General features: G+C 50.2%; 6 protein-coding genes across 9 annotated transcripts; 4 read left to right on the forward strand and 2 right to left on the reverse strand.

The window, feature by feature from the left end:
• The first annotated feature begins 283 nt into the window (after positions 1-283).
• Lrrc8e (leucine rich repeat containing 8 VRAC subunit E) lies at positions 284-12,182 on the forward strand. Its single transcript, XM_027415826.2, has 3 exons — positions 284-384; positions 5,883-6,025; positions 9,382-12,182. The coding sequence occupies exons 2-3, from the start codon at positions 5,888-5,890 to the stop codon at positions 11,629-11,631; spliced, it is 2,388 nt and encodes a 795-aa protein (XP_027271627.1). The 5' UTR covers positions 284-384; positions 5,883-5,887; the 3' UTR covers positions 11,632-12,182.
• Positions 7,304-7,720, forward strand: LOC107977859 (60S ribosomal protein L36a-like). Its single transcript, XM_027415828.2, has one exon. The coding sequence runs from the start codon at positions 7,341-7,343 to the stop codon at positions 7,659-7,661; it is 321 nt and encodes a 106-aa protein (XP_027271629.1). The 5' UTR covers positions 7,304-7,340; the 3' UTR covers positions 7,662-7,720.
• A 2,621-nt stretch (positions 12,183-14,803) lies between the features above and the next one.
• On the forward strand, positions 14,804-25,938 carry Map2k7 (mitogen-activated protein kinase kinase 7). 4 transcript variants are annotated; one of them, XM_035443222.1, is made up of 14 exons: positions 14,804-15,004; positions 16,714-16,761; positions 19,441-19,582; positions 19,689-19,755; positions 19,875-19,988; positions 20,083-20,202; positions 20,381-20,488; positions 20,580-20,759; positions 20,845-20,925; positions 21,010-21,152; positions 21,702-21,747; positions 21,854-21,984; positions 25,368-25,504; positions 25,583-25,938. In XM_035443222.1, exons 1-14 carry the CDS (start codon positions 14,881-14,883, stop codon positions 25,921-25,923), a joined length of 1,782 nt encoding a protein of 593 aa, XP_035299113.1. In that variant the 5' UTR covers positions 14,804-14,880; the 3' UTR covers positions 25,924-25,938. The 4 variants fall into 4 exon arrangements, with proteins under 4 accessions (XP_035299113.1, XP_027271632.1, XP_027271633.1 ...); XM_027415831.2 differs by lacking the exons at positions 25,368-25,504; positions 25,583-25,938 and adding an exon at positions 23,825-24,077 and having other exon boundaries at positions 14,809-15,004; XM_027415832.2 differs by lacking the exons at positions 16,714-16,761; positions 25,368-25,504; positions 25,583-25,938 and adding an exon at positions 23,825-24,077 and having other exon boundaries at positions 14,809-15,004.
• Positions 25,939-28,673: 2,735 nt separating this feature from the next.
• Snapc2 (small nuclear RNA activating complex polypeptide 2) lies at positions 28,674-31,885 on the forward strand. The gene is made up of 5 exons (XM_027415835.1): positions 28,674-28,902; positions 29,968-30,087; positions 30,238-30,306; positions 30,681-31,050; positions 31,147-31,885. The coding sequence occupies exons 1-5, from the start codon at positions 28,720-28,722 to the stop codon at positions 31,470-31,472; spliced, it is 1,068 nt and encodes a 355-aa protein (XP_027271636.1). The 5' UTR covers positions 28,674-28,719; the 3' UTR covers positions 31,473-31,885.
• Positions 31,886-33,229: 1,344 nt separating this feature from the next.
• LOC113835676 (cortexin-1) lies at positions 33,230-34,826 on the reverse strand. The gene is made up of 2 exons (XM_027416081.2): positions 34,635-34,826; positions 33,230-34,230 (listed from the first exon to the last, which is right to left on the reverse strand). Exon 2 carries the CDS (start codon positions 34,208-34,210, stop codon positions 33,962-33,964), a length of 249 nt encoding a protein of 82 aa, XP_027271882.1. The 5' UTR covers positions 34,211-34,230; positions 34,635-34,826; the 3' UTR covers positions 33,230-33,961.
• A 519-nt stretch (positions 34,827-35,345) lies between these two features.
• On the reverse strand, positions 35,346-52,496 carry Timm44 (translocase of inner mitochondrial membrane 44). Its single transcript, XM_027415836.2, has 13 exons — positions 52,351-52,496; positions 50,657-50,752; positions 46,394-46,564; positions 44,911-44,991; positions 44,341-44,490; positions 44,116-44,255; positions 43,756-43,841; positions 43,057-43,149; positions 42,843-42,967; positions 41,507-41,557; positions 38,293-38,382; positions 36,173-36,283; positions 35,346-35,873 (listed from the first exon to the last, which is right to left on the reverse strand). Exons 1-13 carry the CDS (start codon positions 52,393-52,395, stop codon positions 35,754-35,756), a joined length of 1,359 nt encoding a protein of 452 aa, XP_027271637.1. The 5' UTR covers positions 52,396-52,496; the 3' UTR covers positions 35,346-35,753.
• Positions 52,497-65,125: the final 12,629 nt, after the last annotated feature.

The raw sequence follows: 65,125 nt of genomic DNA on the forward strand, positions 1-65,125 counted from the left end.
TGGTACCAGGTGGGAATGCTTAGGGATTGGAGGAAATGCTTCCCAGAACCGACACCTGCCCAGATGGTACATCTGCAGGATACCAGTTTGCCCCCAAGGCCAGGACTTAGCGAGACTGCAGACTTCTAAAGACTCTTCACTAGGGAATCTCTCGCCTTGCTCGCGATCGCTTGGCGTGGAGTGGGGTCGACCTGGAGCGAGGCAGCGCCGAGACATCCCGGGGGCGGGGCGGAGCGGGGCGGCTCCCGGCTCCTGGCCCAGCCCTCCCTGACTCACCCTGTACAGCCGGCCGGCCCGCCCGCCCGCCCGGGAACTCAGCGGGAGTCCCGGTCGAGCCATTCCCTGGGATCTACTAGTTGGGCCCCAGAGTTCCATCCCTGAGTGGTAAGTAGCTGGGGTTGGGGGACTTTCGTCCCACAGGTGGAGATCAGCCTGGAACCAGGGAATGGCCCAGGGGGAGGATCGCTCAGGTGTGGGTGGCTCCGTGGCCTGGGCGAGCGCAACACCCCCTCACACACACACACACACTGGGGGCTGGGGCTGGGAGTGGGAGAGGTGTCCCGTAACCTTCAGCCTGGCCCCCAGGAGCCAGGGAACAGGCAGCCTGGGAGCAAGCGAAGGAAGGGAAATCAACAGGCAGGCAACGACTTCAGGAGTTTTGATTTCTACAGCCTGTGCCAGCATGAGGTGGTTGGAGGTAGATGAGAAAGACAGAAAGGGAGTGCCCTCAAAGCTGCAGACCCTAATCTCACCAACCCGCTCCCTAAGGTTCTTACACTTCACGATTCCAAAACCCCTTCCACGTCCCAGCAAACTAAGCTTGGGAAAGTGCTAGCCTAGGAGTCCATAACCCTCCCACCCCAAGACTTGCCACTAGGGGTGACTTTTCCTTACCTCAGAAAACTCCCTTGTAAAAATCTCCCTTGGAACTGAACTTTGAGCTTTTGGGTTTTTTACGTGTTTATTTTTTTTTTACTTTATTTATTTATTTTGTGTGTCTGTGTGTATACACACATGCGTGACACTCACACAGAGATCAGAGGACAATTTTGCAGTAGTTGGTTCTCTCCTTCTGCCTTATGGGCCTCTGAGTTGGAGGTCTTCTGGCTTGGTGGCAGGGGCCTTTGCCCAGTGAGCCATCCGCAGTAGCCCTGTGATTTGGGTTTGGGGTTTTGGATTTCTGTTGTTGTTTTTCTTGTTCGTTTGTTTGTTTGAGACAAGGTCATAAAATACAGGCTTGACTCTAACACGCTCACTCTCTATGCAGCTTAGGCTGCCCTCGATGTATTATCTGTCCTCCTGCATCTATCCTAAGGAGGATTACAGGATTGTGTGCCACCATTCCAGGTTTTATGTGGAGCTGGGACTTGAACCCAAGGCCTGAGCCAGCATCTTACCAGCTAAGCTACACCCCTAGTTCTGACTTTGTACGGTAAAGGTTAAAGAACTCTGCTGATCTTCCCTCACCCCTTAGCATGGGATATGCAGCTGGGGAGGCTGACTGAGGTTGGGGCATCCTCTTCATCCATTCAGCAGCAGAAGCAGGGCTTCGATGTGGGAAGGAGTTTGCAGGATCCTCCCAAGCCTGGTCTTCTGGGACACCTCTTGTGGGCGTGGGTGTGTGTGCAGACCAAAGACTGATTTGGGGTGTCCTCCTCGGTGGTTTCTCCACTTTATTTTTTGAGGCGTTATTCACTAAATCGACGTTCATGGATTTTGGCTAGACTATGTGGCCAGTGGTCCTCAGGGATCAACCTATTTTACCGCACCCTGCTGGGATTATGGATGCAGGCTGCCCTGCCCACTTTACATGGATGCTTAGAATGTCACTTATGTCCTCATGCTTGTGCAGCAAGCTGTTTACTGACTGAGCCATTGGGGTGCCTTCATTGGATGGAACAGAGTTGGTGCCATCAAACAGGAGGGGGACATTGGCTAGACAGGCTCAAATGATACACACACAGTGAAATCTTCAATGAGTTATGTTCATCCTCCAAGACAAAGGCATCTACACTTTTATTTCCAAAACTGGGATAAAATTCAGCAGTAGGCTGAACATGGTGGCACACTTCTGTAATCCCAGCACTTAAGAGATTGAGGAAGGGGGATTGAAACTTTGGGTTCATCTTGTGCTACACAGCCAGCACAAGGCTAGCCTGAGCTACATAGCAAGATCTTGTCTCCAAAACAATCAGGAAAGGGAGAGGACTGGGCGGTGGCTGAGGGATAAAGCGCTTGCTGTGAAGGCATGAGTACCTGAGTTTGGATCTCCTGCACCCACATAAAAGCAGGGCGCTGTGGTACACATCGGTAACTTTAGTGGATTCCAGGGCCAGTCCAGCTAAAATGCTGAGCCTCAGATTTCAGTGAGAGACCGTGTCAAAAAAAAAAAAAAAAAAAAAAGATAAGGGCCGAGTTTAGCAAGCCCAAGCACCTTTGATAACCAGAGGCTACATAAAGATAAGAGAGAACTGAAGCTGGGTGTTGGTGGTGCATGCCTTTAGTCCCAGCACCAGGAATCAGAGGCAGGCAGATATTTGTGAGTTTGAGACCAGCCTGGTCTACAAGAGCTAGTTCCAAGGCAGCCTCCAAAGCCACAGAGAAACCCTGTCTGGGGCGGGGGCACTGATCCAACAAAGTTGTTCCTTGGTCTACACACACACACACACACACACACACACACACACACACACACACACACCACTCACGCTAATAAATAAGATGGAGAGCAGTAAGAGATACCTAACATCAACCACTGGGCACACACACATGCATACACCTGCACACATGCATACATGACGTAAAATAAAAAACCTTATAAACAAAAGAAATCAGCATTGAACACAACAAAAGACTCCCTTACTATTTTTCTCTACACCGCCCCCAGTTCTGTGAGTCCCTCCTGCTAAACCCTCCCATCAGCTCTGTCCAGACATAGGGAAAGGGCCAGCCTTGTATTTGCCTGCTAGAATTTAATGGCAGGTTCTGGAAGATTGAGTTTGAGTCATGGGGTCAGACAATGATAATCCTTGTGTCTCCCTCTGATTGTGTGTATGTCTGTCTACATGGTGTGTATGTCTTGTTCCTGGATGCTGAGTAGAGGGCTCCTGTCTCCTGGCCTGGGACTTGTGAGAGTGGGTTGGCAGCATTGGGGAACTTGTACCGCTGTGTGATGGATCATGGAAGGTGGAGACAGGGTGTTGGTTCCTGCTTTTGCATGTGCAGCATCCCTTGAGCAGTGCCTCAGAAGAAGCCACCCAGGAGATGACAGGAGCATTACTATTCCTTGCTCTAAGCTCATTTTAAGATTTTATTTTTATGTATGTGTGATGTTGTGTGTATGGTAGGCTTGTTGTGCACTGGGCATTCATGGAGGCCAGAGAGGTTGTTGGGTGGCTGGAGACTCTAGAGCTGGAGTTACAGGCGGATGTGAGCCACCCAGTATGGGTGCTGGGAATTGAACTCTGGTCCTCTACAGGAGCAGTGTTCTCTTAACTGCTGATCCTTCTCACTCTCCCCTTTGGTCATCATTTCTATCAGATGATGGAAATGGGATTTTTTTCCCTCCAGTCCTGGAGACACTTTTGCTAACACTCAACACTGAGCTACAGCAGGCTAAAGGGGCGGGGGGGGGGTTCTTTTTGTGACATGGTTTCATGTAGCCCAGGCTGGCCTTGAGTGCCCTATGTAGCTAAGGATAATTTTGAACTCCAATCCTCCTGCCTCAGACCCCCAAGTGCTGAGATTCCAGGTGGGTGCCACTATGCCTAGTTACCGGTGCTAGAGTCTGAATCCAGAGAACTGTACTTGCAAGACAAGAGCCCTACCAACTGAGACTTCTTTTTAAGCTTTTTTTTTTTCTTAGAACAGGGGAGCACTTGGTGAGCATACAGGAGGACCAACTGTCTGGTCATCTCCTTGCATGTACCTGATTCAGGATAAATTGGGGAATCCTGGCTTGTCTCTCTTGTATATAAAGACTTAATGCCTGCTCCCTTTCCTACAGATAGGTCCACCAGTGTGGTAAAGGGGTCTGGTTGTGAATTACCTATCTCAGCCTAGTGAATAGGCTCTGAACTCCTACCTTGACTTCACTCACTACAAACCATTGGAAGAGACAGAGACAGAAAAAGGAGACATGGATGTGTCAGAACAATTGGCTGGTGACACAGATACCCCATTTTTGGCCAGAGCCACCACAAGTGATCAGGACAAAGAGCTCCTAAGAAGCTATTGATTTTGTTTCTCTTTCTTCCTCTCTCTGTCCCTCTCTCTCTCTCTCTCTCTCTCTCTCTCTCTCTCTCTGTGTGTGTGTGTGTGTGTGGTGTGTGTGTGTGTGTGTGTGTAGAGGCATCTTTATGGGATGTCTTCCTTTGTCACTCTATCTTATTTGAGACAGTCTCTCATTGAATTTGAGGCTTTCCAATTAGGCTTAGGCTGGCTGGTCAGTGAGGCCCAAGGATCCTCCTGTCTCCACCTCCTCAGCACTGGGATTACACCCTTGCACCACTCTGGCTTTTACGTGGGTATTGGGATTAAATTAATGTTCTCATGCCTCATGACAAGCGCTTTATCTTCTGAGCCAGTTTTCTGGCCTGTTTTTGTTTTGTTGCATGGGGACGGGGTCTCTTTCTGCAGCATAAACGCTGCCCTCAAATTCAAAATCCTCCTGTCTTAGTTTCCTGAGTGATAGGATTACAGTGCCAGCCTACATACCTAGCTTCCCAGGGACTTGTTTAAGATAAAAGATAGAGGGGTCCAGTAATATAGCTCAGGGTGAAGGCACTTGCTGCCAAGCCCAATGATCTGGGTTCCATCCCAAAGACCCACGTGATGGAAGGAAAGAACTGTCTCCTGTGATTCCTCTCTGACCTCCATACTCCCCCCCCAACACACACTCACACACACACCCTCGCGCTCACAAAAAGCTCAGATGCTGACCAGGGCGGGCTGTCCAGAGACCCTCATTTTTACTTCCCCCTCTGCCCTGATGGAGTAGCTGACTTCCTGGAAGAGTAGTGTCCTAGCTTGCATCCTACACCCCCGTGTGACTTAGGCCTGGCCTTTGCTAATGATACCTTAGTAGAAAAGGAAACCAGAGATAGACAGAGTGGGCTGGCAGCCCTGGAGCCTGGCAGCCAGTCATAGGTGTCACCCTGAGAGTTTTCCAGCTTAGGGATCCTCCTGTTTTAGACATTCTTCACACTCTTCCCTCTCAGGGCCCAGGGTTTTTACGTCTTCCTCCCATTCTGGGCTCTAGTCCCTATCTGAACACTCAGGTGTCTTGGCACATGCCTCCAGGGCTCAGTAGCCTTTAGCCTGGCCACTCCCTGACCCCTGAGGCCCTTAACTAGAGCACAGCCACGCTCCAGCATGCTTTTCCCCAGCCGGCTTTTCCGGTTGGAGATTGGAGGTGGTGCCCAGAGAACCCCTGGCAGGGGGCACACCCCGGAAGTCTTGAGGCTGGGGATACTCTGGTGGTAGGGTGGAGGTGAGAGAGCAGCTAGAGAGTGAAGGAATACCAGAATGAATGTCATAGGCTTCCTCCTGCTGAGGTGGGTGTCTACAGGAGGAAGCTGGAGCACAGCTGCCCCGTGTTTTTACTGCCATAAGTTCTGGGACGACAGGCAGAGCAAGATAAGCAGGGGCTTTGCGGAGCAGGAAAAGCTGAGACATTGGGAAGGAGGAGAGTTCTGAAGGAAGCAAAAAGCCCCAGGCTAGGAAGGGAAGAGAGCATATACCTCATAGATTCTAGAAAGTTCTAGCAAGGCTAAGAGTGTATTGGGGGCACTGACCTGTGTGTGGTCTCTCTGGGGTTTCTCCTGCCAGGGGTACCTTGCTCTCACTATGTCTCAACCCCTCTTGTCTCCTGACTCCTACAGGCGGGATGATCCCAGTGGCAGAGTTCAAGCAGTTCACAGAACAGCAGCCTGCATTCAAGGTGCTCAAACCCTGGTGGGACGTATTAGCCGAGTACCTCACTGTGGCCATGCTCATGATTGGGGTCTTCGGGTGCACTCTTCAGGTGAGGAAGGGGCAGGGCTGCACAGCTGGAAATACTTATGATTGGGCTTTTAAGAGGTGCCCTCTTGACAAGGGGTGACCCTTGTGAAGAGGCAGGACCCCACTGTGGCAATGAGCTCTCTAGGCAAGAGTCAAAGCAGACAGGGCAAGGGTATGAAGGAATGGGGTCTCACAGTGGCCATATTCATGGCCATGCTAATGGCTGGGGTCTCAGATTGCTCTTTCCAGGTGATGGGGGAGGCCAGAGAGTGGTAAGGATGTGAAGGAGTGGCACCACACCTTGACAATGCTCCTCATGAGGGTCTTTTTTTTTTAAAGATGTATTATCTTTTATGTGTTAGAGTGTTTTCCTGCATGTATGTATGTGCACCACATGTAGTGGTAGGAAGAGTGTGTTAGATTCCTTGGAACTAGAGTTATGGATGAGAGATGTTTTTGTTTTTTTCTCCCCTTTGTTTTTTTGTTTGTTTGTTTTTTGTTTATTTGTTTGTTTTTTTGGAGTCAGGGTTTCTCTATGTAGCCCTGGCTGTCCTGGAACTCGCTCTATAGACCAGGCTGGCCTTAAACTTATAGAGATACACCTGCCTCTGCCTCCTGAGTGCTGGGATTAAAGGTGTTCACCACCACTGCTGGCTGCTTTTGGGGGGTGGGGGGTTCAAGAGTTCTTAACCACTCTCTAGCCCCTACTGCCATGAAGGCAACTGACTTCACTATGGCTATGCCCCTGACTGGGATCCTGAGCTGTACTTTCCACATGAAGGGCAGAACTCTAAGAGGGCATGGTCTTACCATGGCAGTGCTTATGATCTGGGGGGTTCTTCAACTGTACTGTACAGATGGGTACAATCCCACCATGATGATGAGATGCGGAAGTGTCGTCAATTGCACCCTCCAGGTAGGTGGCTCTCTCTAAAGGGGTAGGCCTTGTACTTGAAGTCCTGAAGCCTTCAAGTCACCCAAGAAGAGAGACAGAGAGCCTGGAAATCTTGGCAAGTGCCTATAACCCTAGTGACTCTGTAGGCCGAGGCAAGAGGATCACACATTTGAGGTCAACCTAGACATCTTAGCAAAACTCTATCTCAAAATAAATTTGAAGTCAGGTGTGGTGATGTACACCTGGAATCATAGCACAGAGGATGAGTTGGGACCTCTTGGGCTACACAGTGAGACCCTATCTCTAAAATGAAATAAGTACATAGAAAAGGAAAAAATATCAGTATTAGAGCACTTGCCTAGCTTACATGAGGTCCTGGGTTCAATAAAAATATCACCAATAAAATAAGAGAACTTTCTGTGCCAATATCGCTCCCGCCAACATGGTGAACGTTCCTAAGACCCGCCGGACGTTCTGCAAGAAATGTGGCAAGCACCAGCCCCATAAAGTGACACAGTATAAGAAGGGCAAGGATTCTTTGTATGCCCAGGGAAAGCGGTGTTATGACAGGAAACAGAGTGGCTATGGTGGGCAGACTAAGCCTATTTTCCGAAAAAAGGCTAAAACTACAAAGAAGATTGTGCTGAGGCTTGAGTGTGTTGAGCCCAACTGCAGATCTAAGAGGATGCTGGCTATTAAGAGATGCAAGCATTTTGAACTGGGAGGCGATAAGAAGAGAAAGGGCCAGGTGATCCAGTTCTAAGCTGCTCTTGGTATGGAGACAATAAAATCACAATAAAAGAAACTCAAAAAAAAAAAAAATAAGAGACAAATAAGAGGGAGCCAGTGCCAAAGCCCACACAGACCTATTCTGACCCCTACCTTCCTCTCCTCCATCTCCAAGGGCAATGGCATTATAGTCTACAGTAATATTAGGGTGTTTCCCCCCACACACACTTTTATCTTTCTTGTGGCAATGGGGATAGAACTAAAGGCTTCTAGTGCTACACAAGGGCTCTACTGCAGAGGCAAAGTCAAAGCCCCTCATGGGGCGGGGCATTCTATAGACCAGAACTCTACCACTGAGCTGAATCCTACCTACTCACACCCTTTGTCTAGTGTCTATTGAAGTTGTCTAGAAGTTGCACCCACTCTGAAGCCCAGGCCTCAGTTCCCAAGTAGCTAGGACTATAGGCTAGCATCACCAGGCCCAACTTCTTTGTCTTATAGATGGAATTTTGTTATTGATAGAACCTTAAACTTTTTTAAAAATTTTATTTATTTGGTTTCTTGAGACAGGGTTTTTCTGTGTATTCCTGGGTGTCCTAGAACTCACTGTCTAGACCAGGCTGGCCTCCTGAGTGCTGGGATTAAAGGGTGTGCACCACCATGTCTGGTTTCAGAGCTTAAAAAAAATTGATGAACTGTGATCCTCTTGCACCCACTTCCCAAGTACTAGTATTTCACATGTGCACACAACACTCAGTTTATGCAGTGTTGGGATGGGACTCCAGGGCTTCACCATGCTGGGTGAGCAGTCTACCAGGTGAGGTCCATTTCTGCCCTATGTTACTTCTGCAAGGATACAGTCTCATGGGACTCATCATAGCCTTACTATGACTACCTGTGCAAAGACCCTACTTCCAAATGAGGTCACGGGCACTAGGGGTTGGGATTTAGTTTCTTTTTGTGGGACCACAATTCAACACAATCATATACCCTCACAATCTTTTTTTTAAAATATTTTATTTATGTATACAACATTCTGCTTCCATGTATATCTGCACACTAGAAGAGGGGCCAGATCTCATAACAGATGGTTGTGAGCCACCATGTGGTTGCTGGGAATTGAACTCAGGACCTCTGGAAAAACAGGCAGTGCTCTTAACCTCTGAGCCATCTCTCCAGCCCCTCCTTTTTTTTTTTTTTTTTTTTGAGACAGAGCGTCTTTTTTAAAAAATGATTTTATTTATTTGTTATGTAAATAGTATTATGTCTGCTTGTTTGCCTGCATACCAGAAGAAGGCATCAGATCTCATTATAGAAGGTTGTGAGCTGCCATGTGGTTGCTGGGAATTGAACTCAGGACCTCTAGAAGAGCAGTCATTGCTCCAGCTTCAAGAATCAGAGTGTCTAGGCTGACCTTGAACTTTCTATGAAGCCAAGAATGACCTTAAACTCCTCATTCTCTGGCTCCCATCTTCTGTGTGCTAGGATTATAGGTATGTGTTACCAAGCCCAGTTTATGCATTGGTGAGAATCAGAATGGGTACATGCTAGGCAGGCACTCTACCACGTTAGCTACCCGCCCACCCCCAATATTCTTTACAGATGAAGATTGATGCTGATGCTGAAGTTTTAACAGTTCTTCCACATTCAAACAGCTGACCGCAGTCTAGGCTCAGTGTCTCCACCTCATTCTGTGTCTCTTCTGTACAATTCCCCAGTTCCTTCACTGTCTCTCACTCTCTTCCTTTCCCCAGGTGACACAGGACAAGATCATCTGCCTGCCCAGCCATGAACCCCGAGAGAACTTATCAGAGGCTCCTTGCCAGCAGCTCTTGCCTCAGGGGGTCTCTGAGCAGATGGGGGGCCTCCGAGAGCTGAGTGGCCTTAAAAACAACCTAGATCTCCAACAGTATAGCTTTATTAACCAGCTCTGCTATGAGACAGCCCTCCACTGGTATGCCAAGTACTTCCCCTACCTGGTGGTCATTCATACTCTCATCTTCATGGTCTGTACCAGCTTTTGGTTCAAATTCCCTGGCACCAGCTCCAAGATTGAACACTTCATCTCCATCTTGGGCAAGTGTTTTGATTCCCCATGGACCACTCGGGCCTTGTCTGAGGTGTCTGGAGAGAACCACAAGGGCCCAGCTGCTGGACGGGCCGTGGTGACCACAGTATCCGCAACAGGGGCAGGCTCAGGAAAGGCAGGTGAAGGTGAAAAGGAGAAAGTGCTGGTAGAGCCAGAAAAGGTGGTGACTGAGCCTCCAGTCGTCACCCTGCTGGACAAGAAGGAGGGCGAACAAGCTAAGGCCCTGTTTGAGAAAGTCAAGAAGTTCCGTGTGCACGTGGAAGAGGGTGACATCCTCTACTCTATGTACATCCGGCAGACGGTGCTCAAAGTGTGTAAGTTTTTTGCCATCCTGGTTTACAACCTGGTCTATGTGGAGAAGATCAGCTTCCTGGTGGCCTGCAGAGTAGAGACCTCGGAGGTCACAGGGTACGCCAGTTTCTGCTGCAACCACACCAAGGCCCACCTCTTCTCTAAGCTGGCCTTCTGCTACATCTCCTTTGTGTGTGTCTATGGCATCACCTGCCTGTATACACTCTACTGGCTCTTCCATAGGCCCCTCAAAGAATACTCCTTCCGTTCTGTGCGTGAGGAGACGGGCATGAATGACATCCCGGATGTTAAGAATGACTTCGCCTTCATGCTCCACCTCATTGACCAGTACGACTCCCTCTACTCTAAACGGTTTGCAGTCTTCCTTTCTGAAGTCAGTGAAAGCCGCCTGAAGCAACTCAACCTCAACCATGAGTGGACACCTGAGAAGCTGAGGCAGAAGCTGCAGCGCAACGCACGTGGCCGGCTGGAGCTGGCCCTTTGCATGCTCCCTGGACTGCCTGACACTGTCTTTGAGCTCAGTGAAGTGGAAGCACTCAGACTCGAGGCCATCTGTGACATCTCCTTCCCCCCAGGGCTCTCCCAGCTTGTGAACCTTCAGGAGATCAGCTTGCTTCACTCCCCAGCCAGGCTGCCCTTCTCGTCACAGATCTTCCTGCGGGATCGCCTGAAGGTGATCTGTGTCAAATTTGAGGAGCTCCGAGAGGTGCCCCTCTGGGTGTTTGGGCTTCGAGGCTTGGAGGAACTGCATCTGGAAGGACTCTTTCCCCCAGAGATGGCTCGGGCTGCCACCCTTGAGAGCCTCCGGGAGCTTAAGCAACTCAAGGTACTGTCTCTGCGTAGCAATGCAGGGAAAGTGCCAGCCAGTGTGACTGATGTGGCTGGACACCTTCAGCGACTCAGCCTGCACAATGATGGGGCTCGCTTGCTTGCCCTCAACAGCCTCAAAAAGCTGGCGGTGCTACGGGAACTGGAACTGGTAGCCTGTGGGCTGGAGCGTATCCCCCATGCAATCTTTAGTCTAGGGGCTCTGCAGGAACTGGACCTCAAGGACAACCACCTTAGGTCTATTGAGGAAATCCTCAGCTTTCAGCACTGTCGGAAGCTTGTCACTCTCAGGCTGTGGCACAACCAGATAGCCTATGTCCCTGAGCACGTGAGGAAGCTCCGAGGCCTGGAGCAGCTCTACCTCAGTCACAACAAGCTCGAGACTCTTCCCCCGCAGCTTGGCCAGTGCTTTGGCCTCCGCCTGCTGGATGTGTCCCACAATGGGCTTCGATCCCTGCCACCTGAGTTGGGCCTTCTCCAGAGCCTCCAGCATCTAGCTCTCTCCTACAATGCACTAGAGAGCCTGCCCGACGAATTGTTCTTCTGCCAGAAGCTGCGGACATTGCTCTTGGGATACAACCACCTAACTCAGCTTTCACCCCATGTGGCTGCCCTCCGGACCCTCAGTCGTCTGGAGCTTAAGGGTAACCGGCTGGAGGCTCTGCCAGAAGAACTTGGTGATTGCAAGGGGCTGAGGAAGTCAGGGCTGCTGGTGGAGGACACCCTGTATGAGGGATTGCCTGCAGAGGTGCGGGAGAAGATGGAGGAGGAATGAAGCCTAGGGGCAGGGAAGGGGCAGGGTGACACAGAGGCCTTCAGATGCTTTTGCCCCAGCATTGTCTTCCACCGGAGATGTGCAATAGGCCCAGTGGGAGAGGAAGGAAGGCCAGACATGTTGGTTTTGTGCAGTTCAGACAAGATCCTGGGACTGGTTTGTCTGGGGAGAAACAGGAGGTGGTGGATTTGGGGTGTAACCCCACAGGGAAGGATTAACTCAGTCTTAGATTCTTGGACCAAAACCACACCTGTGTCTTTGGCTGGCTGGCTTGTCCTTCCTCTGAACATTCCAGCTAAATTAGTGTCCCATACAAGAGTGGGGGATATATCCCAATGGGATTTCCAACCCTCTCCAATGACAAATCAGCATACATCTAGGGTTCTCTCCTAGGGAGAGGACACAGAGACCAGTTCCGACTTTAATGTCACATCCTTATTTTATAAATCCTTTGCCACAGAGATGGGTACTTAGAACAATGATTCTCACTTTTAACCATGTAATAAAATCAGCTGAGAAGCCAGGAAGAAAATAAAACATCCCACACCCTACCCTGAAATACTGACTCAGAACTTTTGGGTGGGGGCCAGGAACCTGCTACTAAATAAGTATGCCAGGTAATTCTGATTCGGGTGGTCCTGAGATAATGGAATTGTTGACATAAAGACTGGGCTGGGACTGTAACTCAAGTTGAGAGAGAGCTTGCTTAGCATGTAGGAAGCTCTGGGTTCCATCCCAAGCATTTCATAAACCAGGAGTGGTGGAACATGCCTATATAATGCTCTGGAGGTGGAGTGGGGAGGATTGAAAGGTTGAAGCCAGCTTGGAAGACATAGCAGAACTTGTCTCCAAAACAACTAAGAATGGAGACTGGAATGTCCACACACAGAGCTCCTTTTCTAGAGCCTTAGAGAATCCATGAAGCTAAGCACTGCATTTCCTCGGGAAAATGCTTATTTAATATTCATGAAAAATTCTGTAAACAAAGTTAGGCAGTCACAGACCCCCCCACTAGACTACTGTCTTAGTTAGGGTTTCCATTGCTGTGAAGAGACACCATGACCAAAAAGCAAATTGGGGAGGAAAGGGTTCATTTAGCTTATATTTCCACAATACTCTTTACCATTGAAGGAAGTCAGGGCAGGAACTTAAACAGGGCAGGAACCTGGAGGCAGGAGCTGATGCAGAGGCCATGGAGGATTGCTGCTTACTGGCTTGTTCCACATGGCTTGCTCAGTCTGTTTTCTTATAGAACCCAGGACCACCAGCCAAGGGAGGGAACCACCCACAGTGGGCTGGGCCCTCCCCCATCAAATACTAAGAAAATGTCTTATGGGCTAGAGGAGATGGCTCAGAGGTTAAGCCATCTTAACCTTAAGAGGCTGCTCTTCCAGAGGTCCTGAGTTCAATTCCCGGCAACCACATGGTGGTTCACAACCATCTATAATGAGATCTGGCGCCCTTTTCTGGTGTGCAGGCATACGTGAAAGCAGAATGTTGTATACATAATAAATCTTTAAAAAGAAAAATGGCTTGCAGCTGGATATTATATAGGCATTGTCTCAATTGAGGCTCCTTCTACTCTGATGATTCCAGTTTGTGTCAAGACTGGCTGACTCCAAGTTAAGGGTGATAGCTGGTGGAGGCTACCTTTTTTCTTAATACCTGCAGGGACTTTCTTTTGAATGTTTCCTGTGCAGTGGAGAATATCCCAGTGGGTGCTTAATAAATGAGAACTGTAATTCTGACCTCTTTGTATAGTATGGCTATCTAAGCTTTCTATAGCCAGGTCCAAACAATAACACCTACCTGTCAAATCAGGCTGGCTTTCCTGGGAGGAAAGACATCCCAGGTACTTAAATAGAGGGTGATGTAGAGACCTCATCTAATCAAGATAAATTAGATAGAGTTTTCTGCCTATTTTTTTTTCTAAATAACTGCCCCCCTACACACACAAAGTCAGTTGATGGTGATGCATACCTCTAATCCCCACACTCAGACAGGCAAACCTGAGTTCGAGGCCAGCCTAGTCTACAGAGCGAGTTCCGGGAAGGCCAGGGTTACACAGAGAAACTCTGTTTCGAATAGCCAAAACAAAACAAAGAATCCAATTTCCTCTCCTCCCTCCTCCTTTTATCCTTTTAACTCCAAGCATGTTTCTGCTCCACTTGTAGGTCATTGCCAGAGAGTAAGCCTTTTTTAAAGGCCCATCCCAAAGTGTTCACTGTTACTTTCAGAGTGGTGGCACAGCCTAACCTCCTGGGTATGGTCACTTGCTGAATGTCCCTGTACATTGCAAGCCTCCTCCTTGCCCTAAAAACCTAGAGGCAAACTGCTCCTTAGCCACCCAGATTTACAGATAGAGACGATACCCTAGCACCTTTTACTTAACTCTTTAAGCCGGGCAAGGAGCACACTCGGCAGAGGCATCTAACCCCAGCTGAGCCCAGCTTCTGAGGGCGAAGAGATGGGGATGGGGCGTCTCAAGGTCTCAAGTAGGCACGGCCAGGAAGTCTGGCCTTAACGGAGCTCAGGAATCGCCAGCTCTGGATTCCCTCTCCTCCAGTCAGGCCTTGCTCTACTCTGTACCGGCTGGAATGGAAAGGGATTCCCACGGGTGCCTAGTTTTTACGGTGAGGAGACGACTTCACGTTGACAGTGGGAGGTCAGGTCGCAATTAAGCATAACAGGGCCTAATGAAGGGCTGAGCAAGACGAGGAAGGTTGCTCTATGTACGCGGATGCCAGGGAGGGCCAGGGCTGGGAAAAGCCCGCAGGAAGTTAACGGAGGTACTGTGTGAACACGGATCCGGGAACGGCCGTGAGCGTGCGCAGTAGAGGCCGCGCGCGTGGCAGGTCTCCCCTTCTGCATGTATGCTGCCGTCCTGCCCGCCTTCCGCTACATAAAAAAAGGAAGAAAAGAAAAGAAAAACCGTGCTTTTTCGAACTGCGCCTCTGCCAGAAAAGCTGGGAGTTCGCGCATGCGCACTGCGGGAGGCAACTGTGGGTGAGGACAACGCACACTGCCAGCCTGGACCTCTAGGTGGCGTCCGCTCCCTACTGGGACACAGCGCGCACGCGCGGCGCTAACCGCGCGAGGCAGGGCGGGCACGCGCTGGGCTGGGCTGGGCTGGGCTGGGCTGGGCTGGGCAGGACGGAGGCTCGGCGGGGTCATTGGAGCGCAGGCGCAGTGCGGTGTTTGTCTACCCCGGGCTGACGGGCGGCCTGGCGGCGAGCGGCGGCGGGGAAGATGGCGGCGTCCTCCCTGGAGCAAAAGCTGTCCCGCCTGGAAGCCAAGCTGAAGCAGGAGAACCGCGAGGCCCGGAGGAGGATCGACCTCAACCTGGATATCAGCCCCCAGCGGCCCAGGCCCAGTAAGCACGGCGGCGTGGGGAGGGGGCGGGGGGGCGGGCGCGCTGTGGCAGGCCCCGCCCACCAGGCAGATCCCGCCCCCGCTTCCGGGGCGCTAGCTCTCCTCCCCTCTATTCCCTACCGCTGTCAGCTTGCAGAGAGAGGGTCACGGTGACCTGGGAGTCGGGTGGGCAGTCTCCAGGGCGACTTCCTCCCCACACACACCGAGACCCTGGGGTTCACATCACTAGGACATGGGAGTTTAGCCGCTGGGTCCCCTCACCCGGTGGTCGGCCCCCAGTGCCTCGTCACCTGCACCCAGCAGGCTTTCAGACCCGAAGCTTCCGAGATCACAGCCAAGTCTTTCAACCCTACAAATAGTTATATCTCTTTTGACCCGGTGGTTCCACTCCTGCTGCTTCTGTGATTGTCAAGAGGTTCCCCTCCCCTAGCAGACAGTCCAGGCACATGCATACCCATCTGCCCACCCAGGTCACTTAGCCCTCATTTACATCTAATTAGTTTTTGAATAGAGGAGTTTCCGTTTGACTTCTGTGGTCATATCTGATGGCTCCTTTTCCTAAACCTGGAAGGGGCCTTGTCATTGGGCCCAGCTGACTGCCTCCTTCATACAGGGGCACCTCAGACCTCTGTGACCAGCTAGCCTCAGGGTTGCTGTATGGCCCTCTGGAAACACATAGCCATTCCTCAGCCTGGCAGCTTTTGTCTCCTGGGCCCTAGTGACTGCTAGTCCTGCAGACACCTGTGGTCAGTGTGAATGTATCTAGTCCCACCCTACAGACACACACCTCCCTTCTGCCTCTTCCTTCTCTGGGCCTGCCTCCCTGACATATGGTCCTGTACCAACAGCTGTTCCCCCTTCTTCCTATATGCACACCCGGCTTGTCATCATCATGACCACAGTTAGCGTCCTTGTTGTATCCCAGATACCCCTGTCCCCAAGTCTTCTCTGTGAAGGGAATTTGATTTTTCTCCCTCCTCACCAACCCTGTGATCCATGCCTTGCCAACCCTCTTTGTATCCCTCTTGATCCCAAACAATGTCTTCTTTATACTCCTGTGTTATATAATTTTTGGAGTACATTATTAGAATTGTCTGTAGGTCACCTGGTAAGAGGGGAAAGGCAGCCTCCCATAGCTGAGAAATCTGTCCACTCCCTGGTCTCTTGGTAACTTTCACAGCCTGATCTTTTCCCTAATCCCTCTCCAGGGTTCCCTCCATCCTTCCCTCTTCTGGCCTGAGTCTGTCAGTTTTCCTCCCTGGAGAGTTTCTTACAGGGCCTGGGGATACCCAGAGTTCGGGATGCTTTCCCCTGGATTCTGCCTGGGACAAGAAGCAGGGCCAAGCTTTGGAAGCCCCCTGCTGGTCTCTGCATAGCCATCTTCCCCAGCCCCAGAGTGGATGAGACAGGGTTGGGTATGGGGTTCTAGGCACCCTAACAGGTGTCTGTCCCTAGAACAGAGTGAGACCTGGTAAGGCTGGTGGCTGGCAGGCCCCAAGGAGCCCCCTGCAGGTGTCTGTGTCTGTCAACTCCATGCCTTCCTCCCACCCTCCCATCTCTGTCGGTTTCTACCCATCTCTGCAGTTCAGTGCCTTGCGCCTCCCCCTCCTCTTCATTATGATTTGATTTCTTTTCTGTTGAACAAATCAGTTATTTCTGTTGTGATTTATCGTGGTTTTTTTTTTTTTCTTTCTTCCTTTCCCCATCCAGTTATTGTGATCACTCTAAGCCCTGCTCCTGCCCCGTCCCAGCGAGCAGGTACCAGCCTTTTTATCATTGCTGCTTGCATATCTGCACATTGACCTAACCGCTGCCCCTGCTGCAGAATGCTGTCCATCCCCACCTCATGCTGTGTGTGTGTGTTCTGTCTCTTCATTGTCACTTCCTCTCCCTTCACTACAGCAGTGTGAGTCTGGCTGTACTTTCTCTGTGCCCTCCAGCCTTCCCATTTCTTCTTTGGCTCAGCTTCGAACCCCCGGAGGATGAAATGGGCTCCCCTAATAGGTGGGCACACAAGGGTGCTTGTGTGTGAATAGGGTGGGTAGAGGCAGGTGCACTGTTCCTATTCAGTTGTGTCAGTTGTGGAGTGAATGAGTGTCATCACTTGTGTACTGTATCTGCTCTCAGGGCCAGGAACATAGCAGTAAGTAAAACAGACCAAGTTCCTGTCCTGTGGGGCTGATGCTGCAATAAGGGGTCCATCATTAGACACCGAGCAAATTCCTGATCCTGTAGAGTAGTCTAGTAGGATGAGGAACTCTGCACAGGGTTGCTCAGGGAAAGCCCATGGAGGATACAGGATTTGAACAAAAGTGTCCCAGGAGGTTGGGTGAGGCAAGACCCGCCCCCAACACACACATATAAGGACCCCATGCTGGGCAGTTCCGCTATGCTGGTTCCTAGGTATGCAATGTCTCCTGTGTATAAGAGAAAGAACACCTGTGTTGGCAGAGATGAGGAGAGCAGACTGTTGGTGGTAGTGTGTTCCCAGCTTGTGTGTATATATGGATGTGTGTGTGTAGAAGGATGGAGGGCTGGCCCTGTCCCCATTGTGTGTGTGTTCCATGTTTTTGGTTTACATGTGTGTGTGCACGTGAGTGTGTGCACGTTAGGTTGGTAGTCTGAATAGTAAGCATGTGTCCCTATGATCTGTTGTACCGTCTCCCACTCATTCATCCTCACTTCTTCCTCCCTCGTGGTCTTATTCTTACTGTACTCTCCAGGCCTGCGTGTGGCTCAAAAACCCCTCTAACCTCTGTTCTCTGGGCCTGTGTATATTTCTCTCCCCTTTTCCACTCTAGCCCCCATCAAATCCATGCTTCAGAGAGTGGGGCCAGCAGCCATTTCCATGGGTCTGAGGCAGCCCAAGAGGGCTTGGTGGTCTGTGAGGGTAAGGGGACTGGTAGGGTGTGGAGATGGTAGAGGTATGGACCCCAGAGAGCTGAGGTGCCAGGTAAAGAAGGATCACAGGTATCCATGGAGGTGAACTGTGGACACTTCCTAGAGAGTCTGGGTGCAGCTGGGGTCCCAGCCTCGAGGGCTAGAAAAGGACCTGAATGTCAGCAGTTAAAGCCCATTTGTCTCTGCAATCACTGGGCCCAAGTCACCAAAAGCCATGAGGTTGGCTGTGGGGAAAGAAGGTAGTAAAGTTAAGGGTGTGGAGAGGTGTGTTAGAAAGTGGCATGCCTTTTAACACAACACTCAAGAGGCAGAGACAGCCAGATCTCTGTGAGGTCGAGAACCAGCAAGGTCTACAGAGCGAGTTCCAGGACAGCCATAGCTGCTACACAGAGAAACCCTGTCTTGAAAAACCCAAGAAAAAAGAAAAAAACAACAAATTAAAAAACAAAGTGGCAGGCTCCAGACAACCTGGGAAGTCATGTTTGAAGGATGCTGTCTGCTGATGTCCTAAACTGAGCTAGCTATAATCCTTCCAGGGCACTGGAAACTCTGAAATATGAAAGGTTGATGGAGGGGAGATACTTCCAGAAGCCACAGGGGACTCACAGCCCCTGCCCCTAAGCGAGAGAGACTCCTAGATCTTCAAGCAACCTACTCTTAATGTCTCATATCCTCTCTGGCTGTCTATGCAGCACCTCCTCTGGGCAGCTGGGTCCCAAGTCTTGGCTCTTTTTCTGTGTTTCTCTGTCCCCCCCACATCCTAACACCGCCCGCCAGTCCTGGGGTGCCTGCTGCCTGCCCGCCGCCTGCCTGTAGCATGCCCAAGCCGTCCGCATGCAGGCCATTGGGACGTACCAAGCTCCCCTCCCTGGCCCAGCATCTTCCCCCTGCCCAGCCCAGCTAGCCCCTGGAAGAGCTTTGCCATCTAGATCCCTATCAATTCCTCTTCCCAAGAACTCAGGCTTAGCCTGGGTTCTGCTCCCTTGACACCAGTTCTGCAGGCCTGGCTGGGAGATGCACAGATGAGCCAGCTGGCCAGAGGATGGCCCTCCCTGACCTAGGAGTGGAATCTGGGCAAGACAGCCTGAAGCCAGAGTCCCATAGCTATTGGCTCTTGTTTGTACACAGTGCAGTGTTGGTGGCCAGACCAGGTTCCAAGCAGGTCCTGGTGGGCATTCTGTCCTCATGTGGTTCCTATGTGAGCACTGTTGCCCCGGGCCTGCTTCCTGGCACTGGGGCAGGGGTTCCTGGCAGAGAGTCCCTCCATTTCTCTGCAGTATGTACTTGAGGACAAATCCCCAGCCTCTGAGACCACCCCTCTCCCACCAGCCCATCCCATCTCTTTTTAGATCAGAGGGGCAGAGATGGTACCCTAAAGATGCCCCAGGGGGTGGGGAAGGAGGCCCCAGCCAGCAGAGCAGGGGGCTGTGCCAGCCTGGCCAAAGGGACATGAGAGAGGAAAAGATGGGGGCCCCCACCCCTTTTTGACTAGCTAGATGCTAACTCCTTTCATGCCCCTGGTTTTTAACCCGCCAGCCCTGCAGCTGCCACTGGCCAACGATGGGGGCAGCCGCTCACCATCCTCAGAGAGCTCCCCACAGCACCCTACGCCCCCCACCCGGCCCCGCAACATGCTGGGGCTCCCATCAACCTTGTTCACACCCCGCAGTATGGAGAGGTAAGCTGGTGGAGCAGGGACAGCACAGGGCCCTCCTTGTGCTGGTCCCAGAGAGGTGGGTGGTATCTGTGGGACCCTTCTGATCAGCTCGTGTTTTTTCCTTCAGCATCGAGATTGACCAGAAGCTGCAGGAAATCATGAAGCAGACAGGGTACCTGACCATCGGGGGCCAGGTACTACTTCCCCATAGGCACCCTGGGGGCTGTGACAGGACCCAGGCAGGCTAGAGGTGGTGGGTGATAGGAGCAGAGGACCCTCTGGGGACCCTCCAGCTGCCTTGCTCTCCACTCAGCGTTATCAGGCAGAAATCAATGACTTGGAGAACCTGGGCGAGATGGGCAGCGGTACCTGTGGTCAGGTGTGGAAGATGCGCTTCCGGAAGACAGGCCACATCATTGCTGTCAAGGTGAGCCTTCCACACCCCAGTTCCAGGATGTATCCTGTGCCCTTGCAGCCTGCCCAGCACTTGAAGCTCCCCTCCTGGCTGTCCCTCCTTGCAGCAAATGCGGCGCTCGGGGAACAAGGAGGAGAATAAGCGCATCCTGATGGACCTGGACGTGGTACTCAAGAGCCATGACTGCCCCTACATTGTTCAGTGCTTTGGCACCTTCATCACCAATGTGAGCACCATGCCTGAGGGGCCAAGCCTTCTGCCCCAATAGGGTCCTATATGCCCAGAAGTCTCAGGGCATCCTTCTGTCCCCTAGGGTTCTACATATCCCCAGGTACCAGAGTGTGGCTAGGGTGGGGAGGAAAGCATGGCCGCCCCAAGCCCTGTGTGCCACCCTCCTTCTACAGACAGATGTCTTCATTGCCATGGAGCTCATGGGCACGTGTGCAGAGAAGCTGAAGAAGCGAATGCAGGGCCCCATTCCAGAGCGGATCTTGGGCAAGATGACTGTGGCAGTGAGTGGCTAAGTCTGGGCTCATGTGACTAGGTGGGTGCCTCTAGGTTCTGTCCTCCCATGACAGGTCCCTGAACCTGTCTGTCCTACAGATTGTGAAAGCGCTGTACTATCTGAAGGAGAAGCATGGTGTCATCCATCGTGATGTCAAACCCTCCAACATCCTGTTAGATGAGCGGGGCCAGATCAAGCTCTGTGACTTTGGCATCAGTGGCCGCCTTGTTGACTCTAAGGCCAAAACGCGGAGTGCTGGCTGTGCCGCCTACATGGCTGTGAGTGGGGCCTGCTGGATCTGACAAGGGGGCTGGGTGGACTGGCCCTACTTTCAGGGTATGTTCTCCTTCTCTCTCCTTGCAGCCTGAACGCATTGACCCTCCAGATCCCACCAAGCCTGACTATGACATCCGAGCCGATGTGTGGAGCCTGGGCATATCATTGGTGTGTTGGGGCTCTTGTATGGGGGATTGGTGGGACGGCAGGGATCTCTTACCTGCTGCTCCAGCAATGCCTGTCACCTCCCAGGTGGAGCTAGCAACGGGACAGTTTCCCTACAAGAACTGCAAGACGGACTTTGAGGTCCTCACCAAAGTCCTACAGGAAGAGCCCCCACTCCTGCCTGGTCACATGGGCTTCTCAGGGGACTTCCAGTCATTCGTGAAAGACTGGTGAGCACCCCCACTCTGCCTGTCCTTTCTCCTATCCCTCTATTTGGGATGTTCTGAAATGTCAGGTGTCCTCATGCTGCTGGGGAAAGGGGATGAGGTGGGCACAGTTGCAGGTAGGCTCATGGCTAGAGGCTATAGATAGGACTTAAAGCTAAAGCCTTAGGAATCACTTTCTGGGTTTGGACCTGGCCCAAGGGGACAACTGGCCCTGTGAGTGTCTGGCGTGGTAACCCTAGGGCTTTGCCATGGAGGTTATGCAGAAGACCGCACTTGAGTCTTTACTTTCTGTGTTATGAACCTCATATCTGGTTCCAACTCCCCAGCTGGGTCTTCACCATGCTACCCTGGGCCAGGAGACTTTGTGGATCCCCAGCCTGGTGGAGCCTGGCTGTGAGCAGCTGCTTCTGGCTGATCTGGAAGACCCCTTTTTCACTGGGGAGGGCCTGAGCACAGGTGCGCATCCAGGCACAGCCAGGCTCCACCTCCCTGATTCTCATTTCTCTTCGCTCCCTGACTTTAATTTCTCTTTTCTCCCCACTCTTCATCCAGCCTTACTAAAGATCACAGGAAGAGACCAAAGTATAATAAGCTACTTGTGAGTACCTAGCCCCCAATCCCCACCACATGTGAAGTCGTCCCGGCCTCAGTTGCAGGACCATGAGGACTGACCCCTCATCCTAAGCTAACTCTTGGGCCTACAGGAACACAGCTTCATCAAGCACTATGAGACACTCGAGGTGGATGTGGCGTCCTGGTTCAAGGACGTCATGGCAAAGACCGAGTCTCCAAGGACTAGTGGAGTCCTGAGCCAACACCACCTGCCCTTCTTCAGGTAGCCTCATGGCAGCGGCCAGCCCCACAGGGGCCCAGGGGCATGGCCACAGGCCCCCCTTTCCCACCTGGCCAATCCAGCTGCCCATCAGGGGACCTGGGACCTGGACGGCTGCCGAGGGCTGAGGACAGAAAGTAGGGGGTACCCATCCACCTCTGACTCCCTACCCACCAGCGGTGGACGGATGGGCATGCTGGTCCCTAATTCTTCCCACTCTGGGGTCAGCCAGCTATGCGAACCCCACCCCACCCCGACAGACACTGTGAACAGAAGACAGCAGGCCATGAGCAAACTCGCTATTTATTCAATCATAACCTCTGGGCTGGGGTGGCCCCTAGGGGCAGAGAGAAAGCCCCTGTCCTTTTCCCCCACACTCCCAGTGTCTGTCTCTCCACTTTCACACATGCTTGCTCTCCATCTTTCCCTTTTTCCCCTCCCTTCCTACCTCTGTCCCTTTCTGGTTTCCTGTCTCCCTTCCAACCTCTGCCTCTCTCCTAACCTAAGCCTGGGCCCAGCCACTCCTACCCCTCGGTGGAAGCCCCAGGTCCACCCAGGCCTCCTCAAATCCTTGCCCCAGGATAGCTTTGTGGGCATTGCGACTGCAGCCAAATGGGTTGCTGTCTCTGTGTCTGTCTGTCTCTCTCTTTGATCTCAGGGGGTCCTTTTTGGAGTTTATTGTATTTTATTGTACTTGGTGGGGTGTGGGAGGGGGCTTGTCCTCATGGGGTGTGTCGGTACCTTCAGAAACTTTTACCAAAGTAATGTTTAGCTGCTTGTGGTGGGCCCCTCCTCTCCATTGCCCTCAGGCATTGCAGGGTTGGACTGCTTGCTGCTCTTTGTCAGTTCTGGCCCAGAGAGACCAGGCACAATTGGGGGATCCTCACATGGGACTGGGGACTGGTTACAGCTTGGGGCTGAGTAAAAGAGCTCAGGTGGTACAGAGGGAGACCAAGGGGCCTTGGCCACACAGATGGCCTTCCGGAAAGGTGTCTGAGAGGTGCAGTAGAGAATAGCAGGTAGGAGGGAGGGACTGGAGGGAATCAGTGGCAGGAGTGAGGCTGAGGGGCAGAAGGAGGGGTTCCGAAGAAGTCAGGGATTGGGAGTTATGGGAGTAGACGTGGAGGTCCGAGCACGTGTGTCAGGGACAAGATGGACATGCTTGAGTGCGAGGGAGGCCAGGGTATTGGTGTGAAGTGACTTACTCCCATTGTGCCCCTGAGCGTCCCTTAGCTCACCTAGAGCTGGCCAGCTCCAAACCACCTTGTGGCCTGGACTGGGCCAGGTGTCTGTCCCATTGTCCTGCAATAGTCAGGATATGGTGGGTATGTTTCCTTTTTGTTGGTGATGCATGCTAATCAAGTGGACAAGAGAACAATAGAACAGAACAAAACAAAACATACTTTAAAACCACAAACAAAACCCAGCACCAAAGCTGAGAAACCTTGCTGGATGTAGCTGATGCAACTGTAGGCTTAGGTGACACTGTGGCTCTTAACTATCCTATTGACTATCTTCATCATATTCACAATGCCGCATGTTTAAATCGCAATAGAAGTCATCTTCTCTGCCTGGGGCAGGACCCCCCTCTCTCCTTATTCCCTATGTTGGGGAGGTGGAGTGAAGTAGGGGTAGAATAACAAGCCTGGCCCCCACCTTTACCATTATGAGGCTAGCCACCAGCATGGGCAGCCTTCGTGGGTAGTTAGGTCACTTGGCTGGTCCCCGTGCCAGCACAGGCCCAACACTGGGCCGCATGGTTTTATTTTTATTTAACTTTATTTTCTGTGTGTGTCTCTGTCTGTCTGTCTGTCTGTCTCTGTCTGTGTCTACCCCCCTCCAGTGTTAAATGGGAGCCTGGGGGAGTATCCCACTTCCCCACCTCTCCCAAATCCTTCCCTCTGTCACCAGCCATCCCTCTGGCCCAGGCAGACTGGGTGTCGGGCCGGTAGGGACCTGGAGTGGCCTGGTCCTACCCTCTGGCCTATGGACTCCTCCTCCGGCCACCAGTGTTGCCCTCTCCCTTTTTAAAACAAAATACCCTTGTTTGTAAATCCTTAGATGCTTGAGAATAAAACCCTTCCCTTTTCTTCTGAGTGTGGTGTCCTAAGCCTGGTAGAATTTATAGAGACTCGGGAAGGGGCTGGGAGGAGGGCTTTTAGTGTGTGGTTAAACACAGCCTTCATGAGGAGCAGGGCAGGAGGTGTTTGGAGTGACTTAGGGTGGCAAGCCACCTTGTGAGGGGTCCCCTTGCCCTAGAAATTTCAGCACATCAAGAAAGCCCTTATCCATGTAGGCCTTGAGCATGGGCTCTGATGTCAGCCCCTGCGTCCTCCACCCCCGCTCCCTGCTTCCCAGAGTGGCAGACTCACCAAGGCCAGGGCTGTCTACCCACACCTACCCACAGGGCTGAGTACAGCCCAACCAGGTGCCTGCTGCTGGTCTGGAGCACTGCAGCCTGGACAGGTACCATGATGGGCACTATACTCCTCCTGGCCCTGCTCCCTGGGATGGCCACTGTGCTCAATGCACCACTTGGTATGTAGAGACTGGCACAGGGGGCGGGGGCAACATGTTCCACTTCCCTATTGTTGTTGCTTCTCAACTTGGTTTTGCACCTGAGTGTATGTGTGTGTGTGTGTGTGGCGGGGGTGGGGTCCCATCCCCTTGTCTTTCTCCCAGGCTAGCCCCTCTGCCAGTTTCCTCAAAGTTCTCAACCAGGTGATGGCAGGGGCTGTGGGTTTGGGGCCAGGTGTGCAAATCATTCTTGAGAAAAAAAAAAAAAAACAAAAAAACTGCCACTTGATAGCAGTCATTGGCCTGTATAGATCATGTTAGTAGTGTGTGTGCACATATGAGTGGGTGCCTGGGTGAGCACAGAGACCATCCACTATCAGCTGTTGGTGCTGTCCTCCATTTGTCTGGGGTCTTGGATCTCTATTGAACAGAAATTCCCATTCCAGTTGCCTTTTAGGGAGGGTGCCCTCCTGAACACAGCAGATGGTAGCATCTCCCTCTCCTTAGTGGCCAGTGGGTCATAATGGATCTCTTAGACTAAGACTTAGAGCAACCTGGACCAGGCAGAGAACCCTGATTTGATCTTGCCCAACTGAACTCCACCGTCATAGGCCCCGTGTATCCCCAGATCTCCTTGCTAGTCTGCAGGTGGCCAAAGAGGTCGGAAAAGGAAGGAGCACAGCTTTGTGAGGGTTTGACTACTAGTGGGTATATGGTAGTAACTTGGAGAGAATTAGGCACGCAGCTGAGCTTTGGTTAAAAAAAGAGAGACCACCTATAATGCGTCCCTTTTCCAAGAGAGGCAAGGGCTGGAGGTAGAGGCCCTTCCCTGGAAGGAATGCGTCCTCTTGCTCTGTGCTCCGTTTCAGTACCCCCGTTCCCTGGGGCACCTGGCCCCTGGCTGCGCAGACCCCTTTTCAGTCTGGATTTATCAGACACAGAGGACTCGTTCCCTCGCCGCACTGGGCCACTGGAGGTTCCGGCCGACAGCCTTGTGTTTGTGCAGGTGCGGGCGCCTGAAACACCGAGGGTGGGTGGGGATAAATGGGGACCAGTCGACCTTGATGGCGCCTTGGTCCCTCAGGCGGCCCTGGCCCGTCCTTCACCGAGATGGGGCCTGGCTCTGCATCGCTGCTCAGTAACGCCTTCCTCACGCCCGGCCCTGGGGCCTGCTCTGGTGCTTCTACGTGGGGGCTGCCCAGCCGACGGCTCTGTCAGCTTCTCACCACCTCCACACCCGGATGCTGCTCGCCCCAAACGCTTCAGCTTCCGCCTGCGCCCGGTATTCAACGCCTCAGTGCAGTTCTTGCACTGCCAGATAAGCCGCTGCCGCCTTCGCAGCCACCGCCACCGAGCTGTCCACCAGACACCGACGTCTCCGAGCCCACCAGCGCCATCGCAGGTTCGCGCTTGCAGAAGCAGTAACCTGAGCAATCTCGGAAGATTTCTCTATAGCTAGTCACAAGCCTCTCCTGCAGCTGAGGGAAGAACTCTTCCAGGTTTATGGACCTGGGAGGCAGAGTGCTTTAAGATCTCGGTTCTTCTTAGGAAGGGTACTGGGTGCAGAGCTACCCCTCGTGGATCTACCTGCACAAGAACTTCCCAGGAAACAGGAAATGCACAGCCTTGAGTTCTGGGACCCTTGGGTGGGAAACTGAAGTTCTTTTAGGGCTGGAAAACTAAATGCAGATAACCGTGACAGGTCCTAATCTGTTTTGCGTGCCTCACTTGGGACGTAGAGGCTGGCATACGGGGTGTTATAGGGCTGAAACCACTTCTCTGTTAGGGTTTGGGCACGGGAGTCCTGTGGTGACCTCTTGGCTCTAGTGGAAAGATGGAAGTTTAAGTAAGTCCATTTTAGGAGCTCTGGGGGACCAGACCCGGAATCACCAAGGTTTCTTCCCTCCCAACCCAGTGTCTGCCTCAGGGTGAGGCATGCGCGGGCAGCGGCGAGAGCCTTGGTACCGACAGCCCCCACCTGCACACGCTGACTCAGCCCATCGTGGTCACAGTACCTCGTCCGCCCCCTAGTAAGCTCGCAAGATGCCCTGGAACCCGGGTGGGAAATGCAACTAGGTCCAGGTCCTGGTCTCAGCCTTGTACACATCCCCTCAGGGCCGTCCAAGAGCCTCCCAGGCAGGGCCGTGGGCCCTCAACCGCCCTCTCCAGTCGCCGCAGCCCTGGAGCCTGCACCAGTGGTGGCGTTAGTGTTGGCGGCATTCGTGTTGGGTGCTGCGCTAGCCGCTGGGCTCGGTCTTGTCTGCGCGCACTCAGGTACCGACTTCTGTCCCGCCAGAACCCTACACCTATTTCCATAGGTCCAGACAGCTTATCCCCCAATACCCGCACCCTCCACCCCGCAGCGCCCCACAACGGTGAACTCTCTTGGATCTGGCCCTCAGGGCTAGTACAGTACAGCATCTCCCACCAGGGGGTGCGCTTACCCTGGCGCAGTGGAGAGGCAACCCTTATTCTAGCCAGCTGCTTCTTTCAGCACCTCCAGCCCCAGGCCAGCCTCCTAGAGCTTCGCCCAGCGGCCCTCAGCTCCAGAGTCCCTAGTAGACAGGTAAGTACCGGGAGCGAAGATCTGGAGCAAGAGCTAGAAGGAGGAGGTGGTGGTAAGGATCCTTCGTAGCGTTTACTCATTGGGCTCCCAAGTAGTTTGTATATTCATTTAATATTTCGAACAACCTTTAGGTGGCTGCTTTTATAATGTCCATTAGAGATTTTAAAAAACGAGGCACTTTACGAGGTTAGGTAACTTGCCAGAGATGGAGCTGGACATAGAATTTGGGGGATGGGATCACCAGCAGTAAAGAAAGGGGGTCCTTAAGATTTGAGCAGGCACTAGGTAAGACTTAGGGATTTAGACACATTTCCTACCTAGTCTCACACCGGTGCATAGACTGAAGCCAATGCCTGCTGGGAAAATGTTGGGACCTGAGCAGTGTTCTCTCAGGCTGAGCCTCTGCCACGCCCTCTCTAGAGTTGGCGAAACCCAGTGAAGTCCTGAGATGTATCCAGCCATGGATTCAGAGCCCTTTGAGAGGACTCCTCCACATCTCTCCTCCCTCCCCGCCTTCTCATCCCTACTCCTCTGGTTCAAAATAAATTGATGACCTGCCTGCTAACGTCTAGTGGAGTCCGTCGATGTGCTCCCAAGCACAGGGTGGCCGGGGAGGGTAGGAAAGGCAGGCTCCAGGCTGTGCTGGGATTAGTAGTCACCACTCCTGGCAAGCCAGGGTTGGTTGGTTTGTTTGTTGAGATTTATGTGTGTGAGTGTTTTGCCTGCATGTATGTATGTGTACGATATGCATGACTGGTGCTTGGGGCGGTCAGAAGAGGGCGTCGGATCCCTTGGAACTACAATTGGTTGACACTGGGAACCAAACTAGAGTCATCTGCGAGAACCGCAAGGGAGCCAGGTGTGGAGGCGTATGCCTTTTAAATCCAGCATTCGGGAAGATCTCTATAAGTCTGAGGCCAGCCTGGTCTACTTATTGAGATCCAGGCCACCAGGGCAAAATGGAGAGACCCTGCCTCACAAATGACAAGCCCACTTTTTTTTGTTGTTGTTTGTTTTTTTGAGACAGGGTTTCTCTGTATCTTTGGAGCCTGTCCTGGAACTCATTCTCTCCACCAGGCTGGCCTTGAACTCAGAGATCCGCCTGCCTTTGCCTCCCGAGTGCTGGGATTAAAGGCGTGTGCCACCAACGCCCGGAGTGAGGCCAGGACTTTTGAGGCAACTGCCTACTTCTGTACGAAAAGAAAAGCACACAGTACGTGTGTTTCATGAGTTGGCTCACGAATGTAGGGTCTAAAGTTTTGTTTCCAGTTCATGAGTGATATAAAAACGCACATAAAACTCGGGGATTCCGCTGGGCGTTGGTGGCGCACGCCTTTAATCCCAGCATTCGGGAGGCAGAGGTAGGCGGATCTCTGTGAGTTCGAGTCCAGCCTGGTCTACAAGAGCGAGCTTCAGGACAGCCAGGACTACACAGAGAAACCCTGCTTCAGAAAAAGAGAAAAAAAGAGGAAAAACAACAACAACAAAACCTCGTGGATCCTCCTCCAGCCTCAATCTCCCCTCCAGAGCCATAGCTTCAGCTGACAAACGCGAGCCACGCCCCCATCTGCTAAGTCTTCCGCGTAGTGCTTTTTTCAGAACTTAGCAGCCTCCGTAGCTCCGCCCACCAGGAGAGAGACCAGCGGAGTTCGGGCATGAAGCCACCGCAGCGAAGTCGTAAGGTCCCAGCCCGCTACGTAGGTGAGGCCACCGGTCCCACAGCTTGGAGCCCCCGCGAGATGCGGCATCTACTGAGACTACTCCAGGCTCGGCGGGGCCAGCCGGAGCCAGACGCCGCGGAGCTGGCCAAGGAGCTGCGGGGCCGCAGTGAAGCCGAGGTGGGATCCCGGGGCTGGGGGCAGGGCCACGGAGCGTGCTGGCGGGGCTGAGCCGGAACGGCCCAGGGGGTGGGGCTCCGTGGCGCGGGCCAGGGTGGAGCTTGGGTGGAGCTTGGGCGGGGCGGTGGGTGGAGCTTCGGCGGGGCGGTGGGTGGAACTTTGGAGCAGACCCAGGTAAGCCTAAGGGGCCTGACTGCTCAGTGGAGGGGCGACCCTGAAGCTTAGGGTGAAGCTGGGGTTGGAAGAGCTTAGGGGCGGGACTGGGATGTCACGCTACTGGATTGTGGGTCTGTATGTAAAGAAAGTGGAGCTGCTGGGCGGTGGTGGCACACGCCTTTAATCATAATGCTGGGGAGGCAGAGGCAGGAGGATCTCTGTGAGTTCGAGGCCAGCCTGATCTACACAGCAAGTTCCACGATAGTCAGGGCTACTCAGAGAAACTCTGTCTCGAAAAAAAAAAAAAGAAAGAATAAAAATAAAGAAAGTGGAGCACGAGGAGAGATGTGGGTGGGACGTGAGCGGTGGATGGAGTGAGTCTGTGGGTAAGGCTGTGGAGAGTTGTGAGGCTCTAAGGAGTGTGGGCAGGAGAAATCAAAGGGTGGAGGGAGTGGAGGTGAGTGGAAGTGAGGCTGGGGAATGGCTCAAGGTGGAGGTAGTAGGATGTGCCTTTAGTCTCAGCACTTGGTATCCCAGCAGTGGACCTCTGAGTTCAAGGCTAGCCTGGTCTACATAATTCCACGGCAGTCAATGCTATATAGAGTCCTGCCAGTGCTGTATAAATCAACCTAACAAGCAAGGTGAAGTCTGACAGAACCAAAGTTAGTATGAAGTGAGAGAGTTCAGGACATGGGGTGGAGTGGAAGTTAATAGGCCTGCCTTCTACATTTTCATTAGGTGGCTGGTCACACACTGGGCCCTTGGCTTGAGTCCCAGCAGTTTCGGGAATTTGCAACATTGAGCTAGTCTGGGATAGGGAGCAGCGGCGGTCCCTGAAGCAAGCAAGGCGGTAGACTTTGGTCTTGTCTGCATTTCTGAGCTCATAGAAAGCTTGTCCTCCTTGTCCAGATCTGCCGATTTATCCAGCAGCTCAAAGGTCGAGTGGTTCGTGAGGCCATTCGGAAGGTGCACCCAGGTGGCACAGAAGGTCTAAGGCGTCAAGAAGCAAAGCTCCCAGCCCCCATAGAGGTAAGGCAGGAGAGTAAGGTGCCGGCTGCCTAAGGCTGGCCCTTGAAGAAGGGAGGATAACCTGGTGAGAGGGATTCCAGGAAGGGCAAAACTTGGGAGGTTCCTGGGGCGGGTTTCTAGACTGACCATGTACCTACCGGCTTCACCCAGGTATGGATGGATCTTGCTGAGAAACTGACAGGCCCACTGGAGGGACCCCTGACTGCAGCTTTCTCCCAGGTACACCCACTGACCCTCAACAGGTCAAGGGTATTTATTCCAGGACACAGGGGTGAGTATGGCCCAGTGGGTTTAGTCAGGCAATGGTATTGTATAGAATCTCCAAATTTGAAGGAACAGAGAATCACCAAATGAGATCCAGGCCTTTCCTGCCAATACCCAAAAAGAAAAGTAGGGGGAAATGCAGATGAGGGTCCTGGGCCTTTCCTGCTGCCGAGCCAATGACTCCAGCAAGGCACCGACGTCTAAGGCCATCTTTTGTATGTGTCACCTTCAGAATGGCAAGGAGGATTTAGTGAGTGGGTAGAGCTAGCGGACTTATTCTAGGCCTAGCTGGGCAGTGGAAGGTGACAGACTTCCTCCTTCACTGTTAGGTGCTCACCATTGCTGCTGCAGAACCCATCAGCCTCCTGCACTCCAAGCCAGGCAAGCCCACGAAGGCCTGTGGAAAGCCACTGCTGTTCTTGAGTACCCAAGGAGGGCAGAGGGATCCTGGCCTTGAAGCCGGGCCTGCCCTTACTACTGCTGACTCCACTCCCAAGGCTTCTGTCCCTGTCCCTAAGCCCTCTGACCCCAACCCTGTCACCTTGGGCCTTGCCTCTGAGGTCACGGTCTCAGATACCCCAACCAAGTCCCTGGCTGGCCCATCCACAGAGAAAGACTTGGCTGTGGACTTCGAGAAGATCTACAAATATCTGTCCTTCTCCTCCAGAAATGGCCATGGCCCTGAACTCTCAGCAGCTGGTAAGAGGAGTTGAGGAGGAGAGGGGCTCTAGTTGGGGATGGTTGGGGTACAGGGTCAAACTTTGTTCCTTCATTCTTTCCCTTTCCTTCTATCAGAGTCAGCAGTGGTCCTTGACCTGCTCATGTCACTTCCAGAGGAGCTGTCCCACCTGCCTTGTACAGCCTTGGTGGAACATATGACGAAAACGTATGCTCAGCTGATGGCCCCCCAGACTTCTCTCCCTGCTGGGAAGAGCCCCAGGCCTGGGAGTGAAGACAGAGGGACTGGCTCCAAGGGGCCAGAGGAACCTGACCAAACCAGTCCTCAAGCCTCTGAGAGCACAGAACAGATGCCTGCCTGGCAAACAGTTGGGATCTGCCCATTGAACCCATTCCTGGTACCCCTAGAGCTATTGGGCCAGGTGCCCACCCCTGCGAGGTGAGAAATACAGAAGACCACATGTGCTGACTTCTGCCTGGGACTTCAGTCCAACACCATGGTACCGGGTAGCCAGGAGGATGATTGTGGAAGTCCCTGACATGGTGTCCAGCCACAGGCTACATGCTGCATACAGCAGCAACCTCAGAAAGGGAAGTACAGCTGTAATGAGTGGAGATAGAGAACTCTACACATACAGGTAGAATTCCTGGGCACACAGATGGGGCTGGCTTCCCTTGCCCAGCTGTGCCTTGTTCTCTGCAGTGGGTATAACAGCATCATCTGTTTTATGTATCTGCCCTCCTCAATCTGGGCTTGCATTTAGATCCCCCACTTCAACTGACCACTATACACTTCTCTCCACCCTTTTCTGGGGTGTCCTATAACTCTCAATAAAGCTATCATCTAAGTAGCTAACTATGCTCTTTTCCTTGTGACAAAGATGGGAGTGGGGGCTCTGAAATGACAGTTTGGGAGCTGGAGCAAGACACCAGGGAAGAGGATGCTATCCCTAGCAAAAGCTGGAGCCTGGGCTGGTGAGATAGCTCCAAGGATTAAGTGCTGACAGCCTGAGATTAATTCCCTGAACTCATGTAAACGTGAAGAAAACAATTCCTCAAAGTTGTCTGAATGCACACTACAGCCTGTACACTCATTGTACACATAAATACACAGTCATTTAGGAGCTCCTTGATGACTGTGGAGGTGGCTCTTTGACAAATGGGTGGAGGAGGGAAGCCCAGCTGGTCTCATGTGGGATAGGTGTTAGGGACAAGATTTCAGAGCAAAGCAATATTCCAGGGAGGGAAGAGAGGTGGATTTCTATGGGCGACTTGCAGGGGGTGGAGGAGGAAAGGAATGTCCCTTCAAGTGGCCTTGGAGCCTCAACTCCCCTTAGAAATAAATGGAGGAGGGAGGCAGAACTGGAGGAGCTTTAGGATGGTGTGGGTTACAGAGCTGGGGGAGTGGGTCATCGTTGAACCCCAAGACCCCACACTTCTCTTTATGCTGTTGGGCTTCCCACCATAAGTTCCAACTGCCCTGTGAGTATGGAATACAGGACAGGCCTGGGGAGCTAGGCCCCTGCTGGGGGAACTAGGTGCCCTCCCATGGTAGCACCCTCCCCCACGCCTAACGAGTTGTCTCAGAGTGAGTAAAATTTCTGTTCCCTGAGCCGTGCCTTCGCATGGCTTTCCTTTTATAGAAAGGCTCAATTCTCCCCACACACATTGCACACGGCTCCCTGAGGCTCACAACACCTCTCCCAGGCAGACTATGGAGCCTAGCCAGCCCACTCCATGGTCACAGCCAAACCCACAGGTTCTGAAGCACACTTGATGGTGGGGACAGGAGGGATCAGGCTCAGGAGTTTGGGGAATGCTCGTTGGTTTTTGGGAAACAACCTCCAGGCTAGCTAAAGGCACTCCATTCTAGCTCCCCAGAGTCCCCAGTGGTTCCCTGGGTCAAGGGGAAAAGTGCATGTGTGGGGGGTGTCTCAACTATGCCATGAGCTAGGGGGGTGGAGATAACTGTTAGCTCCTCTCCCCCCTGCTGAAAGGCTGTGTTTGAAATTGGGTATTTGTAGGACCAGGCAGTAGTTCAAACAGTAGATCTTGGTTCTAATTCCACATCAATGGCCTGGGGCAAGTCAGTCTAGCAGCTTGGACTTCAGTCCCCTGGCCTGTAGGATGGTGATCCTAAGAGGGGCTTGGCTCTTTCTCACAAATTACCAGAAGCAAACAGGCTAAGAACAGGACCAGCTAACTCAGCACTCTGCTTGGCATGCAGTAAGCGCTCAATAATAGCTTTTATTATCACCTCCATCGTTCAGAAGCAGGGAGGAGTGAAAAAGCAAGGGAAGGGCCAGGGGATATGGGGGAGTTGGGAGCGGGGAGGCAGAGGAAAGGCACTCTAACCTGGGCTGGGGCTGGGGCTGAAGGGGATGAGCCTGCTTGTACTCCTTCCCGCACATGAAGTGCCAGGCATTCTCGACACAGCAGCAACCATGGTGGGGTTTCAGGGTCTGTCTCTGGGGCAGGCTGTACCATGCATTGTAGGTAGGCAGCGTCCATAGAGAGCCGAAGACAGCCTGCCTGCCTGCCAGGGCCAGAACTCAAGGAGGGCATTGAAATTGGTGATGATCACAAGGGAAAGAAGAAGGGGATAGAGGAGACCGCACACCCAGGAAAAGATGTAACACTCATGCCTGGTAGCTGGGGAAGGCTGAGGTTGGTGCGGGATGATTTGCCCACTAAGGGATAGAGTTGAGGGATCAGCAGAGAGAAGGGGACAGGACAGATAAAGGCACAAGGTGGGGTTCTGGCCCGGCCAGGAAGGGAGATGGGTGGCTAAGGGGGTAAGGACTGGATTTCTCCGGACGCCTTCAACTCCGGGCTAGGGCATCTGGGGCACAATACTGAGTGCAGTCCAGGCTAGTGGCATTCCTCCACCGGGCCGGCCCTCTCAGAGGACCAGCCCGGGACTGGGTGCCCCTCACACCAACGCATAGTCGAACTGCCCTCGTTCGAGCGCCTCCTTGTGGTCGGTCCAGGACGAGGCGGGCATGCGGCTATAGGGGTCTAGCAGTATGCGCACACAGCGCACCATCAACAGAACCAACACCACGAGCAGACAGAGCACGAAGGCGAACACCGTACGTTGCTCGACGTCCAGGCCTGCGCCCACCGGGGGCCCCGTCGATGGCGGCAGCGGCTCCGGTGATAGTGTCCACGCCGCGTTCATAGCTCACATCGCCGCGCGCCCTGCGAAGAGAGGGGTGCCCACCCCGGGGTCCACGGGGATGAGGCTACGCCCTCCCTGCACTACCACCCACCCCTTCCGTAGTCGCCCCTTTGCAGTATCTTGCAATATCCTCCCTGTCCGTGCTGCCGTCCCGGGCTACGCCCATGCCCAGCCTGTGTGCTCCGCCGCCGCCACAGCCACGCGGGACCCAACTCTAGCGGTGCGTGCAAGTGGGGTCGCTGAGAGCCAGGACAGGGCTACTCAGATCTGCCCAGCCCGCGCACAACAGGTGCGAACGCGCTGGGCCAGGGACCCGAGCTGCACGGTTTAGACTGGTCCCCACCCCACTCCCTTTGTTCTCCGCGGCCCAAGACCCCCTCCCCCACCCGTCGCCGCCTCCCCAGCCACAGCGCGCCCCCCTCACCCTTGGTTCTAGACGGGGACGGCCGCCCCGCAGCCCCTCTCTCCCGGGACTCGTGCGCTGCTCTGCTCTGGTCCTCCCAGGGTGGCGGCGGTAGTGGCGGAGGCTGTGGCAGCCCCGGCTCAGCCCACCCCACCCGCCCCTGGAGCGGTGGAGACCGAGGGAGGAAGGAGAGACGCGCGCCAGCCGGGCCGCCGCGGCTGTTCCCATGGCGACGGGGGCGGGGCCGCGAGGGGTGGAGGCTGTGCTGGGAGCAGTGCCTGGCTTGTGACCCCGCCCCGGCCTGCCTACTGGGAGACCGGACCTTCCCACCACTTGTGCCTGTGGAGACAGCCCCAGCTCAGGTTCCCACAGTACCCAGTACCTCAGCAGGGTGTGGGTAGTTGCTAGCCCTCAGCACGGAAGCCTCACCCTGACCTCCGCGTCTGTTTCCCTATTCTTCCCGGCCGACCCCTCATCCCAGTCTCTGTTTTAGGGAGGATCCTGATGCCCCCAGGCACCGCCCATTAGTGTTTATGCGGCTCAGTCTCAGGGAACCCCAAATTCAACAGAAACCCCAGATAGCTGGGGTGGTTATTCTCCCTACAAGAGGGCAGGGTCCTGGCCCGAGAAGATGGCACCCTATCTGACTACAACCCTCCACTGACCTTGAAGCTCTCTGACAGGCCCTAGGTCACAGACTTCCCAACCGAAACATACACTTCAGACCGTTCAAACAGTTCTGCACTTTGGTGTTTTATTATGTCCAGATCTTAGGCTTATGTACAGGAAATAACAGCATTGATTAAAAAGAAAAAAAAAAAAGAACCTAAAAGTGGCCTGGCAGGCAATGCCAGTGGACTACTTAGAACAGCAGGCCAGGCAGGCCTTACCCCATGGCCCACAGGAGCCCCTGGGCTGGGGCCTTTTGACACTGCCAGCAGCCCCCTGTGGCATTCTGGGGAACATCCCAACCCTGCAAGGCACCTCCAGCCCTTTTCTTATCCAGCTGGTTTCACAGCTGCCCCGAGGAACTTGGGTCTTGTGTCAGTCTTGTGCCACAGTGCCTCACGGAGCTTCTCTCTATCTCTGTCCCGCGAATCTCTAACTCTGGAGCAGCCTAGATGCCAGCCATCATTGCCCTCAGAGTATCTGTTCTGTGCTGGAGGCTGAGATGTCCAGAAGGCGCCAGGCAGCATAAGGGTTGAGCTCCTCCTGGTCTCTGCAGAGTGCCCACACGTACAGCATGCGTAGCACCTTGTCCTGTGGAGACCAGGCAAAGCGAGGGGTGGGGTTTAGTGGGTGTGTAAGGGGGTGGGGTGGGGTGGGGAGGGACAGGACTTCTGAAGAAGGCAAGAAAGGCTCTAGGAGAGTCCAGGGAGGGGTGCCTGGGGCTGCTGGCTCTGGCCACTGTTCAGACAAGATGCTGGATCCTCTGACTTCAAAACCGTCCCAACTCCTAGCTGTTTCTCTCCAACTCCAGAACCCTCCTGATTCCAAGCCAGGGCCTATGCTGGCCAAGGGGCTCTCTGTGAGAAGATGTCCCTCAATTCCCCACTCACCGGGTCACCCTCGACCACCTCGCCTTTGGGGTTCTTGATCACCATCACCAACTGGGCCTGGAAGGTGACGATCAGCACAGGGCCCTGCTCCATCATCTTGCCCATGGCCAGCTGCAGGCAACACAGAAGCATGGCCTCAGAAGAGCACACCCTCCCACTACCCAGGAGATGAAAAGCCCCAAGGCTGCACCTGAAGGAAAGAGGCCTGACTCCTTGCCTTGCTAAAAGCATGGTACCCCTCCCCCACTTTGGGGGAGTGACTTTCCAACAGGCTCCTTCTCATGGACAACACCAGGCCTTCAACTGTGGGACTTCTCTGTTTCCAGACTGGGGGTGAGGGAGGGCAGGAAGGTGGCTCTGCTTCGCCTGCAGCTCCCACCAGGGAGGAAGTCTGCATGACTGAAGCTCAGTCGCCCATCAGGCCATGCTGCAGAGGCAGAAGTACCAATCACTGCAGTGGGGCTCAAGGGCACCGAGGCTTTGGCAACGCTCACCAGGGGCCCAACAGCACAGCGGCTCCTGGATGCAGGATGAGGGGGCAGCCTGATAAATTCACTTGAAAATATCATTGAATATGTGAGGTGGTGGCGCACGCCTTTAATTCCAGCTCTGGAGAGTCAGAGGACTTTGTGAGTTCCAGGACAGTCAGAGCTACACAGAGAAACTCTTATTTATAGTCCTCCCCCAAATATTGAAAACTCATTAAATACCAAACATAATATGCATCTTAGCAAATAAGTTTGCCTTCATGTGAGCAAAATTAGGTATTGCAAAACCTTTTTCTTTTTGGTTTTTCGAGACAGGGTTTCTCTGTGGCTTTGGAGGCTGTCCTGGAACTAGCTCTTGTAGACCAGGCTGGTCTCGAACTCACAGAGATCCACCTGCCTCTGCCTCCTGAGTGCTGGGATTAAAGGCGTGCACCACCAACGCCCGGGGCAAAGCCTATTTTTATCATGACACAATGTCTCAGGTAACCCAAGCTGGCCTCGAACTTACTGTATAGTTATAAATGGCCCTGAACTCCACTGTCTCAGACTTCAAATGCTGGGATTATCACATCCTGCCAACAAAGCCTATTTTATAATAAAGTTATAATATAGATTTTCCTAAATATGGTTTTATCATTTAGTCCAGATTGTCCTTGAACGTTTGGGATCCTCCTGCCTCAATTTCCAGAGTGCTGGAATCATAGGTGTGTCTGGTTCACTGCACAGAATTTTTATTTTGATTTTTCACTTGTATATTAGTATGTGTGCCAACATGTGCACACAAATAGAGACCAGAGGAGGATAACAGGTGCTTGTTCTATTGTTCCCCACCTTGGTTTTGAGATGGGATCTCTTACTGATCTTACACTCAACGTTTTGGCTAGGCTGGCTGGCCAGCAATCTCCCAGGGTCATCTTGTTTCCACCCAAATGTCTGGGGTTATGGACATGAGCAGCCACGCCTGGCTGTTTAAACTCAGTGTCTCTTGCTTTCACAGCAAGTGCTCTTCTTACCCACAAAGCCATCTCCTCAGCCCTCATGGAACTTTGAATAAAATCTGAAGTATGGTTTCAACCAAATTCACTAATATGCAATAATCACTTCTGCACCACCAAGAAGTTAAAAAAACAAAATAAAATAAAAAAAACCAATAAACTCTAGGCATGGTGGCCTAGGCCTTTAATCCAAGCACTCGGGAGGCAAAGGCAATGAATGAGTGGGTGTGGGTTTGAAGCCAGCCTGGTCTACATGGTAAGTTCCAGGCCAGCCAGGGCTATAGCGTGAGACCCTGTCTCAAGATCACTTATATGCCAACCACAGAAATACGAAAAGCCTTGTGATACAGGAATACATTTTTGTTTGTTGCTGTACTAGGAATTCAACCCTGGGGTCTTACTGATGCTAGGCCAGGACTCTGACAACTGAGCTATATCCCCAGGCCTCTTTTTACTTTTTCTTTTGAAATAGTGTCATTAAATGACCCAGATTAGCCTGGAACTCCCTCTGTAGCCCAAGCAGACCTTTACTTAAGAGCTTCCTGCCTTGAGTAGTGGGAAGAGAAGACCTGGCTTCATCTAATAGGCTATGTCAGCTGGTGCTTCACTGACCATCCCTTTCCTCGGGATGACTTACGTCCACATTGCTGATGTCCAGGATCCGGGAGTGGAACTGGAGGCCCAGAGCCTTGGCCTGCTGGATAGGGTGGGCCAGCTGACTGTAGGTCTGCAACGAGAGTCAACAGGCACATGTCAGTCACTGATGGAGGATGGGTCATACCCCGAGGTGGAGCCATGCTCACTGCCCCAGCACTGGGAGGGGCAGAAGCCAAGAGCACAAGTCCAAGCCCGGAAGGATGCCACTCTTTGCTGGCCAGAACTGAACACTTGCTTCTCATTATAGAAAGAGCCATACTCCCTAGTGGGAGCAGTATTAATCAGCGTAGTAGGTAATCCACAGCATCATCCAAAGGATACTCCCAGGGTGAGCAGTGACTCTTGGCTGATCTCTACTGCTCCCAGATTCACCTCCCCTAGAATCCTGGCCTGGAATCACATGTCTTTTCTAGGATTTGTCCCAAAACTGTGGGCTGCCCTGAAAACTTACTGCTTGAGTGGCCTCTCTCACAACACTCAAGGTGCCACTCACCACTGCCAAGTGCCTCGGGGACATATGGTCACATGCTAGAGGGCAGTTTCATTAAGCTTGGAGGCAACTAGGATGGAAAATGCTTTGAAGGCATCTACTTAAAAGGGGCAGGGGGACATGCAGTTGTGCTGGGCTGGGGAAGTGGCTCAGTGGACTGAGTTCACTTGCTGCACAAGTATGAGTTCAAATCTACAACCCAGGTAAAGTTGGGCACAGCATCGCATGTGTGTAATCCCAGCATTCCTGCAATGAGATGGGAAGTGGGGACAGGAGAAATCTCTGGAAGCTCTTGGGCCAGCTAGCCTGGTACATACACCATGATGAACAAGAGACCCTGTCCTACACAATATGGAAGAAGAGGATAACATTTGAGATTGTTCTACGACTTCCACACATGCATCATGGCGTGCGCGCGCACACGCACACACACACACACACACACACACACACACACACACACACACACACACACTCAGAGAGAGAGAGAGAGAGAGAGAGAGAGAGAGAGAGAGAGAGAGAGAAGTGCCAACCCCACCTGGAGGGTTTCTGCTGTTTACTGCTATAGAGATGAGCTCCATATAGCCCAAACTAGCCTTGAATTCCATGTAGCAAAAGACAACTCTGAATACCCCAGTAGTGGGAGGGTTAACATATGTCTCCATCACCCAGTGTATGCAGTGCTGAGTGTCAAACCCAGGGCTTCCAGCATATTAGGCAAGCACTCTAAAAACAGAGATCTATCCCTGACCCATGGACTTCTTTAAGACAACATTTTAAAAGCACCTCACTGGAAGCAACTAGAATTCCAGCTTGTTCTAGGGGGTACTAGGCCACTCTTGGGTAGACGATCAGCCACAACTTTGTGGTTCCAAGGGAGGAGGGGGAGGGGGACTCTAACTGACTCCAGTTCTTCTCATAAATGCCCGCTGGCTTAGTCACAGTGCAGGGGAGTATTTCAAATGAAAACCTGACAAATCTTCTCTGCTTTTCCCAGGCTGTTTGTGAGCTGGGTGCAGAATAGGATGAGCCAAAAAAAGGTCCTAGATTGCTTCACACAAAGAAGCTGGAGGAAACAAAACAAAACAACCCACAATCCTGCCTGGAGAGACAGCCAGAAGCCAGCAGGGTGAGGTGAGGTGGCCTCACCAGACCAGACGAAAGCAGGAGTTCCATGGGGACAGGGAGGCTGCCAGGAGTGAGCAGACGACATGTGCTCCTGGGGAAGATGCTGGCCTCCCTGCAGCCTGCTCTGACACTGACCCTGTGATCCTGAGCCCTGACTCCGGGAAGTGGCTGGGGCACCATTAGGACACAGTGTCCGTCCTCGGGCGGGAAGTATACCCACACTTCTGTTTTGATCTGTGTTACATTATCTTATTAGAGGGAAGACCTGCTGGGACACAGTATTCACAGTTAACTCTTACAATCACCAGGAGGGGCACCATGAGGGTTCAGGAGTGCCAGGGAAAGTTCATACATTTAAGTGACCTCTTCCTGAACTTGAGGCCCCCAACCTGCACATTCCAGGCCACCTTACACGGGTCCTGTCATAGCCACTTGAACCAGGACAGAAAAGAGACAAAAGGCCATCCTGGATATCCCATGCCAATCCATGGCATGAATCATTTCTGTAATTCTCTTTAATCAAAATTAGTTTATGGGAGCTGGGGAGATGGCTCAGTTGGGAAAGCACTCTCTGTGCATGCATGAGAAGTGGACTCTGGATCCCAAGAGCCCACACGAAAGATGGACAGGTGTGGAGGCTTGGTAAATCTTGAGCCCAGTAAGTGGGAACAGGGAACCCCTGGGCAAGGTGACTAGTCCGGTCAGCTCAAACAGCAAGCCCTGAGTTCAGCAAAGACCCTGCCTCCATACAAAGTGGAGAGTGATTGTCATAAGCCTTCACCAACGAACACACTAACATGCATACACACCCCTACACCACACACAGATCATATGTCACATGACATCCCCAATCAGTTTATAGTACTGAAGATAGAGTTCAACATTTGAACCTTGCTTCACGAATTCATGAAGCCTCAGTACCAACCACATAAAAAAACAGACCTACCCACAACCAAAATTAGTTTCTGATGAGGAGTCAGAAGGTGGGGGTAGAGAAAAGGGAGCAAGGGAACTGGCAGTTGTGGATCAGGTTTCGCATCAGGACCAAACAGAGAAGGGATCATTTCTGACATTTCTAACTTCCAGCTGAAGACTCAGTGTCTGACCTGTGGATACCTGTGCATCACACACAGAAGAAAGGACAGATGGATGGGCTGCTGGGCTCTGTGGGAACCAAGTATCAGACATGAGGACCTCTCTCCCACTGCCTAGGCCAGAGCCACCTAAGCGGGCTTCTAGAAAACGTATTTATTTTCCGGGTGATGGTGGGGCTCACCTTTATTCCCAGCACTGGGGAGGCAGAGGCAGGCAAATTTCTGTGAGTTTGAGACCAGCCTGGTCTACAAGAGCTAGTTTTAGAACAGGCCCCAAAGCAACACAGGGAAATCCTGTTTCGAAAGACCAAAACAAAAGAAAAAAAAAAAACCCCACCTTATTTATCTCTGCAGTGCTGGGGATGGAACCCAACACAATGCACATGCTAGGAAAATGCTTGGCCCTGAGGCACACCCAGTCCTTCTGATTTTTTTTTTTCTTTGCGTTGCTGTTTGGCTGAAATGAGAAAAGCAGTACTCACAGCTTCATAGCACCAGTCTTTGAGAATGTCAAGCTCCCCAGAAATCATGGCCTAAATAGGAAAGAGGATAAAATAAGCATGAGAAGGTGAGTGGGCTCTTGCAGCAGAATGCTTGAGAGCAGTCTCTGGCAGCCTTCCCTGGAGACCCCTGGACTTCTGCCCATCAGCTCAGGTCTGCGGAAGACAGGGAGGCTGGCTCAGGTGGACAGCAGCTGTGGATATCCTGGGTGGGAGGTGGCAAGTACCTGCATTCATGTTCATCCAGCTCTGGTCTTTGGGTGCAGGGCAAGGAAAAGCAGGGAGAGCGGGGGAGCCCTCACTATGGAGGAGTTGCCTTCCAGCCCCCCTCCCTGAGGACCAGGCTTTGGAAAGCTAGAAATGAGGCAGGCTGCAGAGGGAGGTGCCCAGAGAGAAAGCAAGAACCAGCTGGGGCACATCCCCAGAGAAGCTGCCTGGTAACACCTGCTGTTCTTGGTGATCACTCCCTTCCCACTTCCTCCCAGTTCTGCCCAAAGAGTGGGAAGGAGGTGAGAAACTGGAAAGAGAGGAGAGGATGAAGCACGTGGAGGAGAGTGGAAGGAGTAAGGCCTGGGGGTTGTTGGGCTTTCTTATAGGGCTGTCTCAGATCCTGCCATATTCTGGGTGCTTCAGAGAGGCAGAGACAGCCAGCCAGTACAGGTGTGCTGTACTGTGACTTGAACAAGACATGCCCTCCTGGCTTACAAACCAAAGAGACAAGAGCAATCGTGTATGAATGTCAGGACCACCAGAGACAATGGCTCCAGACCTTAGCTCTGGTCTGGCCAGGGCACCCTGGGTCTGAACAAAAATGCAGTGGCTGTCTATGTCTCCCTGATGCCTGAAAAGCCAGGGCCCTTGGGCTGTTCCTAGCAATCTCCAGAAATGGCATCAAGGCAAACCATACCAGAAAGCACAGTGCAGAACTTCAGGGACAAAGCCATGATTGTCTGGCTACAAAGATAGAGAAACCTACCCTAGAACCATCATGCTCCATGTGGAAGGCAAGAAACCTCCACAGCTACCATCACTGGAGCCAGTGCAGAGACAGGTGAGGCTGGTGCCCTCTCTTGAGAGCCCTCACTGTCATGGGTAGTGCACAGGCCTCTCAGTGTAGGTGGGGAAGGTTAAGAGACAGAACCTAAGGTAAAGCTGCACTCAAATGAGCAGCAGCCTGGGAGCAAAGCATCTGCTCAGAAAACAGCCCGAGCAACTTGCTTCACCTGAGGTAATCTAGACTCAGCCCTAGGGGAACACCCAGAACACGGAGGAGATTCAGCAGGCCAGGGCCCCAGCACAGCTGCAGCATGGCTCGAACCTCTAGTATGTTGGGGATGATGTCACTCTCACACTGTCGAAGAAAGCGGTCCTTGTCAAAGGTTGGGTCCACTCTCAGGATCTCTGTGAGCACCTCTGACATTTCTGTCTTTGAGAAAAGACCCCCTGCAGGGAGACAAGCCCTCAGGTTAGGGCCTACCTTCCACCCCTGGCTGTGGCCACTGCAGACAGGATGGCCCTGAAGCCACACTCACCCAGCAAGTCAGTGACTTTGTCAGTTAAGGCCCGGGATGCTCGAATGAGAACATTGTCGCTCTCATCATACTTCATCTTCATCTCAAAGAAGCCTGTGGAGGGTACACACAGGAGCTAGAGGGGACCTTTCTGACATGATGCCCTGATTCCAGTTCCTGAGAACTTCCTGCAAGACAACCCTTCTTGACATGGGTCAGATCTAGGCAAGCCATTTGTGGACCTCAGCCTGTCTCATCTCAGCAAATGGGCCATCTATCCACCTACCTGAAAAATGCAGAAACTTAGCTACAACCCCAGAGGGGCTATGCAAAATTTGGGGTGCCACCCCTGCTGGCTGTTGCCTTCACTCCAAAGGAAACACAGGCCTCTAGTAGTCCTCACAGGAAGAAGGAACAAAGGTATGTAGCCAGCTGCTCAGCCACTGAAGAAATCCTGTGCCTGGCTGAAAACTGAAGAGCAGTCCCACCACCTCTCTCAAATCCAGGGCGCCTGACATCCTAACTATTCTCTGAGGGGGTGATCACTAGTGTCTCAGTGACAGATGACAGAATCTACAGCTAGATGGGAGGGGGCCCTAAGGAGGCGTGCAACTGTATCTGATCCCTTAGCTCCTTCTGTAAAGTGGGACTCTGTGTAGTGTCTGGCTAGTATCTGCTACCACTGTTCTGTCCAGGACCCAGCAGGCTGGCCACACTCACGGTTGAACACCACATTGTTGTCTTTGAAGTCCTTCCACTGCTGGTACCACTTGGAGTCCTTGTGTAGCACAACCCCTAACGCTTCCCTGGGGAGAAGGCAGTGGCTAGAATGAACTGCAGGCCCCCAGGCCCTGCATGCTCCTAAGACCACAGGTGGGGAGAGAGGATGGCTTCACACCCAGGAGCTCCAACTCCACCCTTCCTTCCTCTTCTTTCCCCCATTCCTCTCCCATCTCCCAGCTCTCTGGAGGGTAGCAGGAACCTTGAGAAGAGAAAAAGACTTGGACAGGCACCTCCCAGAGGACCCTGGAAACAGACCCCAGGTGGCCAGGACCACCCAGGAACCTGTCTGGGACATACTCGTTAGCCTCGAACACTTTGCTTTCTTTGAACTTTGCTCCAGCAAACTCCGTCCTTTTCCGGAGCCGCTCAGGCCGGCGGTAGGGACCTGTGTGTCCCAGTACACTCTCATCAATCTCCTTCTTCACTGACTCTACACCCTGCAGGGGAGAGAAGGCTGGGGGTTGCTAAGGGCCAGCAGCCTAGGGGTCGCTGTCCTGCCTGGCCTGGGCCAGGTTCACTTACCTGGGAGATGGCTTTAAAGGCCGCAGTCTTGCCCAGCTTCTCCCCGCCCTTGGATACTGACTCTGCTGACTGCTTGGCTGTCCGGGCAGCCTCTTCTACCCCCTCTTTGATCTTCCGGCCAAGGTCACTCTTACTGACTTCATCAAGACTCTACTGAGACAGAGGCAGAGGGGAGCATGTCGCACAGGTCTATAACACAGTCTTGAGGTTAATACTGCATTTCACCCCTAAGTTCAGGATTCTTCTGGAATGAGCAAGAGAGGAATGGGGATTCCCGTCAAAGGATTCCATAGAAACAATTAGCCAAAGTGAGAGGAGGATGCCTAAGCCAGCATGGAATGCTGCTCCTCTAGGAGGGGCCTGCACCCACCTGTACCCTCACCTGGGTTGGAATGTCCCTCCCATTCTATTTTCAGCCTGGAAGAACAAAAATCTCCACTTTATCTTCTATTCTCATCCCAGGCTAACTTAAGACACTTACATCTCATGAGTGCCAGTGGGATTCATGGCCCTAACTTCCTGAGGTCCTCACTTACTTACCCCAGTTGGCAGGTCAGCCTTGGGCCTTACCTCTTTCACTGTCCCTGTCAACTCCCCAAGCTTCTTCTTTATCGCTTCACTGGTGCGCACAGTCTCCGACTCGATGGTTTTCTAGGGTCAAGGAATTGCCTCTTTTTATCTGGACACAACAGTGAACTTGGTCATCCAAGCACAGGTCCCCAGGAGCATTTTCATGGCTGTTGAAACTCTGAGAAGAGTTCCAAGCCCTTGCATGCCCACCCTGAGGGTTCTTATTACACAGCAGCCCCAGCCCACTTGGCTGCTACCTCCAGAGTTCCGTTCCCAGATAACTCATTCTTTTTTTTTTTTTTTTTTTTAAAGATTTTATTTATTTATTATGTATACAACATTCTGCTTCCATGTATATCTGCACACCAGAAGAGGGCACCAGATCTCATAACAGATGGTTGTGAGCCACCATGTGGTTGCTGGGAATTGAACTCAGGACCTCTGGAAGAGCAGTCAGTGCTCTTAACCTCTGAGCCATCTCTCCAGCCCGATAACTCATTCTTTACTGATGGGACAAAGCCACCTTCTACCAGGCTGAAGCCACATAAGGAGTGTCATGCAAATATAGCTTGGGAATACACAGAAGGAAAAAGGCCTTGCTGGGGACTGGTGGAGACCAACAGAACAGAATGCAGAGGAACCCAGGCTAAGGGCATGGCACTCTGAGGCTCAGCTGCTCATTGGTAGACAGGGCACTGTGCCTCCCCACAGGGCACTTGCATGGCTGTTCAAGAGACATCATGGAGTGATCAGGCTGAGAGGTGTTCAGTGCACTGCACACAGTGCCTGCCATGCAAACATGAGAACCTTCCATCTCCAGAACCTATGTAAAAATTCAAAAGCGGAGGCAGGCATGTGCTCATTAGTCCAGTGCTGGAGAGGGGAGGGATGGTGCCAGGCACTGGAGACAGGTGGATCCCTAATGCTCATTGCTGGCCAAGAGCCTAGTCAAATCTATGAGCTTCAAGTTCAGTGAAAGATGCTATTTCAAAAAATAAGGTAGCTAGCTACCAATCAAAAAGATACCTGCCCTATGGCCTTCACATGAATAAATGTGCACATGCACACATACAACATGCACACATACCATACACACAAAAGAAGAGAGAGCAGCAAACACTAAATTACACCAGCATTATGACCCACTTCTTATTAGCATTATGGCTCCAAACTGCCATGAGTCACAAGATGCAGATGTCAGTCTGGCAAGCATGGGATATCTCCCCTGAGTGATAACTTTTATGACCATGCTATGCTATCTACAATGCTAGAGATGGATCCAGTATCTCTTACTAATGTACAGGCTTGGTAAACCGAGTGGCCATGCATGCACTGGCTAACCACAGTGCCACAGAGGACTCTGCAAGGCCAGGAGGCCTTGGCACCCTGTTCCTGTCCTGATACCTTTAAATCAGTGCTGTGACCATGCCACCTTCCCCAGCAGCCCTGGCCCAGGGGATAAAGATGGGATTGAGGTACTCACGTATTTTCTTCTGGCTTCCTGGAGGGCATCTGACTCTTCGAGCTTCTTTGCCTCATCTCGGAACTTTTTTATACTCTCTTTCATCTCTTTATTTTTGGCTAATTCTTGTTTGATGTTATCTAGCAAGCCTGACAAAAAACCTTTTCTATTCCCAGAAGAATAGGATTTGGTCTAGAAAGAATGTAAAATTGAAAAGAAAGGAAAGTTTAGAGGCTGGAAAGGCACAGCTGACAACATCTGGTTACCACTAGGCACCCAATTTCCTCCCTTCTGACAGTGTTGTTTAGCAGGGAATAGAGGTCTCTTTTATTATAACAGAATGAGTTACAGAAACACTCATGATAAGCCACCAGAGTAAACTCTACATGTCCACAGGTTCATATCTATTGATGTTATCAACAAGTCAAAAATAAAAATAAAAACTGGCATGCCAATGTTCATTACCACACTAGTCATAGTACATAAGATATGGAACCAAACGAGGTGACCAACAATAGGGAAATAAATGGACAAAGAGAATGGAGTTCTTTTTGCTTTTTTCAGCCATAAAGAATAAAGTTGGGGGGGGGGTGCATGCCTTTAATCCCAGTACTTGGAAGGCAGAAGGCAAATATCTGAGTTCAAGGCCTGCCTGGTCTACAAAGTGAGTTCCAAGACAGCCAGGGCTACATAGAAAAATACTCTCTTGAAAAGCCACAAATAAATAAAGTTATGTGGTCTTCTAGAAAATTGGAGATAATCCCATTAAGTGAATTTAATACTTTGTGCATTTGCTCAGTTGTGGGTGTGGGATTTTATAGATACATCAAATTGTATATATACAAATAATATGGAGGTACAATCAAAGCTGGGGAATAAAAGGGACCGGGGGAGGGCCAAGAAAAGAAAGGGTATTGGGGGAAGGAACATGCTAAAAGTCAGTTACACACTTGCATGAAAATGGCCTTATATAACTGTATAGTTAAAAACAAACAAACAGGGCCTAGAGAGATGGCTCAGAGGTTAAGAGCACTGACTGCTCTTCCAGAGGTCCTGAGTTCAATTCCCAGCAACCACATGGTGGCTCACAACCATCCGTTATGAGACCTGGTGCCCTCTTCTGGTGTACAAATATTCATGGAAGCAGAATGTTGTATACATAATAAATAAAATCTTAAAAAAAAAAGAAAAAAAACCCAAACAAACAAAGCTTCCTTCTGAGACAGGTGTAGTTGTACATCCTGCAATCCTAGTCCTTAAAAGACCCATGACTGAGCCTACATGGTGGAAGGAGTGAACAGATTCCTGCCAAGTTGTGCTCTGACCCCTTACACACATGCCACGGCACATACTCTTCTCCAAAAAATAAATTTAAACAACAACAAAAGAGGCTGATGCAGGAATATTTTGAGGTTAAAGATGGCTTTGGGTTGCTGGGCTTTGGTGGCACACGCCTTTAATCCCAGCACTCAGGAGGCAGAGGCAGGTGGATCTCTATGAGTTCGAGACCAGCCTGGTCTACAAGAGCTAGTTCCAGGACAGCCTCCAAAGCCACAGAGAGAAACCCTGTCTCGAAAATAACCAAAAAAGATGGCTTGGGTCTCTGTGAGTTTGAGGATGGTTTGGTCTACATCACAAGTTCCAGTTTCAGGCTACTCAAGGCTACATAGTAAGATTTTGTCTTAAAAAAAAATCTGGACACATGGAAAATTGTTTTCCTTTAATTAGTCCCTAAAATTACAGTGTAGCAACTACTGACACAGCATTTACATTGCCTCAGGTGCTACCAGTTGTAGTTACTTGTAACTGTTACCATGAATCACCAGAAAGAGTCTATACTGAGGGGTTATCCAGATCAGATTGGCCTGTTGGGGGGAGGGTGGGTGTCTTGATTGATAATTAATGTAGGATGGCCCAGCCCACAGTAGATGCCATTCATTCCCTGGGTAGGGAGTAAGTCTTGGGCTATATATTAAGCCTGGCTAAGCATTTGTTGTGAGTGCACTTCCTGGTTGGAGGTGATATTGTGTACATACAACTAACCAATTGATATTTGCTGTATGAAAAGGCCACAAACTCATGAGTCAGCAGCATGACATAATGAAAAGGCAGAACTGGGAGACAGTAAGAATACTAATGGTTGTCAAAGGGTCAGATGAATGAACAAGTGGGGCCCAGAGGATTGTTTAGGGCAGTGAAACTGATGATGATGATAGGTACTTAGTACCATGGCTTCTGTGTGGAGACCAGAGGAAAACCTGTGAATGAGTTACAGGGACCGAACTTGCACTTTCACCCACTGAGTCATCTCACTAGCGCCTGTTCTTACTGTTTATGTGGAGGGTTTGTTCTGGAATAGGGTCTGGGAGCTGGTCTTGAACTTATTATGTAGTTCAACTTGTGATGTTCTTGCCTCCACCTCTCAAGTGCTAGGGATTACAGATGTGTAACATCTGTAAACAGGCCTGGTTAGTGAAACTGTTGTGTAATCTCTTTACAATGATAGAGACAAATCCTTACCCACTTGTTATAACCTCACAGGATGCATAACACAGAAACAAACCTGACTATAACCAGATTTCAGATCTTAACAATGTATCCAACTCTGGTTCCTTAATTGTAACAATGTCATCCACAATGAGAAATAGAACTAACAGGGACCTGTGAGCTGGAGAAAGTGGTTAGGGAGAACCCTCTGTACTTTCTGTTAGATTTTTATTAGTTAATTTTGTTTGTTGGAGGGGGTTGTGTGAGAGTCTGACTATGTAGCACTGGCTAGGCTGGAACTCTGCATAGGGTAGACCAGTATAGCGTAGAACTTACAGAGATCACACTGCCTCTGCCTCTAGAGTGCTACGATTAAAAGCATGCACCACGAAGCCTGGTTCAATCTATTTATTATTTACAGGATCTCATGTAGCCTAGATTGGCCTTTAACTTGCTAAGTAAGCTAAGGATGACCATGACATACTCCAGAATGCTAGAATGACAATTGTGAACCACTATGTCTAGTGTATGCTGTACTGGGGATAGAACCTAGGGCTTACTTTATTTATTTATTTTTATTTTTTGTTTTTTGAGACAGGGTTTCTCTGTGACTTTGGAGGCTATCCTGGAACTAGCTCTTGTAGACCAGGTTGGACTCGAACTCACAGAGATCCGCCTGCCTCTGCCTCCCAAGTGCTGGGATTAAAGGTATGTGCCACCACCGCCAGGAATTTTTTTTTTTAATTTTAAATTTTTTATCCATTTTACATACCAACCACAGCTCTCCCTCCCTCCCCTCCTCTTGCTCTCCCTCTTACTCTTCCCCCACTCTCCATCAACTTCTCAGAGAGGATAAGGCCTCCCATGGGGAGTTAACAAAGCCTGGCACATCAAGTTGAGCTAGGACCAGGCCCCTCCCCTTTGCATCAAGGCTGAGCAAGGTAACCCACCATGAACCTCTAGGTGGCATTCTATCAATAGAACCACATTCCCAGTCCCAGGTTAATTTTTCTGTAAAGCTAAAACTGCTCTAAAAGGTAAAGTCTGTCAAAAGTAAGACACCAGAGTGAGGCCACAGTGGTGAGACCTGAAATTGCTGAAAGGGAAGCAAGAGGATCAGGAGTTCAAGGTGATTCTCAGCTACACAGAGGCCAGCCTGAGCTAGAACTCCTATCTTTAAAAAGAAACAGTGTAAGAAACAATGAAGAAAATGTCAATGGGAGTGGCCATGTGTGGTTTGCTATAGTAGTTGAAGGCCGACTGCCTTCCCGGTTCTTGTTGAGCTATAAGAGACAGCAGCAGTGGGGAAGGAGTCCCTGGGACCTGTCCCACTCCTACAATGGCTGCAGGACAGAACCAGGAAGAAGCTGAGGAGAGATTGTACCCAGTATGCATATTTGAGGCTTCCTGCCTCACTAACAGAAGTAGCAACCAGGCTACAAGGAGACCCAAGGAAAGATCCAGTAACTCTTTCCCAATACTTAAAATAACCAAGCTTGGTGAGGAACCTACAGACAGAAGCCAGGGAAGGAGAAGGTAAACTGATACAGGAGGCCTTTTCTAACCATCAGAGCAAACTAAATGCATTACTCTATGAGTTAAGAGCACCTTGTTGCTGGAAAAATAAAACAGGAGGCTACCTAAGAGTAGCCCAGGACATCTAGAAACAAGGTCTGTGGCTCTCCGGACCTCTGAAGGCCCTGAACACACAACACTCCCCGAAGTGACTGTGTTGGCATGATTTTTTTTTTCCCCCAGACCCGTTGGGTCTGCTTGTTGGTATCCTGGGTCACTTACCAGTGTTAACTCTCCTCCTGGCCGGCTTATCTGGTAGCTTGAACCTTGGGGTGGGTTGTGGCTGGAGAGAAATTGGACTCTGCTGCCTAGGCACCTCTAATTGGTTAAGAAAAGAGAAAGATCCATTCAGAAAAGTGGGTGACTCCAAAGGTCACCTGTGAGTCATTTGGGGACCTTGACTTCATGCCTGTTGTAAACTAATATGCAACTTTTGTAAAATCCAGGAAGCCATTGGAATTAGGTAGAAAGAGGATATGCTGCATCTGTACCTCCAGGACCTATTCCCACCTCTGAAACTTGTGAGAACGTGGATAGACAGGCACCAGGAAACCAACAAGAGTAGAATAAATGCAACAGCATAACCCCATCTTTAGTTAAACACACTCCACTTCTGTCAAGCTCCAACAATTACAGACATGAACTTGCAGAGACAAACCAGTAAGTTTTTGGTTCAGGGAAACGCATGGAATAAACTTGCAATGTCCTGGTCAAAGGTTCTAAATGCAAAGCCACTCTGGGCAAAAAACCAGGTAACCTCATGAGAAAGGCCTTTTCTTCTACCAAATGATGAACTTGTAGCTATGTGCAGCCGAGTCCAGCATTGGTGCACTAAAAATGAATGGCCTACTAGAGCCACTTTTCATCTTACGGATGTTTCTTCTAGCAACATCCTAAACTTATAAGGTTCAGAAGTGACGGAGATCGGGCTCCATCATTTGTCACCCCACTGTCAGGGTTTATTCACATGATCAAGCTGGCTAGTTTGTTTGTTTGTTTGTTTTTCCCTTCCTCACTTACAGCTCCTTGTGTGTTCTTCCTGGAGCTGCACACTCAAAGTGTTCAGGTGCAGCTCTGACCTGTCTTCACTCAAGCATACATCCCTAGGTGCGCTCTCCAGGTAGATCCCCTCAAACAGGCTCTCAAGGTCCAAACGAGTACAAGTATCAGTATGCCTATAGTTACTGAAGGTAGAACTCTTGGGAGTGTAAATCACTTGTTTTACATTGTCCTTCCTCTTAACAGCGGTAGAATCATACTGATGTGGGCTTTAGACCCGATCAGCCACCCACTAGCTATAGGGCTATGAGCAGGTTGCTTAACCTTTCTGAGTTTCAGGTTCCTTACCCTAATTGAAACAGGGCCAAACAACAGCAGTATAAAAGACTATATTCTGAGTGTGTATAAAAAGCTAGTGACCTAAGCCAAGGGTCCTAGGTCTTATCCAGGGCAAGAATTATCTCCCGCACTTCCACGCTGAGCGTTTGGAGCAGCGATTCAGGAAACACTCTCCGCAGAGAATTTGACATTCAAACGAGAACTGTGACTGTCACTTTAAAGGAAAAAAAAAAAAAACTTTCATCTGGCTATGATTTCTTCACGGGGCACCACCTCCCCAGGCACTCCCTCGTGCACGTGGGATCAAATGCACAGATGAGTGAGAGGTGACAAGTTCCCGGGCAGCTCAGAGCACTGCCGCTTGTTGCCGGGGAAGGGTTGGGGAACTGGTTCCCGCCCTCAGGCCTCGCTACGTGCTCCCAGCCCAAGCATCGGCTGACCCAATGACCCAACCCCAAGCCAGTCGTGGAACACACAGGGAAAGCCACGAGAGATCAGGCACTGGAGAGAAGGAGGTCTCGAAAGCTGAGCATCTAAACCCCTTAATTCTGCCCCACCAGCCCCACGCGTTTGCTCACCCGCGGACAGCGGCACCAGCCGCTCCGCAGAGCTGCCGCCGCCATGTTGGAAGAGCCCGTGTGACCTTCCTGCGTCGCGCCCCGATAGCGTCATCAGCTGCGACGGCCCGGAGAAGCACGAGCCTGGGAAAATCCGGAGTGAAGGGGGTGGGAGGGTGGGGGGTGGGGAGGTAAAGAGAAACAAGGCTCTGATTGGTCCTGTGTGATGGGTGGGACCTTAAGATCTCGAACTCTGCCATCCAGCCCGCGAGGGGGTTTAGGATAGGAAAGCCTCTGGCGGAGGGTCAGAGAGGAAGGCACTTTTGTGAGACCATCTGAGGTAGGGTACGACTACGAAAGGGCAGAGGATTTGGGTTCAAGTCTCAGCAGCCACTTGGTGGTTCACACCCACCTGTAATAACAGGTCCAGGGGATCCGATGCCCTCTTCTGATCTCCAAGGGCACCAGGTAGACATACATGCTGGCAGAACACCTACCTATATACATAAAATTAAGAAGACAACAAAAAGGCAGAGCCTATTGGGGAGGATTCGATATCTCACTGATGGATTTTTTTGGGGGGGTGTTTTTTGAGAGCCAGATGTAGCACAGCATGCAAAAGACTCATACACATAAAAATTCATTAAAAAGACGAAGAAAGGGCAAAACCATAGGGGAGGATTCTGCCTGGAGCATGGATTACCCAGAAAACAGCTCAATGGCTAGTCTTATTTATTTATTTATTTATTTATTTATTTATTTATTTGTATTTAGAGAGATGCAGGTAGGCTGGCCTCCAACTCGTATGTAGTTGATGATGACCTTGAATTTCTGATCCTCCTGATTCTACCTCCCAAGTGTTACTGATTACAGGTGTGGTTTGTGCATGCTAGGCAAGCAGCCTACCAAACAAGTGACATCTCCAACTCTGAGACAGCAACATTGTTAGTGTTAGAGATAGGCATGTAGGTGGATGAACTACAATTCTGGCTGTACTTGATGACGACTGACTACTGACAGTGCCCAGACATGCCAGAAAGCAAGGTACTCCAAAAGCAAGAATCTCAAACCCCTTTATAAATGATGTAGGAAGACACCTGTTAGTTCTGGCCCAGAAAAGGAAAGAAAGTTGAAGACCTGGCTGACTAGGGACTAGTCTTCCATTAGTTCAGTGTAATGGGCACATCTTGCTCTGAAGTGGTTCAGGTCTTTGCTATTCCAGTACCTCCATGCTATTTTGGATTTAGAGAATACTGCCATCATGCAAAGTACTGTAAAGTGGCCATGCTATTTGTGGTTGCAGACATAAGCTATGAGGGCTGTAGTAAAGCATGGGCTTATGAGAGTTTATCCCTTGAAAAAGAGGCAGCCTTCACTGCAGAAAACTGTAGGAGGACCAGTGGCTATCTTACTATGAGATGACATCCTGAGGTCAGTCCCTAAGATGCTAAGCTTTAAACATCTGGGACAGCAACAGTCTTGTGTATCTCATTATTCTTTTTACAGAAGCTAAGAGACACATCTGAAAATACAAAACCAAAAAAAAAAAAAAAAAAACATGTTGAGGACACAGCTCAGCAGTAGCATGCCTTCCTGGATTACACAGGGTATGGCTGGGGAGTAGAGGCCTTGGGTTTTGTTCTCAGTGCCATCATCATCATTGTACATACATACATACATACCAAGTGTTTTGTAGGGCATGATCATTTATTTGGTTTCATTTGTTAACCTGTCTCACAGAAGCTCCTATACCTTCCCCTCCACAGACAGGCTCTTATGCAGCCCAGGCACATAATTCTCAAATTTATGATCCTTATATTTTAGTCTGGCCAGTGCTGGAATTTCTGGCTTGCACCACCACACCCAGCTGTGTAGTATTCCTACATGTGAATTATCAAAGATCGAACTCTTCTTTTAAAACAAGAAACTTTTATTTAATGTATATGAATGTTTTGCCTCCTTGTATGTATGTGTACCATATGCCTGTAGAGGCCAGGAAAGGACAATTATCCCCTGCAATTGGAGTTACAGACCGTTGTGAACCTCAATGTAGGTACTGGAATCTACTGCAGGTTCTCTGGAAGAGCAGCTGAGCTCTCCCTCCAGCTTCTGATGGTGTTCCCCACTATTCTTACGTCTGTCTGTCTATCTATCCATCCATCCATCCTCCCTCCCTCCCCCTCATGTGTGCTTGTGTACATGTAGGTCAGAGGACAGCTTCTGAGAGTTGGCTCTTTTTTCCACCGTGTTCATCCCAGGATCCAACGCCTATCATCAGGCTTGATGGGCAGCATCTTTACCCACCAAGCCATCTTGCCAGCTCTACTAATGAGTATACTTTTATTGAAAAGCAAACAAAAAAGCTGACATGAGGAAACATGTATACCCTTCTTTTGTGACTAGACAGACTTGTCTCTCAGGAATCTCATTTTCAGGAGAAAGTAACAGGAAAGGTTTCTACTTTCTATTGTTATGATAAAATGCTGGACAAAAGCAATTTGGGGAGGAAAGGGTTTATTTCATTTTACAGTTCTTAGGTCACACCGCATCATGAGGAAGGGCAACTCAAGGCAAGACCCTGGAGATAGGACTTGAACCAGAGACTATGGTGGACCATTGCTTACTGGCTCACTCCTCAAGGCTTGTTCAGTTTTCTTCCTTCTATAACCTAGAACCACCTGCCCAAGTGTGGCAGCACCCACAGTGTTTTGGGCCCTCCCACATCCATTACCAAGGAATGACCCATAGACTTCCCTGTAAGCAAGTTTAATGGAGGATTTTCTCAATTGAGGTTCCCTCTCCCCAGGTAACACTGGCTTGTGTCAAGTTGGCAAAACACTAGGTAGCATGTAGCTTCATTCCAGTGTCAGACTAAAAAAGATCAGGGACACAAGTTTGCTGAAGTCTGGGCTAGAACAAAGCTTCTTTTCAGAGACTGGGAAGGGGCTGAGAAAGCTGAATCTATGTAGCCCAGACTGACTTCAAACTGACCATTCTCCTGTCTCAGCCACCCCAGTGCAGGGAGTACAGATATGTACCTCCATTTCCTGCTCAAAATAAAGCATCTCAGTTATGGTTGAAACTGCGGAGTTGGACAAAGGCATCCAGGGAGAATGTGTCAATGGGGAACTCAAATCGGAATAGAGATGGGCATAGTGGTGTATACCTGTCACCCCAGCACTTTCAAGGCTGGAGCAGGAGGATTTGGAATTAAAGGTATTTCTTTGCACAGATAGTTCAAGGCTCATGTGGGGGTCTGAATGGGAATGCCTCCCATAGGCTCATCTATATTTATTCTTTTGTGTGTCTGAATGTTTTACAGCCTGTATGTCTGTGTACCATGTACATGCTTTGTACCCACAGAGGTCAGAAGAGGGCATCAGATCCTCTGGAACTGGATTTAAAGACCGTTGTGAGCTGCCATATGGATGCAGGGGATTGAACCTAGGCCCTCTGCAAGAGTAGCCAGTGCTATTAACTGCTGAGCTATCTCTCTAGCCCTGACTCACACGTTTGGATACCTGGTCCGTAGATAGTGCAATTGTTTGGGGGGAGAATTAGGAGGTGTGGTCTTGTTGGAGAAGGTATCCCTGGGGGCTTGAAGCTTCATAAAGCTCTTCCACAATCTCCAGTGTACTCTTGTCTTCTGCTTGCAGTTCAGTATGTAAGTTCTCAGTGGTCCCTGTCATCATGGACTCTAACCCTTTGGAACCTCTTGAATCAAGAGGCAAATGTTCCAGAATTCTGAAGGCAGCTTTTATTTTTTTATTTTTTAGTTTCTGTTTTTGTTTTTTTAGACAGGGTTTCTCTGTATTGCTTTGGAGCCTGTCCTGGCACTCACTCTGTGGACCAGGCTTGGCTCGAATTTACAGAGATCCGCCTGTCTCTGCCTCCAGAGTGCTGGGATTAAGGGCGTGTGCCACCAATGCCTGACTCTGAAGGCAGCTTTTAAACATAGCTGATGTTTAATAATGAGTTGTAGGGTCAAATGGATTAACACAAAATTAATAGGCACTCTGAAAGCATCACTTCATTCTCTTACTACATGTTACTATTATTTTGCACTTGAGGTTGTTTACAGTCATGGGTTATAAAATACCACAACAGACCACAAATAACATCCCATTACCCACTCCCAAGGCTCATAGAACTTCATATATCATGTTTTCCTTCCTTCCCCCCCCCCCCTTCAAGTCAGGGCTTCTCTGTAGCTTTGGAGCCTGTCCTGGAACTCACTCTGTAGACCAGGCTGGGCTCGAACTTAGAGATTTGCCTGTCTCTGCCTCCTGAGTGCTGGGATTAAGGGTGTGTACCACCAAAGCAAGTTTTTACCTTTTGTAGGCATTGGTTTTTCTATTTTTGAGAAACTCAGAGAAGCCTCAAGCTCAAGTCAATCTTCTTGCCTCATCATCCAAGTTATTATTACCTGGGTGCAAACAGCTACACAAGCTTCTTCCTTAAAATTTCTTTTATTTATTATGTAGATAGGTGTTTTGCCTGCATGCATGTGCATGTTGTGCCTGAAGAGTTCAGATTTCCTGGAACTGGAGTTACAGGCAGTTGTTAGCTGCCATGTGGGTGCTGGGAAGTGAACCTGGGTTGTCTGGAAGAGCAACCAGTGTTCTTAACCAATATTCCATCTCTCCAGCCCAAACAAATGAACAATTTTCTTTTCCTTCCTTTTTTCTGATGCCAGAAGAGGGCATCATATCCCATTATAGATGGTTGTGAGCCACCATGTAGTTTCTGGGAATTGAACTCAGGACCTCTGGAAGAGCAGCCACTGCTCTTAACTGTTGAGCCATCTCTCCTGCACTGATATATAAGTTTCTTTGCTTTGCATTCAGAGGCCAAGTTTATTCAAGCATACTTTGTTTTAAATGTGTGTACCTGCAACATCAATGTAGGTACCCACAGAAGTCAGAAGAGGGCATTGGATGCTGGAAAACTGGGATTTCAGGTAACTGTGAGCCACCTGATGTGGGAATTGGAACTGAACTCAGGTCTTCTGGAACAGCAGCAAAAGCTTCTTGACCACCTCCCCTCAGATACATTCCACTGATATCCAGTGATAAGGATGCCTAAGGATGCAAGACGCACCTGCATCCGTCTATTATATTGTTTTTCTTCTTCCCAGCTCTTCCTGTCTTTCTCTCTGAAGCAAGGTCTCAGCAGCTCAGACTGGCCTTGAACTTGTTATGAAACCAAGGCTCCACATACTGTATTTGAAGGCTCTGAGTACTATATTGTGTACTGCCCAGCTCTTACCCATGCCAGCCTTGATGATACCCTGTTAATAGTGACACAAACCAAGGTGGGTGTAATTACACCACAGGAAATAGCAAACACTACAAGTCAGGTGCTTTGGGGTTTGAGAAGCCACCAATTGAACCTTTCATCAGAACAGCAATGCTTGGGAAGAGGGAAGTTGAATACAGACCCTTAGGAAGAGGATGATGGCAGCTGGGGAAACAGAGAAGAGTAGGTAGGTTCCCTACCTTTCCCCTCAATGTTTGTTTTTTGTTTTACAAACAAGCTTCTATGGGGTAGCAGTAGATCCTAGCAGTGTAGCCCTGGCTGGCATAGAACTCACTTTGTAGACCAGGCTGTCTATAAACTCTCCAGTACAGGGGTTAAAAACATGCTCCACCATGACCAGCATTTCCCCCTCAGCCTTTTAAGTTTGAGTTTCTGTCTCTGCCTCAGGTAGCCCAGATTGGTTTTGGCCTCAATATCCAACAAAGGATGACCTTGAACTTGATCCCCCAGTACCTGTTCAGTACTGGGATTATAGGTATAACCACCAAGATCAAGGGAATTCAGGGCTTCATGCATGCCAGAACATGCCACTGAGTGAGCTCCAACCTCAAAACCTAACTCCGATTTACAATTTTTGTTACACTTATTTAGCCTTCCCCCACCTGTGTGTGTAAAAGGTACACATCCCTCAGTGCACCTGTAGAGGGCAGAGGACAACACAGGTGGTCAAGCTTGGTTTGCTTGTGACTTTTGTCCTGAGCCATTCCACCAGCTTCAAAAATTTGTTTTATTTTAATTAATTGTTTTGGTTTTTTGAGACAGGTTTCTCCATGTAACAATGCTGGCTGTCCTGCAACTCACGCTGTAGACCAGGCTGGCCTCGAACTTACAGAGATCCGCCTGCCTCTGGATAAAGGTGTGCAGCCACCACCACCTGGCATTAAAAGTTTCACTTACTCATTTTTATGCTGGAGATGTAGAGAACTTGTTATTAGTTCAGCATGGGATTAAACTTGAATGCAACCTTCTGCCTCAGCCTCCCAAGTACCGCAAATACAGACTTGGCTTTGCAGAATTTCAAAGCTGTAAGAACAGTTTCATAATCTCTCATAAAACTGTCTTAGCCTCTTAGGTGCAGTATTTTAAGTTCGTGGAGATCAGTGGGCAGCCATGTGGAGCTGGCTCTCCTCTACCATGTGGGTTCTGGGTCTCAAACTCAGGCTGTCATGCTTGGTGGCAAGTACTTTTACCCACTGAGACATCTTGTCAGCCCAGAATTTGTGTTGTGTGAAGTTACTAATAACTTTACAACTACTTGTTACATCATTAGGGTAACTGATCAGTGGGCTCCAAGGCTCTCCCATTCATTTGTGCTCTATTTTGTTTTAATAAATCAGCAGTGTAGGACTCATGACCGTCTATGGTGATATCATCACTGCTGGCGGATCTCTCTGGCTGTTTCAATAATTCCACAAACCACTTATTATTATTCCTATTTAAGCTTTTAAAATTAGGGCTGGAGATACCGATTAGTGGTTAAGAGCACCTGCTGCTTTTCCAGAGGAACAAAGTTACATTCCCAGTACCCACAAAGCAGCTCATCTTTGTAACTTCAAGCCCAGGGGAATTTGACACTCTCTTCTGACCTCCATAGGCAGCAGGTATGTACGTGTACATACATACATGCAGGCAGAGCACATAAATAAATCTAAAAACCATTGAAACCAGTATTCTATTCTGAAGTCAGATGACAATTTACAGGGGTTGGTACAATCGTTGCACAACATGGCTCCTGGGCATTGAATTCAAGTCATGAGGCCTGAGTCAAACACCTTTACCCACTGAGACATCTTGCCTATTCTCGTTTCTTAAACCACACCCCGAGGCCGTCTGAGCAAAAATGTAGGTTTACTGGGAGGTGGATCAAAGGTTAAGAGCACTTGTTGGTCTTGCAGTGGGCTTTGGTTCCGTTCCCAGCATTCACATGGTGGTTTACATCAATCTGTAACTCCAGCTGTAAGAGATCTAACACCCACTGTGGGCACTGGAAAGTCATTTGACATAAAGATATACATACATGTAAAACACTCATAACACAAAAAATAAATCTAAAAAATTGAAATGATTTACAATATATCAAATGCTGCATTCCGTTTGTGTTAAATTATATGTCTTCATGAATCCCCATTTCATTCTTGACCAGGAAGCCTGCTAACTTCTCCTCGTTCTTGTTTTATTTTAGTATAGTTGCCACTGAACCTAGTACCCAACCAGACTTCCCTCATAACCAGGCAATGATAAACCGGTGTTGTTTTGCACCACTAAAGACATGGTAATTGGTTACACAGAAATAGAAAACAGGTTTGGGGGGGGCGTGTGGTGACTCACTGGTAGACAGCAGGAAGCCTTGGATTCATCTCAGCATGGAAGAGGGAAGGAAAATGTATGGGAGTGCAGGAAAGCAACCCGAGTACAATCCCAGGGCTCAATTCCGGGACCCACATGGTGGAAGGAGAGAACCTAATCCCAAAAATTATCCTCTCACCTCCACCAGTCCCCAGGCACACACTTGCATGCAACCTCTGCCCCCTTTTAAATGACTTCACAACACAAATTCTAGAGTCCTAATTTGGAACTGGTTTCTCGGCCATAAAATGAGTATGTCCACTGGGACCACTATTCCCACAGTCCGGCATTCTTAAGAATTTAACTTTCCCACCATTTCCTTCCAGCTTCTGCATCTCTGGATCTCTTCAACTGACAACTTGTGGTTCCTTCCTGCTTGTAAGGCCGCACGTAGATTTCCTCTATATTTCCTCACTTGAGTAAAACCGAGGCTGTTGAGAATCTATCACCTGTACCTCAGAGTGGGCCTTTTTTATTTTGAAGACAAGTATTACTACGTAGCCCTGGCTGGCCTGGAAGGGTACTATGCAGACCAGACTGGCCTCTCCCAACCCTTTTTGTGAGACAGGGTGTATGTAGTCCTAGATGTCCTGGAACCATTCCTGACTCCTAAATGCTAGGATTAGAAGCATGTGTCACTATGCCTGGCTGAGTCAAATGAGGTTTAATTTTTTAACTCAGTTGTATATGAGCATGCACATGGGTCTTTTTCATGGGGTCAGAGGTCAAGTTGTGGGTGCAGGTTTCCTTCCATCATGTGGGTCCTGGGGACTGAGCTCAGGCCTTCAGTCTTAGCAAGCACCTGTATACACTGAGCCATCCCCCTCAGCTCACAAAGTCACTCTCAAGTCTTTGATGGACTTTGGGATTCTGAGCCGCAGAGGTACTTTCAGGTGCCCTGGTGTTTTCTGTGGTCCTATGCATCCTGTTTATCTAACCAGTGCCCCTGAATATGCGGTGACAAATCTGCAGCCTCCCCAAATGTAGCCATGCTATTTGTGTGTATCTGAGTTTCCAGAGGCCTCTCAGTTCCTTGGTGGTTGTGGCATTTCCCTTAGGGATCTCCAGGTGAATTCTGGGTTTCACCCCTCAGCCCTTCTACACTGGTCTGTACCCAGCCATCTAGAGTATGCAGTTCACACTGCTAATCCACAAGACCTTTTTTCCAGGAGGCCTGCCTGGACAAGAAACGGCCTCCATGTGTATTCCACCAAACAAGCTCTCCACTTTTATTGTCCCAGATTTGTTCAACCGGGGAGGGTCTTCAACTGGCTTTCCTGAGTTGTCTTCCCAGTTTCCCTAGATACCATTTCTTTTCCACACCCAGATCCTTAACTCCAGGGAGCACACCCCTGGGTGATAAGGTCTCTCATATCCCAGGCTGGCCTCAAATCTGCTATGTAGTCAAGGCTGACCTTGAGCTACCGGTCCTCGAGTATTTGGATTACAGGCATACTCTACCAGGATGAAGGTCAGAGCTTCATGCATGCTAGACACTCTATCCAGAGTCACATCCCCAGCCCACATGAGATTCTGTGCTTCTAATTGTACAGTAAGATGGAAAGTTACACTTGCTTTCCTATCTCCAAAGGAAACTGAGCCCCATTCCATCCCACGGCTCAAATTCGGCCATGTCCAACCTGAGGGTAAGGGGGAAGAGAAATCCACCATCAGGGCTCTGGGGTTCCTCCATGAGGAACACACATGGGGCAGAAATAGGAGGGTCATGAGGGAGACAGATAACACATCATACCTGGGCTGTCCATGGGCTCCCTCTCTGCTAGGTCAAGGCTGTGGCCTGGTCCTGGCTCACTGAGGGAAGAAGTCACCTGGCACTTTATCCGGCTTTGGGTTGTTGACAATCACACACGATCACCCCTACACCGTCGCATCTCAACGATCCCACTTCATTTATTACCAAAATATCACAGAATTCCAGTCACTGGTAACATACAGTGTTTAACACAAACCTGACACCTGCAAAGGTACTGAGTATTCGGACAAACTGACTCATTTGGAATCATCAGTCAACGCCCCATACCTCCAAAATACGCTTTTGAAGAGCTTTGGAAACTGAATTAAAATGTCTACACAGCTATGAACAATTGTTTAATAAAACTTTTTTCATGTTTCCATTACATGTAAATATATCAATTTGGCATCTCTATAAAAACTCTGAAAATGGTGCAAAAGTTTCATTCTCTTTGAGAAAGCCATTGACAAAAAATATTCACACGTCACTAAAATTTCGAAAAATGGTTCTTTCAAAGCTTCATTAATCTGAAATCTTCTGGGTTATCAAAATCTAGGTTTGCTTCTTCTTCCTAAAACACTGAAGAACATTTATTCACAAGGATTGAAGGAGTGGGGGAAAGGCAAACTGGGAGAAGGAAAACAGTAAGGGATCTTGTCCCCTACCTTCTTGTTCTGGAAATTACTAAGTTTTAAAGGCTAGTTACATAAACATCCTCAAAAGAACACAATGGGATTCACTTTATTGTTGACTTTGGACAGCAGTGTCAGACTTTATTGAAAACAAACCCATGTAAAAACAAAGTTAAAATGAAAAAAAAAATGGTACCTGAAAAATAAATTATTTCATAGAAAACAAATCAATAACTTAAAAACACACTAATATACAAAAATGTCTAGCCATCTAGTGTACAACACGGGAATCAGCTGGTAGAAGCCCTTCCCTCCCCCAGAGCAAGCCACTTCGAGAGAAAACAGCATGTGGGAAGAGAGGTAGCCTCCACCAACCACCAGCCTTCTCTTCTGGGGGAGGGGAACAGAAAAGCACAGTCCTCTCCAAGTCTCCATCAGCCTAATGCGGATACTTGGCAGCTGGTGACTTACAAGTAATAAATAAATAAATAATAAATATTTTCATGACTGAGAAAAAGAAATTGAACCACATCAGCAAAAGGTTATGGGAAAATGTAATACAATCATTATTAAAGGTCAAAGGCAGGGGTGGGGGGTGGGGAGTCCTTATCTGGGATGGAAATGCATGCTCTATTGCTCCCCTAAGAATGTGTCAAATCATCAATGCCACTCAACAGTAAGCGTTCATGACTTTGGGGTGCTCTAGGGAAGTTTGGAAACAGAATTCCTGACTCCTTGAGTGTGATAAACCCCAGGGGTGGCTCCTCAGGACCCAGTAGGCAGAAGGGGTAAGGTGCTGGGGTGGAGAAGACAGAGAGGCCCCTTTCAGCTTACTCACATTCTTTCATCCAACAGAGGAAAGCTGGCTGCACAAAGCATCAAGAGATAAATAAAATGGGGCTGAATCACACTAATTGGAAGAGCGGAGTTATTTCAACTTTAATTTCCAAAAGTAACCCCAGACTCCATGGAGTAGGTCACAACCTCTCAACATGTTATGTTATAAACAAATGGCAAACCTGGGCAGGTAACTGCCACTGTCTTGGAGGTTTGTCTATTCTCTGACCCAGCAGGATTCCCCTTAAATGCCATCCAGGAGACTTGTCTTAGCTCCTTATAGCCAGGAGGTCCAGTACCCAGCTGTGTGGGGTGGTTCCTGAACTACTTACTGCCAAGCGCAGACTCTCAAAAGGTTAAGGCAAACTGTGAGGGAGACTGAACCCACTCAGTACAGTAGCATCACCCCTTACTCCCACCCCAGGGAAGTCTAGTTCTCAGATAGTCAAGCAAGATGGTAGCTAAGCAGAGCAACTAAGTATGGACAGGAGAGAGATGCAGTCACAGTACTGCAACCAGAGGCACAGCCAAGACTTGGCACACTATCTAGAAAAGTTTCAACTGGGGAGAGAATCACTCCAGGAAGAAAACAGGTACCCCAACTAAAAGTAGGCTGAAGAATCTGGAGGTGGCTCAATGGATAACCCCTGTCAGAGTCAATCATACAGGCCAAGAGAACTCAACAGTCTCTTTGGTATTGGCTGAACTATATTTCTGATGAATGAACATTACCTACTCTGTATTTTTTTTCATCAGATTACCAAATGAAAGGAATGCCCTTATCCTGCTCAATAAAAACAGGATGGATTTCTGTTAAAAAAAAAAAAAAGAAAAAAGAAAAGAAAAAGAAACAAAGAAAATTAAGAAATATTTTCTTGGGTTGTAACCTTTTCTCCAGTGCTGGGATGGAACTTGGTTTCTCTCATGCTCAGCAAGCGCTGTAACCACACACATCTCTGGATTCTAGGATGTCTGTCCCTTTTGTAACAAGCACCTACAAGCTGTCATGAACTCTTGAGTGCAGGCCCATCACCTAGTTCCTTCATAGAATAAACATTGCTTTCAGGAATGCCCTTTCAAAGCTAACTCCTTTTAGATACGGACAAAGAAAGCTCATCAAGAAATGCACTGTGACTTTTATCTAGGACACTGTTCAGACAGTGGAGAGCACACAGAAAGAGAATTTCATTCAACTTGAGGAGAGCTCCAGAAGCTGGTAAGATTTCCCTCTTTGCTCTCATGCTTCGGGTCAGAATGGTCACTATGGAGTAATCCGGCGTGGGGGTGGGGGTGGGGGTGGGAGGTGGCAGACTACGATGGAAGTGATTGAGGTGCTGGCTCTGAGCACCAGGTGCTTTAAAGACACTGTCCCTTTCAGGATGGGACACTACTAAAGCTGCAGAGTGAGGAGAAAGCAAGGAAGGGGTCAGATAGGGAATCCCACCTTCACTCAGAAGAATGTTGGCCTGACAAACTGGAAATGCCTATTTTACCAGAACATTCTGGTCCTATGGGGAGGAGTACTCTGTAGCAACAGAGCAGGTGACCCCTACCTTTTTTTTTTTTGGTCAGATCTGGGCAAATGGGCCTTTGGTTCTTCAATTCAGATTTTACAAGCTGGGAATTCTGGGAAGGAATCAGTAGCACTTGGCTCCTGCAGGGTGGGCCAAAGCCCTGGTACATGAAGCAACCTCATCAGTGGTGGGGAAAACTGCAGGGAAGTCAGGGAAAGGCAGCAGGGGGAGGGGACAGGCAGCCTCAAATTGTCCAAGGGTTTCTTGACACGATGACCTGCTTTAGAGATGGCTGTGCTTGTTGCTCAGTTTTCCATTTAAATAATGAAACAAAATAAATACCTAAATACATAAATAAGTAAACAAATATATAAATAATGCTGTCATATCATGAT

Source organism: Cricetulus griseus, chromosome 4, assembly GCF_003668045.3.
Source record: "Cricetulus griseus strain 17A/GY chromosome 4, alternate assembly CriGri-PICRH-1.0, whole genome shotgun sequence".
NCBI lineage: Eukaryota > Metazoa > Chordata > Mammalia > Rodentia > Cricetidae > Cricetulus > Cricetulus griseus.

Excerpts from the sequence above, each read along its gene's own strand:
- Lrrc8e (XM_027415826.2), top strand. The coding sequence starts at position 5,888 with ATGATCCCAGTGGCAGAGTTCAAGCAGTTCACAGAACAGCAGCCTGCA. Across the intron at positions 6,026-9,381 it reads TCTTCGGGTGCACTCTTCAG|GTGACACAGGACAAGATCAT; the intron begins GTGAGGAAGGGG and ends TCCTTTCCCCAG.
- LOC107977859 (XM_027415828.2), top strand. The coding sequence starts at position 7,341 with ATGGTGAACGTTCCTAAGACCCGCCGGACGTTCTGCAAGAAATGTGGC.
- Snapc2 (XM_027415835.1), top strand. The coding sequence starts at position 28,720 with ATGAAGCCACCGCAGCGAAGTCGTAAGGTCCCAGCCCGCTACGTAGGT. Across the intron at positions 30,088-30,237 it reads AGCTCCCAGCCCCCATAGAG|GTATGGATGGATCTTGCTGA; the intron begins GTAAGGCAGGAG and ends GGCTTCACCCAG. Across the intron at positions 31,051-31,146 it reads CCCTGAACTCTCAGCAGCTG|AGTCAGCAGTGGTCCTTGAC; the intron begins GTAAGAGGAGTT and ends TCCTTCTATCAG.
- Timm44 (XM_027415836.2), bottom strand. The coding sequence starts at position 52,395 with ATGGCGGCGGCAGCTCTGCGGAGCGGCTGGTGCCGCTGTCCGCGG. Across the intron at positions 50,753-52,350 it reads GCTGGTGCCGCTGTCCGCGG|AGGTGCCTAGGCAGCAGAGT; the intron begins GTGAGCAAACGC and ends TTAACCAATTAG. Across the intron at positions 43,842-44,115 it reads AAAGTGTTCGAGGCTAACGA|GGAAGCGTTAGGGGTTGTGC; the intron begins GTATGTCCCAGA and ends CCTTCTCCCCAG.
- LOC113835676 (XM_027416081.2), bottom strand. The coding sequence starts at position 34,210 with ATGAACGCGGCGTGGACACTATCACCGGAGCCGCTGCCGCCATCGACG.
- Map2k7 (XM_035443222.1), top strand. The coding sequence starts at position 14,881 with ATGGCGGCGTCCTCCCTGGAGCAAAAGCTGTCCCGCCTGGAAGCCAAG. Across the intron at positions 15,005-16,713 it reads CCCCCAGCGGCCCAGGCCCA|TTATTGTGATCACTCTAAGC; the intron begins GTAAGCACGGCG and ends TTCCCCATCCAG. Across the intron at positions 20,926-21,009 it reads GGAGCCTGGGCATATCATTG|GTGGAGCTAGCAACGGGACA; the intron begins GTGTGTTGGGGC and ends GTCACCTCCCAG.